General features: G+C 50.6%; 1 protein-coding gene across 2 annotated transcripts; it reads left to right on the forward strand.

Moving 5' to 3' along the window:
- Positions 1 to 27,141: 27,141 nt before the first annotated feature.
- On the forward strand, positions 27,142 to 48,869 carry MEOX1 (mesenchyme homeobox 1). 2 transcript variants are annotated; one of them, XM_030799888.1, is made up of 3 exons: positions 27,142 to 28,001; positions 45,601 to 45,773; positions 47,227 to 48,866. In XM_030799888.1, exons 1-3 carry the CDS (start codon positions 27,533 to 27,535, stop codon positions 47,347 to 47,349), a joined length of 765 nt encoding a protein of 254 aa, XP_030655748.1. In that variant the 5' UTR covers positions 27,142 to 27,532; the 3' UTR covers positions 47,350 to 48,866. The 2 variants fall into 2 exon arrangements, with proteins under 2 accessions (XP_030655748.1, XP_030655749.1); XM_030799889.1 differs by lacking the exon at positions 45,601 to 45,773 and having other exon boundaries at positions 27,510 to 28,001; positions 47,227 to 48,869.
- The last annotated feature ends 21,659 nt before the right edge of the window (positions 48,870 to 70,528 follow it).

Below are 70,528 nucleotides of genomic sequence, written 5' to 3' on the forward strand. Positions count from 1 at the left end.
GCCTTGCCCAGGGTCACCCAGATTGCTAAGGCTGACATGAGACAAGAACCCCAGGTCCGGGCTGGGTGTGGTGACACACACCTGTAATCCCAGCACTTTGGGAGGCTAAGATGGGAGGATTGCTTGAGCCCAGGAGTTTGAGTCCGGCCTGGGCAGCATTACAAGGCCTCCAAGTGTACAAAATATTAAAATAATACAAAAATCATCTGGGCATGGTGATGCGCACCTGTAGTCCCAGCTACTCAGGAAGCTGAGGTGGGAGGATCACTTGAGCCCAGGAGGTTGAGGCTGCTGCAGTGAGTCTCAATCACACCACTGTACTCCAGCCTAGGTGACAGAGACCCTGTCTCAAAAAAATTTTAAAAAGAACCCCAGCTCCTTCTTCCCACCTCAAAAGATGTCCACATCCCAATCCCCTAACTGTCCCAATGTGAACATGTTACCTTATGTGGCAAAGGGAACCTTCCAGGTGTGATTAAATTAAGGATATGAGGATGGAGGGATTTATCCTGGACTATCCAGATGGGTCCAATATAATCAAAAGCATTCTTATAAAGGACAGAGGGAGGCAGGAGAGGCAGAGGAGATGTGACGGCAGAAGCAGAGGCTAAAATGACACGGGGCCATGAGCCAAGGAGTGCGGCAGCCTCTAGAGGCTGGAAGAGGCAAAGACCAGATTCTCCCTGGAGCCTGCAGAAGCACTGCAGCCTGCAGGCACCCCGCTTTTCAAACTTCTTCCCTCTACAACTGTCATAGTCCATCTGTGTTCTCTGAAGCCACTCGGTTTATGGCAATTTGTTACAGCAGCGTTAGGAAACTCACATAGTGTTAGAAGGAGAAGCATTGTCAGGGAAACTGCACCTGGCAGTGTGGGCGTCCCTCTGTACGCAGTGCTAGGGAGGGACCCCTACCCTGAGGGTCACCCCACATCACCCCAGTCACCCGGCTCCTCCTCTCCAGAGGCCACAAGGCCACCACCCCCTGCCTGCTCTTCCCTCGTTCATGACGTTGTCACCCTCACATGCTGGGCTGCAGTGGGGTCTTCCACTGTTTTCTTAGTCCTCCAGACTCCTGCAGCTTTTCTGCAGCCTGACCCCCTTCCACATGGTTTTCCCTAGTACCTCACCTTTCCCCTCTCAAAGACACTAAGGAAAGAGTGACCTGCGCCCAGGGCTTTTTCCTGCAGCCCCTCCCTGGTTCTCAGCCACTGTCTTCAGTCACCTCTCACTGCCTCGGCAGCCTCAGAACACCGGCCTCCCCTTCCCATCTCCGCTTTGGGGGCCTGCTCCAGTCTGGTGATTCCTCTCTCCATCTCTCAGCACTTGGGGACAGTTATGTCACTCAGAGAGCTCCCAGGGAAGCACCTGAGGAACAGACCCAGATGGAGGGGACAGAAGGTGGTGGAAGCTTATGGAAAAAGGGGCAAGTAGCCAGTGGCTGTGGTGCAAATGTTCTCAAGCCTGGCCCCCGGCCTCCCTAGCCTGGCTGATGGCTTATTAAAAGTGCATATTCGGCCAGGCGCAATGGCTCATGCCTGTAATCCCAACACTTTGGGAGGCAAGGTGAGCGGATCACTTGAGGTCAGGAGTTTGTGATCAGCCTGACCAACATGGTGAAACCCCATCTCTACTAAAAATGCAAAAATTAGCCAGGTGTCGTGGCAGACACCTGTAATCCTAGCTGCTTGGGAGGCTGAGGCAGGAGAATCACTTGAACTCAGGAGGCGGAGGTTGCAGTGAGCTGAGATCACACCACTGCACTCCAGCCTGGGCAACAGAGTGAGACCCTGTCTGAAAAAAAAAATGCATATTCTGGCTGGTGACGATGGCACATACCTGTAATCCCAGCACTTTGGGAGGCTGAGGCAGGAGGATCACTTGAGCCCAGGAATTTGAGTCCGGCCTGGGCAACATGTCAAAACCCTGTCTGTACAAAAAGCACAAAAATTATCTGGATGTGGTAGCACACACCTGTGGTCCCAGCTACTCAAGAGGCTGAGGTGAGAGGATTGCTTGAGTCCAGGAGGTTGAGGCTGCAGTGAGCTGTAATCAGGCCACTGCACTCTAGCCTGGACAACCAGGCAAGATCCTATCTCAAAAAAAAAAAAAAAAAAAAAAAAAAGATCGGGCTCGGTGGCTCATGCTTGTAATCCCAGCACTTTGGGAGGCCAAAGCAGGTGGATCACCTGAGGTCAGGAGTTCGAGACCAGCCTGACCAACATGGAGAAACCCTGTCTCTACTAAAAATACAAAATTAGCCTGGCATGGTGGCGCAGGCCTGTAATCCCAGCTACTCAGGAGGCTGAGGCAGAAGAATCACTTGGACCTGGGAGGGGGAGGTTGTGGTGAGCCGAGATCGCACCATTACACTCCAGCCTGGGCAACAAGAGTGAAACTTTGTCTCAAAAAAAAGTGCGTATTCTAGTTGGGCATAGTGGCTCACGGCTGTAATCCCAAAAATTCGGGAGGCCAAGGTGGGAGGATGTCTTGAGACCTGAAGTTAAAGGTCAGCCTGGGCAACATCACAAGACCCCAACTCCAGAAAAAATTTAAAAATTAGCCAGACATGGTGGCGTGCACCTGTAGTCCCAGCTACTTTGGAGGCTGAGATAGGAGAATTGCTTGAACCCAGAAGTTTGAGACCGCAGTAAGCTATGATTGCACCACTGTACTCCAGCCTGGACAACAACGAGACCCTGTCTCTAGAAAGAAAAAAAAAAAGGCATGTATTCCTGGACACCCCTCTCACCGATAAACACGTCCTTGCCAGAGCAGAATCTCTGAGGGTGGGCCCAGGAGTCTACAGTCTACCACACTCCTGGGATGTGTCTTACACAAAAATCAGGAAGCAGGCCGAGGGCAGTGGCTCATGTTTGTAATCTTAGCACTTTGGGAGGCCAAGGCGGGCAAATCACCTGAGGTCAGAGTTCAAGACCAGCCTGGCCAACACCTGTCTCTATTAAAAACACCTGTCTCTATTAAAAACACAAAAAATTAGCCAGGCATGGTGGTGGGCGCCTGTAGTCCCAGCTACTGGAGAGACTGAGGCAGGAGAGATGCTTGAACCCAGGAGGCAGAGACTGCAGTGAGCTGGGATCGTGCCACTCTACTCCAGCCTAGACAACAGAGTGAAACTCCATCTCAAAATAAATAAATAAATAAATAAATAAATAAATAAATAAATAAATAATCAGGAAGTAGAAAGAGCATGGGCTTTGAAGTCAGGGAGCTCTGGGTCGAACTCCTAGCTTTCCCCTCCTCCTAGTTGTGGGAATGCTCTTTATCTTCTCCAAGCCTGTGTTCTCTTCCATAAAGCTGGGGGCTCTGATCTGCATGTGGCGGGAATTATGAGGATTCACATAAACAGGGAAAGCACACAGGCAGATGCTGCGGACACCCTCCCGCATCTTCCGGGGGTCCCCTCATCCCGGAGCCCAACGGACCTAACTTCTGACAGCCTGAGGGCCCCTGGGAGTGCTAAAGAATAAGTGTCCCACCCACTCCATCCAGCATCCTTAACCAAGGACAGGATGACGTAAGTACCCACTCCCTCATCCTTCCAGTGAGGTAACTCTGAGGTGTGGGTTCCACGCTGGCTCCCGAGTTTCCCAGCAAAATTAAGCTCCAGTCACCCGCCGGGGTGCCCTTCCTGACAACATGCCCCTGTAAGTTGCCTTCTTTCCCTGGGTCACCTCCCTACCCTCCTCCTGGAGCTTCCTGTGAGCATCCCTCAAACAAACAACTTGCCCTCGAGTACTTGTCTCAGGTCAGCTTCTGCAGGACCCCAGGCTAACATGAGCCTGGCAGCCTGGAAATGAGCCTTTTTTTTTTTTTTTTTTTTTTTTGAGACAGTGTCTCACTCTGTCGCCCATGCTGGAGTGTGGTGGCACAATCACAGCTCACTGTAGCCTCAGCCTCCCGAGCTCAAGCCATCTTCTCACCTCAACCTCCAGAGTAGCTGGGACTATAGGTGTGTACCACCATTCCTGGGTAATTTTTCCGTATTTTTTGTAGAGGTGGGGATTTCGCCATGTTGCCCAGGCTGGTCTCAAACTCCTGGGCTCAAGGGATCCACCCGCCTCGGCCTCTCAACGTGCTGGAATTACAGGCGGAAGCCACCATGCCTAGCCGTGAGTTCTTTTTCCTCTCCTCGTCTTTGGCTGTCAGTGTGGAGACCAGGTTGGTCCAGACCAAGCAAAGCCACCACAGGGCCTGGGTAGTGCTGTGGCTTGCAGGGGTATGTATGTAGACACTGATGTCCAGGACCCAGCAAGGACAGTGTCCCCTGACTGTAAGGACGCCATCGAAGTCACAGGAAAAGCAGCTCACCCTTCCCTTCCCCAGATCCCCGGTATCTGCTAGTCGGGGAGCAGAGCTATAGGCCCATCCGCAAGAATCCCCTAATCCCACATCCCTCAGTCTGAAATTGGCCCTAACCACAACTTTCCCTATCTTCATCTTTCTTTCCTAGTTCCTCAGACACAAAGCAAACAGCCGCTTCCCCGCTCCTCAGAGACACCTTGCCTCTAAATCTTGAAACTGCCAAGCCCCAGCTGGCTAGGCCGCTGGCCACATGAATTCTAGCCCCCAGGGGCATTGAAGTCACCTCCCAGAGAAATCCCTATGATTTCATCTTCTATTTAATCTTTATTTCTCCTCATACTTTTTAGAACTTCAAATAATTTCTCGTTTGTAGTAACTAGGAAGCCATAAATCGCCCCTTTATGTCTAAGGAAAATCAATTGTTATTTGACATTTTACCTTAATATTCCCGACTTCCTTCAACTGTAATAAAGCTTCCATCTGCCTTTTATTTTACAGGCAATTAGTAAGTCACCTTTTTAAAATTTCTCCACATTTTCTATCAAATGAATGCTAGGATTGAAAGGGGAGAGCTGTTTTATGGGATTGAACTCACTGAGTAGAAGGGATTTATCTGTAGCCTTCGAGGTACCAACACTCATTAATGGGTTTTATTGATTCGGGGGCTTTTTAACCCTTAGCAATAATACAGGTGTCACCTGCCCAAGGCAGTTGGGAGGGGGCAGGGATGCTGGGAGGGGCTGTGGGGGAGTCCACACATTTCTGAGCCCTGGGCCCAAGATAGAAAGGGAGAGAAATGAGACCTAACCCTTTGAAGTGTGATCACGCTCAGTGCAACCACACCCTCAGAGGTAAATCACAGCCCAGACACCCTCTTTTTCCTGGAGACAAAGTTGGAGGTTTTTGGATTTTTTCTTCAAATTACCCAGGGGAATGCAACGCTTTTGCACCCCCATCATGGGATCAAAAGAAAAAGGCCCATTGTTGGGGTTCAAGGCCCTAGGCTTGGTCTGACTCTTTTAGCCCTGGGGTTGTGGGCAGGCCAGGGAGGGAACCTCTGAGACTCAGTTTCCTAAGATGTGAAGAGAAGAACCTCCTCTTTGGCCACCTCGCAGGGCTGCTGGTGTTCGCCCCCAGACCACATCTGTGAGAAATGCTTAGAAGACCATGCAGGGCGTAAGAAACTACATAAGGAACCAACGAGAATCCTGGTCACAGATGGAAACCTCAGTCCACAAACTCCAGAACGAAACCTTCCTTGCTTTTCTAGAACTCATCTTATCGGTTTTGCACCCTCACTGCCTGGGCTAGTGGAACTTTGGTGCCAGTCTTTCCCTAGCAGTTTCTCCAAAACCCCCCGCAGCCTTTTCCACCATTCCCCTTCCTTGAAGGCCGCCATTTGACACTCAGAGCCCAGGAAGCCTTTCTTGGTCCAGACAGCAGGACTGGAAGCCTCAGAGCTGTTGGCAAGAGATGTGAGTCCTGTAGCTAAGGACAGTCCAGGGAGAGTATGAATAAGACGGCAAAAGTAAGTCCAGACTTTGGGTGGCAGGTAGACTTTGGGTGGCAGGTGTATGGGTGCTCACTATAAAATCCTTTCAACATTGCTATACACTTGAAATTTTTCATTAAAATGTTAGAAGGGAAAATAAAAGGCTTAGTCTGGGGCAAATCCCCCAAGGTAGGGTACTCGCCGGTGATGGGAGAAAGGAACCAGTGTAAGCAGAGGAGGAAGGCAAGAGGCTCTCTGAATCCAGACGAATTTGTCTGTGGGACCTGCTACATTATTTGTGGGCCCAGTGAAAAATGAATATTCGGGGCCCTTCCTTCATAAATTAAGAATATCAGCCAGGCACAGTGGTTCATGCCTGTAATCCCAGCACTTTGGGGGGCCGAGGTGGGTGGATCACCTGCGGTCAGGAGTTCGAGACCAGCCTGGCCAACATGGTGAAACCCCCGTCTCTACTAAAAATACAAAAATTAGCTGAGTGTGGTGGTGCATGCCTGTAATCCCAGCTACTCAAGAAGCTGAAGCAGGAGAATGGCTTGAACCCAGGAGGTGGAGGTTGCAGTGAGCCGAGATCACACCATTGCACTTTATCTTGGGTGACAAGAGTGAAACTCCATTTCCAAAACAACAACAACAACAAAAAAACAGATATCAAGATGGGGATAACAGAGCATTAAATCACGTGCCCTTCTTATCTCAGAGCCCTGGGTCCTGCACAGGTCGCCCAGCCATGAAGCCAGCCCCGCCTGCTTGGGTTGAGAGGTCTATTTTGACCAACCCCTTCTGACCCATCTCTCCGTTTCTAATCTTGCAAGAAAAATACACTGAACCTAGCATTTGATGCAAGCGAACAATAAGTGAGTAGGTTGGGACCTTTTCTTTTTTTCTTTCTTTCTTTTTTTTTTTTTTTTTTTTGAGATGGGTCTCACTCTGTTGCCCAGGCTGGAGTGCAGTGGCATGATCTCGGGTCACTGAAACCTCTGCCTCCTGGGTTCAAGCGATCCTCCTGCGTCAGCCTCCCGAGTAGCTGGGACTACAAGCACGCACCACTACGCCCGGCTAATGTTTATTGTATTTTAAGTAGAGACGGGGTTTCACCATGTTGGCCAGGCTGGTCTCTAACTCTTGACCTCGCGATCCGCCCGCCTCAGCCTTCCAAAATGCTGGGATTATAGGCGTGAGCCACCGCGCCCAGCCAACCTTTTCTAATAATAATAATATTTACTGCTTACATGGCCTTCGCCATATGCCAGGCACTGATTCAGCACCCCACGGACATTAACTCATTCAAGCCTCCCAGCAACCCTATGAGACAGGACTATTGTTACTCCCATTTCACAGATGAAAACTCAGAGGCACAGAGAAAATAGGTCACTTGCCTAAGCTCTCAGAGCTGGTAAGTAGTAGAGACGAGCTTTGCTCCCAGGTAGCTGGGCTCCAGAATCATGCTTTTAACCACTCCACTCTGCTGCCTCTCCAAAAAGATAGTCAGGACAAGCCTGACAGAGATGGCCTCTTGGATGGAATTTTTGCTAGTCCCAGGAGGGCAACCTTCTTGGCATGGCTAGCTCAGTGCTTCTCAACTACAAGATCACCACACACCATCTTGAACTGCATCACAGGTGTCATGTTACTAGTCAGAAAGAAGCAAAGTCTGTGAATAATTAAACTTTTTAAAAAATGAAAGCAGATTCAAGCAGTGTCCTCTCACATATTTGTATCTTAACTGGCTTTTCAGACTGCAGGAACAGCTAGCACCAGACATATCTCCTGCAAGGCCTCCTAGGTGGGTTCTTAGAAGAAAGGAATGCCAATGAATATCATTGCAAGGTGAGGCAGGACAGGAGACGCAAGAACTGCACCGCTAACCTTATTAATAGGGATTGAAGAGTGCTGAATTTATAAAAACAATGCTTTTGGTTTCATGGGCTCCTGCTCTCATTACAACTGCCCCAGGACACCACGGACACCTGGTGGCCACCAGTGGAATTGCAGGCTTAGTGTCCAGAAGGGTCTTTCTCCCATTTGCTAGACAGGAGAGAAGCTGCGTCCTCAACTCCAAGAATCCCATATTCCCCAATCCACATCCTTCAGTCTGAAAGTGCCCCTAACCACTACTTTCCCTACCAGGTCTCCCTTTCCGAGTTCCTCAAACGCAAACAGCCATTTCCTGCACCTGTGTGCAGTCATAGTGGTACGCAGGAGATCTAATGTGCCTGGGTGAGTCAGGAGAACCCCCTGAGAACATGGCCCTTGAGGATGAGTAGGAAATGGCCAGGGAGACAATAGGGGAAGGGCATCCTCAGAAAGAGGGGACAGATTTGGGGGCACGCCTTGTAAGAAAGAGCTCCAGGATGCACCCACAATTATTGTTTCATTTTACCCCGACAAACAACCTTGCCAGGGAGATAGTATTGCTCACGTTTTAAGGTGTAGAAGTAAAGATTCAGGAAAATGAGCTTACCTGCCCAAGTGATCTGACAGGTAAGTGGCAGGGCCGTCTTGTCTGATGTGAGTTGAGGAGGATTTGAGCTGGTAGAGTTCGGGAGTAATTCTAGATCACCTGGGGAAAACAAACATACAGGGCGGCTTTCAAGTGCTCACACTACCCTCGGCACTGAAGCCTGCCCAGTCCTTGGGGAACAGCCAGGAGGATGAGGGCCCTTCCTACCAAGGTGGCTGCCACCGACTGGCTGGGCTGCACTGCATGCAGGCCAGAGGGCCGGAAAGATGAGATTTACGATGGCCATGGCCTTCACGACTTAATGGTCAGGAGTTGAGCTATTTCATCTTATCAGACAGTTTTGCCTAGAAATAGCCACAGACCTTCATTCCAGGATGGCTTTTAGTAATGAGGGGGTGACCTGCAGGTCTCCTAAATCATGTTAATTCCCAGGGCAGCGGGCTGTGCTTTCTTTTCTCCGCAGTGTCTTTCACCATTCGCCAGCCATTTGCTTCTCTGAAGGAAAGTCTCTCAGGGGCCAGCAATGTTGAGGAATGCAGGGTGTGGGGGAGCAGAAAGGCCACTCTGGTGTGGCCTGACTTGGGACCATCTGTCCACTCAGACAGAGCTCAGCAAACGGTCAAGGAGCTGAGAATCGGCTCAGTCCCTCCCTCTCCCTCTCGCTCTCTTCTTCCCTCTATCCCCTCCCCACTCTCTCAGCCCCTCACCTAGCTAGCTGCCCCTCCCTTACCTCGCAGGACCCCCCTGGGGTGGGACTGCTTGCTGAGCAGTTCTGATGAAGGCAGGACCCTTTCCTCTCTGTGGACACTGGCCCTCCAGAGGACAAGTGTGTGAGGGGGTGTTGCCAGCCTCTGTTTCTCCTGAGCCCTCCTCCCAAGTGCAAGTGTGAGAACTCCTCTCCACACCTTCCTGTGTGTCCAGGGGCTTCCTTTAGGGCTCTAGCAGTCCCAAGACATCATGGGTAGGCAGCGGATGAAGAAAGAGCAGAATGTTCCATCCAGGCCAGGCACGGTGACTCAAGTCTGTAATCCCAGCACTTTGGGAGGCTGAGGCAATGGATCACTTGAGGCCAGACGTTGGAGACCAGCCTGACGGAGTAGAAACTCTGTCTCTACTAAAAATACAAAAATTAGCCAGGTGTGGTGGCCCACGCCTGTAATCCCAGCTAGTTGGGAGGCTGAGGCAGGAGAATTGCTTGAACCTGGGAGGTGGAGGCTGCAATGAGTTGAGATTGCGCCACTGCACTCCAGCTCTGGATGACAGAGCGAGACTCCGTCTCAAAAAAAGAACGTCCCATCATCCAATGGCAGGACCCTGGGCACATGCCATGGGACAGTTTCAGTCATAGCCACTGGCTGGGACAACTCCAGCAAACAACATCTTCACTGGTCCTTCTCATCATCCACCCACCGGCTTTTCTTGACTCATGGAGGGGCCCTGCAGACCCCTTCCCCAGATCTGATTCCTAGGTCTGGGATCCCACCAGCACCCTCGCTCACTCCTCATTCCCGCGGAGGTCCCACCCCACACCCTCTTGACTCTCCACGGAGTGAAAAGCTCCTTTCACTTTCACCTTGATATTCTGTTAAAAGCCAAATCCAAATCATTAGCAACAGAACCCAGCTGCCCTTCTCTAAAAGCCAGAGGGCCGGTCCTCAAATCCCTCCTGGGAGGTGAGATACTTTTGTATCCTACCTGGCTGGAGTCATGCCTTCCCCTCACCCTCAACCCCCGGAATAGGCAATAAATAAAATGAAAGTTTTCTAATGCAGTAAATAAAAGGAAGAAAACTGGAGCAGACCAGATCCTGTTTTATTTCCTAATAAAACAGAGGCTGCCTCCCGACAATCCCCAGAGGGCCCACCACCTGATGATGTATTAGTAACACACCAGCTGCCTTGCAACAAGCCTTGGTTATCATTTACCTTTATAAGGAGGATTCTCAGATCTCATATCACCATGTGAGTTGGGCATGATTAATAATCACTACCATTAAACATACCTACAATGTGCCGGGCGCTTTCTATATGGTATTCTATGCAATCCTTACACCGACCCTGAAGTGTAGGCGCTATTATTTCCACTTCACAGGTAGGGCTCTGAGGTTCATTAGCTTTCTCAAGGTCATGCAGCTAAAAAATGACAAAGTGAATCCAGGTGGGTCCTCACTCATGTGGGGCCCCAGGGAGCTTCCGGCTGATTTCTGGGGCGTTTGCGCGCAGTAAGACTTGGCCAGCAGAGGGCGCCAGCGCCCCGCCAAGGCCGTGGGAGACCGGCGGGAAGGCGGCTGTGAGGCCTGGGCTGGTTTCGGCTTAGAGACTGCAGCCTCTAGACTCTCAGCACGCAGAGCTCGGACCAGTGGGACCTAAGGCTTCTCTCTCGGAGACTGCCCTGGAGCCAAAGTCTGTGGGCAGAGGAGGGTCAAACACTGCCTGGGCCTTTATTTTGCATCCAGAAACAGGGTGCTCTGGATAGCGGCAGCCCCCACCTGCTGAGCGAGCTCAGGCTGGTTGTGAGGAGAGAAAAAGGAGGTGGATGTCCCTGTCCTGCGACCTGGGTTCTGGTCCCAGTGGGCCATGGGAAAGCTGAGACTTTCTCTGTGCCTCTGTTTCCCCATCTGTAAAATCGCAGGATTTGTGCGCCCCGGACTCCTGAGTTCATGGTGGGGGTCGGGGGCCTAGTCCTCTCCCATTTCAGAAAACTTATCTTAAGGGGCACATCTAGGAGGCTGCCTAGAGTGACCAAGGTACCAGGGGTGAGCACCCTGCAGACACTGGTGATCTCTGGTTGATCCAAAACTAAGAAGCCTCCCTGCGTGTCGATATGGGAAAGGGAATTGATAGGCAAATACATGCAGCTTCTTTGGTAAATAAGAATATCAAATCAGAGTCCGTGGGAGTTGGGGGCTGGGGTCAGTGGTCAGAGATGGGATCCCCAGGCCTGTAGGGCCTTTCTTCCTTTCCAGCTCTCCAAGCCCTGCCAGTCTTTCCTCCTCAACCTTCTCTCTTGTCTGAAGAGAAATTGTCATGAGCCTGCTAATCCTGAAAGGTTCTGTGCCTTCCCTGCTGCCAAACCTATCAAACCTATTTACCAGAAACGGCTTTGTTCTAAGAGGAACAAAATGAGGCTCAAGGGTGAGGGTCCACAGGTCTGGCCCCCAGATGCACCCTGGAGCAACGAGGGCCCCCAGGGCAGCAACTTGTACCAACCTTCCCTGGTGGAGGCAAGATTCACGATGCAAGCTCTTCTCCAATGCAGGGACAGATGACCAAACCTTGCAGACAGCGGTGGGAGCTGGAGGGACTTTGTTGAGGACTGGGACCCAGGTGTGGTTGCTACAATGCCCTCTGCTTTGGCAGAGAAAAGATGCAGATTCCCAGGTCACACCAAGTGACCTCTCCGGAACCTGGAACAGCCTCTGTGTGGACTGCCATGGGGTCTCCCATGAGAGCTGGAGCCACCACAGAATCTTGCTCACCCCAGGGAGGTGGCAGCAATAGGATCATCATGACTTTTCACCTTGACCTTTCACCTCAGCCTGACCCCTCCAAGGTGGGAGTGAGCGCAATGGCACAGGGGTTGGGGGTCTGTGTCCTAGTAGGAGGGGTGTTTAAACAGGGGAAGTAAGAGAGCATTGCAGAGAATGTTAACTGCCCCTCTCTTCTGTTTGCCAAGCCCATTTGGCTTCAGGCTGTCTCCAGCCTCAGGAGTCAGGAGGCTCTGAAATGTCTAAATGTCACATGGCTTGACCACAGCCAGGGAGGGGCAAAGCCAGGCATTGAGGTTTCTTTTCTGATTCCCAAGAAAGAGGGAAGGAGGGCGGGAGACAACAATTTAAAAAAAAAAAAGAGAAAGAGAGCAAGACTCGTTAGAGGCCACAAGGAGTCTCAGGCCAGAGGTGTCTCTCCCCAACCCCGGGATGGGAGGCAGCTGGGTGCCACCCTGCCCTCCTGCTCTTTCTTCTGCCCTGGGATTTGATTGCTCTGCAAGTTCAGTGAGCTGTTTACTGACAACACTGGGGGCCCTGGGCTCCTCAGACTCAGACACAGGTGTGCCCTCCCGCTGAATTTATGAGACCCCAGACCTAGGGGGCCTCAGGGCAGTAATTCAAGGCAAATCCTGGAGACCCGTTGAACCCATGGCTACTTAGCAGCAGAATTCCCTAGGAAGCATTAGAAAGCTACAGACTGCTCCAGGCTTCTGCAGGCTCAACCCTCTGCCTCCTGCTGCCTGTCCCTCCCTGCCTACAGCAGCCCCCCTCAGAGCATTTCTCTCCTCCCACCCCATCCCTAACTGCCTGTCTCCCACCACCCCCTCTAGGACCTTCCCTCCTCCAGCCCATCCTTGGAGCTGCCCAGTTCCCTATGAAACGCTCTTCCCTCACCCTGCCACCAACATCAGCCCCTCTGTTGCCCTCTGTACCCCACACCGGGGCATTCTGGCTCTCAGCCCTTCTAACATTCTCTCTCCTTGCTTTCCATCAGAACTTTCCCCTTGGGCCAAACTGCTTTGTTCCTGTTCTGCATTGCCCTGGCTTCTGGATGCCTTGTGCACCCTCTTGCTTTGTTCTTTCCCAGCCCTACACAGGCGTGCATGCACACACACACACACACACACGCACGCACACACACACACAGAGACACCCTGCCTACTGCTCACACACTTTCCTCCTCCTCTGAGTCTCCTGAGCCCTCTCCCTTTTTCAAGTCCCTGCTCCAGCTCCACCCACCCTCCCTGGGCCTGCCCAGGCCAGCCCTGTCCGGGAGACCTCTCCTCTTTGAATGGCAGTGCCTGCGTCCTCATCTGTTCCACGCCCTCCCCAAGTTCATTCTCTTCCTCCAGAGCTGGCCAGACCTCCCAAAGAGCCCTGGCAGGAGCTCCCGAGGTAAGAGTTTCTTTGATCTCCTAGGTAGCTGCTCAATGCCAGTTTGTGGATCGACATGTGATTCTTACATTTGCAACAACATCTTCTGTGAGTAGCCTGCTCCCACAGCACAAGGAAAATGAGACTGATCCTGAGAGGATTTGATTCGTGCATTCTGGAGGGACAAGCCTGCCTGGAAAAGTCTCCTGCAGGAGAGGCAGTCCAGGCTGCCCCATCCTGAGTGTGGACTCCAGCCCTGGGCTGCCAGGCGATACGTCCTCCCATGCAGCCACTATCCTCACCCAGTCTCAGCAGCGACTCAGAATCTCTGTCTGGGTCTGGTCTACCACCTTCCCCTATCTGGACTTGAACTCCTTCAGGGCTGGCAGTGACCCGTCATCCTATCATGCCCACAGTGACCTGCTGGGTACTGTGAGATGTCAGTTTGGGCCTTGCTGTATGCACCAACTTCACTGGTGATACTGTTACCATCTTAAGGGTCAGAGAGGTTTAGGAACTCACCCAGCCAGTTAAATGGCTGAGTTGGGGTTCAAACTCAAGTCTATAAGATGCCAGATGCCCTGGTCCATCCAGACACCTGACTGCATCTCGTACATTGCACACAGTAGATGTAAACAATACGAAAGTCTACGGAAGTCAGGGACTGGGCGCGGTGGTTCACACCTGGAATCCCAGCACTTCAGAGGCCAAAGTTGGTGGATCGCTTGAGCCTAGGAGTTTGAGACCAGCTGGGCAACATGGTGAGACCCCGTCTCTACGAAAAGTACAAAAATTAGCCAGGTGTGATGGTGCACACCTGTGGTCCCTGATACTGGGGAGGCTGAGGTTGGAGGATCACTTGAAGTTGAGGTCAAGGTTGCAGTGAGCCAAGATTGCATCACTGTACTCCAGCCTAACGGACAGAGCCAGACCCTGTCTCAAAAATAAATAAATAAATCTACAGAAGTGAATCTGCCTGGAAACGGAGAACCTAAAAGAATCATTAGGAGGTTTGGTTGGTGATGTAGCATTAAGGTGCCTGAGAGCCTCTTGCACACACAGGCCAAGTGGGGATCTAAGCCAAAGCACCTCCTCCATGGTTTTAGGCCTGTGCTGGTGAACAAGGCAGATGCAGCTCTGACCGCATCTGCCTTCCAGCTCTGCCACTGAACGAGACATCACAGACTTGTAGCAGGGACAGCCATCCAGCCCACTAGGTGTTCACATATCTTCCACTTTTTTTTTCTTTTTTTTGAGACGGAGTCTCGCTCTGTCGCCCAGGCTGGAGTGCAGTGGTGCGATCTCGGCTCACCGCAAGCTCTGCCTCCCGGGTTCACGCCATTCTCCTGCCTCAGCCTCCCGAGTAGCTGGGACTACAGGCGCCCGCCACCACACCCGGCTAATTTTTTGTATTTGTAGTAGAGACAGGGTTTCACCGTGTTAGCCAAGATGGTCTCGATCTCCTGACCTCGTGATCCGCCCGCCTCGGCCTCCCAAAGTGCTGGGATTACAGGCGTGAGCCACTGTGCCCGGCGATATCTTCCACTTAAAACCTAGAAATGGAAGCGCAGAGTAGACATAAGCCTGGTGCCGTTTTAAAAGGGAATGGTTTAGTAACCTGTAGGTAGCTCTCTTCCTATCCCCTGTGCCTGCATGCAGCTGTGGGACCACAGTGGCTTGACACCTCCATCAGTTCCCCCATTCTATGGTCAGAAGTGGGTCCTATCAATCAGAAGGTAGAGCTTTCTGGCCTGGGCACATTGCAGAAAGTGCTGCGGTTCTAATTCTCACCACCAGAAGGCGCTCCCAGACCCTCCGCCGGGTTCATACTACAATGTTTCCATCTAAATCCATGAATCAGTTTTTTCTTACTCCTCTGTATGTAAAAGCTACACCTAAAGTTTCTACTTAAATCCGTGAACTAGTTTCCCTTACACCTTCCTCTGTAGGCGAAAGTTCCTCCAGAGACTAGAGCAGGACTTTGAAGGCCCATGAACTGGGAAATTAACTGTTTAGGTGCCAAAAGTGGGAGTTGTGATGTGGGTTAAACTGACAGAGGAGGCGAATGCTATACATGTTTGAAAACGTAGGCCGGGCACTGTGGCTCACGCCTGTAATCCCAGCACTTCAGGAGGCCAAGGCGGGCAGATGACGATTTGAGGAGATTGAGACCATCCTGGCCAACATGGTGAAACCCTGGGTCTACTAAAAATACAAAAATTAGCTGGACATGGTGGCACATGTCTGTAATCCTAGCTACTCAGGAGGCTGAGGCAGGAGAATCACTTGGACAGGAGTCAGAGGTTGCAGTGAGCCAGGATCGCACCACTGCACTCCTGCCTGGTGACAGAGAGAGACTCCATCTCAAAAAAAAAAAAAAGAAAATGTAACCACACATTCAGCTTTCAAAATAACCGAAGGCTCGGCCCGGTGCGGTGGCTCAAGCTTGTAATACCAGCACTTTGGGAGGCCAAGGCGGGAGGATCATCTGAGGTCAGGAGTTCAAGGCCAGCCTGGCCAACATGGTGAAACCCTGTTTCCACTAAAAATACAAAAATTAGTAGGGTGTGGTTGCGGGCGCCTGTAGTCCCAACCATTTGGGAGGCTGAAGCAGGAGAATTACTTGAACCCGGGAGGTGGAGGTTGCAGTGAGCTAAGATCACGCCATTGCACTCTAGCCTGGGCAACAAGAGTGAAACTCCAGCTCAGAAGAAACCAAAAGTAACGAAAGGCTGAGGACATCAGTTCAATGTGTGTGTGTGTGTGTGTGTGTGTGTAACAAAGACCAGAGTGTGTAGACACTGGGTTTCAGAGATCACCTCTGTGTCCAGCTGTCTGCGAGTCTGGACTGATGAGACTCTACCCCACTGGTGAATGTGGACATGCATATGTGTATGGCAGCTGGAGTGGAAGCATTGTCCTGATGTGTCTCCTAGCGTGTCTAGCTGTGTATGTGTTGTTAGGAATGCTGGATGTGGATTGAGCTTTTGTGGCTGTGCTAGTGTGCGTGTGTGTGCATGTGTGCGCGCCTGCCCCTGCTTTGGCATTTCTGCCCAGATCCAGGGGCTCTGCCATATGGGTGAGCAGGTACACACATGCTTAGTAGTATCTCTAAGGGTGTCAAGGACATACGTGTGTGCTGGTGCTCTGAGCCTGCCTGTATTCAATTTTGTGTGATGTGTGGCCCACATGCACCTGCTGTATATAGGGACTCTCAGGCTCCAGGGAAGAGACATACACTGTGCATGTGTGTGTTTATGGGTGTGCACCCCTGGTGTCCTGCCTCTGCTGGGGCTCAGTCAAGGCCTTCTGCTCTCTGTTTCTGGGATGTTTTACTTCTCCATGACACAGAGCCCTTCTAGGCTGCTGCTGTCCTCTGTGAGCCTTGCACCTGCCTTTCTCCTTGGCCAAGCATGCCTTAGGGGAGATGGTTTATTTCTTCAATTAAAAGAAGAAAGACCCTGGGAGGCTGCACACTTAAAATTACCACATTTTAAAAAGCTCTGACATTCATGAAACTATAAACCTCACAGCAGTGTCTCTGCTGCCCCCGGGCTACTCCCAGTCCTGAACTAAGGGGTTCACCTCCTCCAGGACTTGGACGGCCCCTCTCCTGAGGCTGGAAGATCACATCTTTTCTTCTCTGATCAGGGAGACCCCAGTATTGTTTGCATGTGTAATCACGTGTTCATCTTTCTGTTCCTCCAGATCTTTTTCTTCCTTAGTGTTATATTCAGGAAAGAGGATAGGAAGCAGAAAACCCAGGTTCTAGCACCCTCTCCCTGGCTGGGTGACCTTGGACGAAGCCCCTAACCTCTCTGGGCCTCAGATTTTTCCATGGCAGAATGAAGCTGGTGCACATCGTGATCTAAAGTTTCTTCCTGCTCTGACACTGACATCTGAGCCCCACAAAACCTTGACAGTGAGTATAGGAGTCGGCATTATCCCCATTTTACTAAATAAACAGAAGCTCATTAAGGTTAAGTGACCTCCCCCTTCCAGGGACACTGCATTTTCCACAACAGCACCCTGAAATTGACAAAGGCGGAGAGAGCAGCAAGAAACAGACAGGCACATGCTCACACTCCCTGCGTGAAAACACCCCGACAGCCAGGAGGGGATTGATGAGAATTTGCGTCACGGCCCTACACAGTAATTATTGGTGTTCATAATGATGCCCTAAGGCATTACATTCCCCTGAAATGCCTTCAGAATCATCAAAGAAAGATTAAGCCATGCCTACTATAATTGCTCTTTGAAATACCTTCTGTTTTATTCTCCTGCTTGGAAAATTGATAACCTATGGATTTTCAATTAACTTTAAGTTACAAAGAATATTCAGTTTACCCAAGTATCTCATCCATTTATGGTTCCCTTTTAGGAGGAGTTGATTATCCATCTCAAGCTGTATTCCCGAAGGAGCCTGACGTTTTTATGAGATGACTGAGTTTGGGGGTGGAAAAACCCTTGATCTGTAATTGGAGGCCCTGGCTCCAGCCCTTTCTAGGACTGTGACTTTGGCAGGTCACCAGCCTCTCCAAACCTCAGTGTTCTCACCAGTTAAAAAAAAAATGGATTAATGCCAGTCCTGCTCCCTCAGGGTCATTGCCAGAATCAAGTAGATGATGGATGTGTTTGTAAATGTCATGTCTATGCAAATGAGAGACGCTCAGGAAGCACTTGAGAACTGCATGGTGAGACCCCATGGCGTAGCCAAGCCAGCCAAACTGCTAGACTGGGCAAAGAACCCATAACAGGCATCCTGGCCTCATGGCATTCCCAGTAACAACTGATGCAGCCACGGCTAAGTCCCTAGGCCTCTCTGGGCCTCAGCTTCCTGATCTGTAAAATGGGGAGCAGAGAGAGTTGGACAAGATCAGAGATTGCAGATTGATATTCCAAGAACCAGTCGTGCCATGTTCTGGGCTGCTTTTAATTGAATGGCAGTGTTTTGAATTCATTGTCAACATTTAAAAGTTGACAGGTTGCCTATAAAAAATCTGGAAATATGGCTTTTTTTGACAAATGGAAAGATATGGTTGGTTACACTGGGCCCATGTTCATGCAAGGGAAAATTGGCCAGTGCCAAGTAGCCGTTGGCCCCCTCTTTCTCTCATCAAAGGCACCCAGGTGTCTCCCTCCCAGCTGGCTTGGGGAACCTGTGTTTACTTGCCTGGCTCCATGGGTTCTGACCCCTAAACTGACTGATCTCTAAAGCTTTAGACCTTGGAACATCATCACACCTCCCCCAGGGATGCTGGACTTCGTCGGGAGGGGAAGGGCGAGGTGGGCAGTGATCTGGGAACTTCCCCAGGGCCACCTTCTCCACCTGGCCTGGGTTGGGGAGAGGCACATTCCTTCAGCAGCTCCCAGGCCAGTGGACAGAGGGCTCTGAAGAGACTCCCCCCACCCCAGCCCTCACAGCCAGAGCTAGTAACTCACAGCTGCGGTTACCCGCACGCTGATTTCTGTTTTAAAAAATACTGCTGGGTAAACAGCGGGGGAAACCTGAGCTGTTCCCACACCACATAAATCCCCGGTTTGCTGTCCTATCTGGTTAGCTGGTTTCCCCAAATAATGGCACTGCTGCCTCGAAAGCAAGGGGCTGGAAAAGGGAGGCCCCGAGAAGTGGGCGGCTGGGAGTCTCCCAGGCTGGCTCCAGGCCCAGGCCTGGTGGCCTCCCTCCTTCTCTCTTTCAGCACTTCCTGCCCAGGGGCACTCACCTTTGTCCTCACTCCTTCCACCTGGGCCGCCCTTCCTCCACCCCTCTGCTTTGTCTCTCTCGAAAGACCTCCACAGAAGGCTTTCCTGGGGGACCCTGGGCTCCTCCGGCAGCCAGAAAGCCCACAGCCAAAGGCAGACCTACCCCAACACCGCATTTCCCTCTGGAAGGCTCCCTTTAAAGTTTCCTTCCAGAGCCTACTGTCAAAGTGCAATGTCCTGACTCAAAAGGTAAGACCAGAGCCTTCTGCGTCCTGAAAAAGAGTTTAGCCTTGGATTACGATTGCCAGATTTAGGGGGAAAAGAAGACAGTTAAATTTGAGTTTCAGATAAACAAAAAACAAACAATTTTTTAGTCTATGTCCCAAATATTTCCTGGAACAGACTTACCTTGGCACCCTGCATTTTATCTGGCAGCCCTACCTTAGCTCTTTTCCTTGAGAACAGGTTCCGATGGGGAAGAAGAAGAAGATAAAAGAGTTATTAGGGCCACCAAGGTGCCTATAGGCTGAATCTCCCAGCCTCCCCAGCAGTTCCTCACTGCCAAGTATATAGTTGTGGGCAATTGGTCTGTAGAGTAATTGTTGAACAGGACCTTCCTTAAAACAGGGCAGGGAGGGTTGGGCACAATGGCTCATGCCTGTAATCCCAGCACTTTGGGAGGCCAAGGCGGGTGGATCATTTGAGGTCGGAGTTTGAGACCAGCCTGGCCAACATGACAAAACCCTGTCTCTACTAAAAATACAAAAATTAGCCAGGCGTGGTGACATGCACCTGTAGTTCCAGCTACTTGGGAGGCTGAGGCAGGAGAATCAATTGAACCTGGGAGGTGGAGATTGCAGTGAGCTGAGATCACGCCACTGCACTCCAGCCTGAGGGACTGAGTGAGAGTCTGTCTTAAAAAAAAAAAAAAAAAAAAAAAGTAGGGCTCTGTGTCTCACTCCTGTAAATCCCAGCACTTTGGGAAGCCAAGGTGGGAGGATGGCTCAAGGAATGAGTTTAAGACCAGCCTGGGCAACATAGCAAGACCCCATGTCTATTTTTTTTTTTTTTTTTTTGAGACAGAGTCTCGCTCTGTCACTCAGGCTGGAGTGCGGTGGCATGATCTCGGCTCACTGCAACCTCCACCTCCCCGGTTCAAGTGATTCTCCTGCCTCAGCCTCCTGAGTAGCTGGGACTACAGCTGCACGCCACCATGCCCAGCTAATTTTTATATTTTTAGTAGAAACGGGGTTTCACCATACTGACCAGGCTGGTCTTGAACCCCTGACCTCGTGATCCGCCCACCTCGGCCTCCCAAAGTGCTAGGATTACGGGCGTGAGCCACCGTGCCGGGCCCCCATGTCTTCTTTTTTTTTTTTTTTTTGAGACGGAGTCTTGCTCTGTTGCCCAGGCTGGAGTGCAGTGGTGTGATCTCGGCTCACTGCAAGCTCCGCCTCCCGGGCTCATGCCATTCTGCTGCCTCAGCCTCTGGAGTAGCTGGGACTACAGGTGCCCACCACCACGCCCAATTTTTTGTATTTTTAGTGGAGACAGGGTTTCACCGTGTTAGCCAGGATGGTCTCGATCTCCTGACCTCGTGATCCACCCGCCTCGGCCTCCCAAAGTGCTGGGATTACAGGCGTGAGCCACCGCACCTGGCCCCCCATATCTATTTTTTAAACGGGTTGTGGGGAGGGGGGCAGTGGGCAGAGAGATGGGGAGAGTCCATTTGTCCTTCCTCCTTCGTGCTATGTGGAATGCTGACATGCCAGCTGAACAAGGTGCCGCAGGGGGGCAAAGTAGAGAGACAGTGCCCAGGGGAGAGGCCATCCCAGCTTGGACTGTCACCTCCGTCCTTTTCTATGGGGGAGAATAATAAACTCTGTGTGTTTCCCCTTTTGTCATTTGTTTTCATTCTATACAGCTGACTCCAGTCCAGAACCCCTGGAAGGTGTTCATTTGCTGGGTGCTTACTGAGTGTCTGTACACTGAGCTACCACTTTACAGTTGAGGAAACTGAGTCATATGACCTCCAAGAGCCAGGTTTCTATGCAGGCCATTCTGTGTGTTACATTTTTCAGTCATCTGCCTACAATCTTGGTAGCAGACAAGTAGAGCACCAAAGGTTTAAAAATATATATATGTATATATATGTGTGTGTATATATATGTGTGTGTGTGTGTGCATACATATGTATACACACACACACACACACACACACACACAGAAAACTCATCTGCAGAACTTACCTCCTTTAGCTTAGTGTTTTCTGAGATTTAGAGAAAGACCTCGTTATTGGGCCCCTGGGGTGGAATGCAAGGACTATGTTCTGTAGTTTACTCAACTCTGAACCCTTGGATCATATTATTTGAGCATTACAAAGCCCTGTCAGGGCCAGGTGCGGTGGCTCATGCCTGTAATCCCAGCACTTTTGGAGGCTGAGGCAGGCAGATCACCTTAGGTCAGGAGTTCAAGACCAGCCTGGCCAATATGGTGAAACCTCGTCTCTATTAAAAATACAAAAAATTGGCCGGCCATGGTGGCATGTGCCTATAGTCTCAGCTACTCGGGAGGCTGAGGCAAGAGAATCACTTGAACTCGGGTGGCGGAGGTTGCAGTGAGCCAAGATTGTGCCACTGCACTCCAGCCTGGTGACAGAGCGAGACTCCGTCTCAAAAATAAATAAATAAATAAAAATAAAAAATATTAGCCGGGCATGGTGGCATGCACCTGTAATCCCAGCTACTCAGGTGGCTGAGGGAGGAGAATCGCTTGAACCCAGTAGGCGGAGGTTGCAGTGAGCCAAGATCACACCATTGCACTCCAGCCTGGGCAACAAGAGTGAGACTCATCTCAAAAAAAAAGAAAAAAACAAAAAACCCTGTCAGGCAGGCTGGCAGGCAGTAGTAACTCTGCTGCCTCAAAGTCTTCTGAGAAGCAAAGGACACGTGTACATTCCAAATAAATCCCAGGCCCAGTAGTAAACACGCTAGCCCACAGCCACGTATACTGTATCCAAAATCTGCCTGTCTTCTGTCCATCCCTTAAGGTCTTGCTAGAGACCAGGCATCTCATCTGATTCACACATTCTACTATGTAAGCGCAGGCTAATGGCTTCATCTTGTGCCCTGTTCAGTGGCATATAAATATTTCACAGGGCTCTCTGGAGTTGTCTGTAAGGCAAAAATCACAGGTATCATCATCTTCATCATCCAGATGTTCCCCTGCAGGCCAGGCTATGACAAGAGCTTTCACAGACCACCTCACTCACGTCTCTCAGCATCCTCATGCGGAAGGAAGAAGTTTATCCCCATTTTACAGATGAGGAAACTGAGGCTCAAGTGATAAGGTAAGTTACTCGAAGCCATTTAGCTTATTAATAACAGAGCTGAGGTCAGGCACAGTGACTCATGCCCGTAATCCCAGCACTTTGGGAGGCCAAGGCGGGCAGATCACCTGAGGTGGGGAGTTGGAAACCAGTCTGGCCAACATGGCAAGACTCCATCTCTACTAAAAATACAAAAATTAGCCAGGTGTGGTGCCAGACACCTGTAATCCCAGCTACTCGGGAGGCTGAGGCAGGAGAATTGCTTGAACCTGGGAGGCAGAAGTTGTGGTGAGCCGAGATCACACCACTGCACTCCAGCCTGGACAACAGAACAAGACTCCGTCTCAAAACAAAAAACTAAAAAACAGAGCTGAGATTTGAACCCACAGGCCCCCAATTCCCAAGGCCATGATTTGGACCCTTGTGTTTTGTTGCCATAGAAGGTATCTGGGGGCTGGGATGAGCCGTCTTCACCTACATTGTGGTGTGTCCTGCCCAGTGGTTCAGCATAGTTAAGGACAGAAGAAGCTATTCCCCACGTGCATCACCCTTTATAGTCAGCCAGCTCTGTTCTCAGATGCAGTTCATTTATCCTCCTAACCGCCAGGTGAGGCCGGAACTGTCAACTCCATTTTGCCAGCGAGAAAAATGAGGCTCAGAGAAGGGTGTGCTTTGCCTGAGACCACACAGCTGGTAACAGGCAAGGTCACACCTTGAACCCATGTCTTCTGCCTCCAGGTCCAGGGCCCTGCCCTGACACCCTGCCTCTCCAAGCACAAGTGGGTGGGGTGGCCACAAACAGAAGCAGCCCTGTCCCGCCAAGTACACGCCTGCCTGCCACGCACAATGGGAGACGTTCCGCAAGTTCCATGTGATGGCTCAGGTGTGGCCAGGCTGAAAGCCCTCCTGGGCCCCCCCACGCCCCTGGGGGACCTCCTCGTGACTCACACTTTTCCTCTTCCTCCCCTTATTCTCCCCCACAACAATCAGAAACCGGGGTCCCCTCCCTTCCTGAAAACAGAGCTCTCCTCACGAGGCCACAGGGCTTTTTCAACACACAGCTCCTTCCATCCGTCTCTGTCTGTGGCCCTGCGGGGCCTTGACAGGGAAATGCTGACTTTGAGGAGGTTAAAGGTGCTGGTGCCCGGCCTTCATCTAACAAATGGGTTGCCGTGAGGGGAGGAACTGTTGTTGTTTTTTCCTGGCCTCAGAAGAGGGGCCTGTCAGGAAGATGTAGGGGCCAGCAGGCCCCCGGCTGCGCCCCACAAGGTGGCTGACAGACGCCAGCAGCTGCTGGGGGCTCCGGGGTGCCAGGGGCCTGTGTTCTCAGGGCAAAGCACCCCACCGCGCCCCCTCCCCATGGCCCTCCTGACCTCCCCGCCCACCCCACCGTGACCCAGGGCCCACCCCATCCAGGGGCAAAGGGCCAGGCGCTGGGCCTCCCTGCCATGAGGTCCCTGGGCCAGATGCAGAGGCGGAGCAGGAATCCGGTTACAGCCTGCGGCTGGCCCAGGGGAAGGTTTTCCTAGGGAAGCTGACAAGCCAGATCTTCCTCCCCCTTCCACGGATTCCTTCCAGAACCCCCACAGCACAGAGTGCCCCCCTCCACACAAAGGACCTCACAAGGCTGTTTCTGTAGAATTTCCTCAGAACTCCCCATTCCCAGGTTCACCCTTTGGGATCATCGAGGTTAACCAGAAATAGATGTGCTAGGAAGGGAGCCACATTTGTCCATTACTTACTCTGCCTTTTGCATAAAGGATTTCTTTCTTTATTTCTTTTTTTTTCTTTTTTTCTTTTCTTTTTTTTTGAAACAGCGTCTCACTCTGTCGCCCAGGCTGGAGTGCAGTTGTACAATCTCGGCTTACCGCAACCTCTCTGCTTCCCAGGCTCAAGCGATTATCCTGCCCTCAGCCTCCCGAGTAGCTGGGATTACAGGCATGTGCCACCACACCCAGCTAATTTTTGTATTTCCTTCTTTTTTTTGAGACGGAGTCTCTCTCTGTCACCCAGGCTGGGGTGCAGTGACGCGATCTCGGCTCACTGCAAGCTCTGCCTCCCAGATTCACACCGTTCTCCTGCCTCGGCCTCCCGAGTAGCTGGGACTACAGGCACCCGCCACCACGCCCGGCTATTTTTTTTTTTTTTTTTTTTTGTATTTTTAGTAGAGACGGGGTTTCACTGTGTTAGCCAGGATGGTCTCGATCTCCTGACCATGTGATCTGCCCGCCTCGGCCTCCCAAAGTGCTGGGATTAAAGGTGTGAGCCACCCCGCCCGGCCTAATTTTTGTATTTCTATTAGAGACGGGGTTTTACCACGTTGGCCAGGCTGGTCTTGAACTCCTGACCTCAAATGATCTGCCTGCCTCGGCCTCCCAAAGTGCTGGGATTACAGGCGTGAGCCACCACGCCCAGCCTAATTTTTGTATTTCTATTAGAGACGGGGTTTTACCACGTTGGCCAGGCTGGTCTTGAACTCCTGACCTCAAATGATCTGCCCGTCTCGGCCTCCCAAAGTGCTGGGATTATAGGTCTGAGCCACCGCACCCGGCCTGCATAAAGGATTTCATTGAAGATTTGCAAATGTCTGTGGGCTGGGCTGCCTCGATTTGAATCCTGGGTCCTCCACTTCCCTGCTGTGTGGCCTTGTGCAGGTTACACAGTCTCTCTGTGCATCGGAGTCTTCTGCTGATAAAAAAAAAAAAGAGAGAGAAAAACGGAGCTGATGAGAATGACTGTTGCCTCAGAAGGATTTTGTGGGAATCCATGGGGGTAAAAATGTGTAAGGTGCAAAGTGCCTTACACAGATCCCACTCTGACTGTCATCTCAGATGAGGAAACAGAAGTTCAGAGAGATGGCTGGGCATGGTGGCTCACGCCTGTAATCCCAGCACTTTGGGAGACCGAGGCGGGCGGATCACGCAGTCAGGAGATTCAGACCATCCTGGCTAACATGGTGAAACCCCATCTCTACTAAAAAATACAAAAAATTAGCCAGGCGTGGTGGCGGGTGCCTGTAGTCCCAGCTACTCGGGAGACTGAGGCAAGAGAATGGCATGAGCCTGGGAGGCGGAGCTTGCAGTGAACTGAGATCACGCCACTGCACTCCAGCCTGGACGACAGAGTGAGACTCCATCTCAAAAAGAAAAAAAAAAAAAAAAGAAGTTCAGAGAGATAAGGTGACTTGTCCCAGGGTGCACAGCCAGGAAGTGGCAGACCTGGGGCTTGAACTCAGACCCGTCTAACCTCAAACCCCATGTCTCTTCCTCTGCATCTGGCCTGCTCCAAATTGAACAGCAGGACACCTGAGGCCAAGTGCTGATTCCACCATTTCTTAGCTGTGTGAGTCTGGGCAGCCCAGTCATCCATCTAAGCCTCAGTTTTGTCATCTGCAAAATGGAGACATAATTCTTACTTACCCATCCTAGGAAAGTTGTGAGGCTCAGAGAATTGTGTATGCCACAGCTAAGCCCTGGGCAAAGCAGAGAGATGAGTCTGGTTGGCAGCTATGACCCCATCCACTCTACTGGTCTACAACACTCTGACCGCTTGTTCCAGAAGAGGGCACATCTTTTCATATGTGCACCCCTCTCCATCTTTTACAGCTGTTCCTGCTCCCAGGATGTGTATCTGACTGGAGTTTCTGGATTAAAGGCCAAGTCGTGGCTTCATTCCACATCCCTGGGTGCCCTTCCGCTCTTCCTAGGAGCATCTCCTGCACCCACCCCCAAGGGCCCCACCTCCAGGCTGCAGAGCAAAGACCGAGGGGCCCCTCCTCAGGGAACCCTCACCGTCTTTGGAAGCAGCCAGCAGAGACGCTGCTGTTAAGGTCCGTGCCTGTTTCTGCCCCCATCCTGCTGCTCTGGGCCATGGCAATAACCAGTAGGGAAGGAGTTCTGGCCCCTGTGTGTTAGGAATGTCGTCCTCCAAGAAATTGCATTAACCCTCTGAGAGACCAGCAGGGCCCAGCCATGAGGAAGACTGATTGGGCATCAAGATGGCACTTGGGCTGGCTGCCCTGTGATGTGCACCAGCCCGGAGACCCACGTGCCTGCTTGCCAAAGAGACTCCTTTGGGGAATGAGGAGCCCCTGATTCCTATTTCCCTACCCCAAATTCCTCGGAAGCCTCCGCCTCTGGGGGATGAGAAAGGGAAGCAGGTGGGTGGAGGTGAAGGGGGCAGGGAGCAGGTGGGAGGAGACCCGAAGAAACTTCAAGGACCTTAATTTAAGAGCCTTGCCATTGCTGTGAAGAAAAATGACTTGAAACCTCTCTAGAGAAGAGTGTGGCTAATTGGCATGTAAGTTGGAGGTTAAAGAGCGGAAGGAAGAATCTGATTGTTTTTTTAAGTTACTGAGAAAGTGAGAATGTCACTCTGGGCAGAGAGAAATTCTTTTTTTCTAGAGTGTGCCTTTCTTTATACTAGGCCGCTGAGACTTGCTAAAAAGATTTCTTTTAATCCACCTTCCTTTTTCCCAGGCAGCAGTAGAAGGGCCTTTAAATCAAATGCAATCACCAAGCTTGTCTCTTGCTCTTATTCCTCACTTCACTCCCTGGAATTTGGAATTTGATGGATTCTGGATCTGACTTAAGGCTTTTTCTAAATCCAAGACTTGGGGAATTTTGTTAACAGTGCAATAAAAATAGCTTCATAGTGTTACAGGAGGCACATTAAAGACGGTGTGTGTGTATGTGTGTGTGTGTGTGTGCTGCTCTCTTTCCTTAGAAAAAAAATACAGACAATGTTTCTTTAAAAGTCTCCATCTGCAAATCCCATTAGATGTGCATATAAGGTTTCTGATGATTAATAGTTGCCTGCTAGGGTTTTGGTTGGAGGGGATCTTGTGTGTGTGTGTTAACCCCTCCCTCTCCTCTCTCACATTTCACTTCAGAAATTTGTCACTCTCTCCTCACCGCAGGATTTAAAAGTGTGTCCCAGCAGCCCTGGTCCAGCCCTCTGCAGGCATTTGCTGTGGGCTCCAGGACGAGCTCCTCGTCAGCTGGTGCGTCTGGGTTGGGACAGTGAAAATGTTTAGTGTCACTGGCGACAAATACACATACAGGGGATCCCAGTAGGTAGGCTGGTGCATTGGAGGGGCAGGAGCAAGCCCGACATAGGTGTGTGCACACACATAGGAGTAGCTGGCCACATGTGTGTGTAGTTTAAGGAGAGACTTTAGTTTTGGGTTTTTTTTTTTTTTTTTTTGGTGCCTGGGGTAAATTTTCTGTTGAACATTTTTCCCTCCTATTTAATTTTTTTCTCTTGCATTTTTAAAAATTTGAACATAAAAAGTATAAAGAATCAAATCTTTGAAAGGACTGAGGTGTGCAGCGGACAGCAGATGGATCCCGCGGCCAGCAGCTGCATGAGGAGCCTCCAGCCCCCAGCCCCTGTCTGGGGCTGCCTTCGAAACCCCCACTCGGAAGGCAATGGGGCCTCAGGGCTACCCCACTACCCGCCCACCCCGTTCTCCTTCCACCAGAAACCAGACTTCCCGGCGACAGCGACGGCAGCGTACCCTGACTTCTCAGCCTCCTGCCTGGCAGCCACCCCACACAGCCTGCCCCAGGAGGAGCCCATCTTCACTGAGCAGCACCCCGCTTTCCCACAGTCCCCCAACTGGCACTTCCCTGTCTCAGAGGCCCGGCGCAGGCCCAACTCAGGCCCGGCAGGGGGTTCCAAGGAAACGGGGACCAGCAGCCTGGGCCTGGTGGACACCACAGGAGGCCCAGGCGAGGACTACGGGGTGCTTGGGAGCACTGCCAATGAGACAGAGAAGAAATCATCCAGGCGGAGAAAGGAGAGTTCAGGTAGGTGGCTCAGGAGCAGCTGATCATTCCTTTACTGTGTGACCTTGGGGAAGTTACTCACCCTCTCTGTGCCTAGGTGCTCTGAGCATGAATATCTGTCTAGCCTATCCAAATGCAGGAGACTGGACCAGTTACCTTTGGGGTTTCTTCCACTGAGAGTTCTAGGATTCTTTGGTGATGGGGACCATGTCTGTGTCCCAGCACTCCTGGGCCCCAGGAAGGGTGTCCCAGCAAGAGAATGAAACAGGATCAGCCAGGATTTGGAGGACACGTGAAATGGATCCTCTGGGTGCAGACTGGCGAGGGCTGGTGAGGGGCTTTCCTGAATCAGGCTGCCATTGAGTCATGCTCCTCCCCACCATGCTTTGGCCAGCCCCAAGTGGTCCTAGAGCCACAGGGCTCGCTTACCAGGGAAGTCAGCTGAGGTTAAGGCTCTGAGAGCTAAGACTGAAGCTGGGACGCTGGGTGGCCACCCAAAGCCAAGACCCTATGTGTCCAGGAGCCTAGAGGCAGAGAAGCAGGCCTGCGGCTGGGATGGGAGAATCAAGGGGTGAGGGGGAGATGGAGGGCTGAGGTTTGGGGCAGACTGCCCACCAGGTATCACCCTGCGGAGCTGGGCCATGTCCAGGCCAAGGGGACAGACAACTCAGCATGCTGAGATCTGGCTGACCCCCTGGGAAGGCAGCCCCGCAAGGAGCTGCGAGGGATGGGCAGCCTCCGAGAGAGTCAGGGAGGCAGGCAGCCAAGGGAGTCCGTGCTGGAGTCCCAGAGGCTGGAGGATGAGGTTGGCCTATTTGTTAAGATTCCAGCTTGGCCAGGCGCCGTGGCTCACGCCTGTAATCCCAGCACTTTGGGAGGCCGAGGCGGGTGGATCACGAGGTCAGGAGATCGAGACCATCCTGGCTAACATGGTGAAACCCCGTCTCTACTAAAAAATACAAAAATTAGCCGGGCGCGGTGGCGGGCGCCTGTAGTCCCAGCTACTCGGAAGGCTGAGGCAGGAGAATGGCGTGAACCCGGGAGGCGGAGCTTGCAGTGAGCCGAGATCGCGCCACTGCACTCCAACCTGGGTGACAGAGCGAGACTCCGTCTCAAAAAAAAAAAAAAAAGATTCCAGCTAAAGCCCTTCTCTTCCCCAGGATGGGGACCTGCTGCTTCCTCACCTCCCCACCAGGCCTCCCTGGTTGCTCACTCTGCCTGTCCACCTTTTGTCTGGTTTCTTGTCCTGGCCTCGTTCAGAACAAAGCAGTGACCAAGCCTCCTGCCCGTGCTGCCCTGTTTTCCTCCTGACAGCCGCCCTCAGGGGCACACCTGTCTGTCAGAGCCTGTAGATGACCTTCCCATGGGGCTAACCGGGACAGGACAGAAAAGAAGGGCACCAACCAACAGGTGGGAATGCTTTGTACTTTGCTTTATAAGGACAACTTTCCCGAGTTTCTGCCCTTAGCCAAGCCCAGGAATGCTCTGAGATGAATAAAGGGGTCTCACCCAAAAAAGCTCAAACTGAGAGGAAGAAGAGGCCTGCAGAGGTGTGTCAGCAGTGGGATGTGCCCTGATGGGGAGGCTTAAGGTGCCATGGGATACCGACGTCAGCTCTTTTGAGTCCCAGGGGTTTGGGAGATGGGGACAGCAGATTTTATTAATACCTTGATTCTCTCCATCTGCAAAATGAAAGACTGAAAGTTGGTGAGAACACAGAAAGAATGGGGTCAAACTAGAGTGAGCAGCTTGTCTCCATTTGCCCAGGACTTTTCCAGTTTTAGCACTGAAAATCCTGTTGTGGGAAACCCCACAGTCCCAGGCAAACAAGAGAATTGGTCACCCTAGAAATGAGCTCAAATCCCAGGCTTCAGGCCCCCGGTATCACCCCCTTCAGTAGATTTCAAATGCAATCCTCATTTTGAAATGATGTTTGGTCTCTGCTTGAAGAAGCCTCTTCTTCAATGGGTGATAGGAACCCTAGCAGCCCTCACGGCTGCTAAATAGAAGGGCCCTTTAAACCACCAGCCAGTTAGATCCCCATCCCGAAAATTAACTCATCCTACCCCTGGTAGGAAATGTGCTAAGGATGAGAAGCAACTCTCAGCGACTTGGCTCTGAACCGGGTTGAAGAGCTTTCCCCTTGGTGGCGGCACCCAGCACTGTGGCTCCTTCCTCTCTGCCACTTTCCAGGGAACTGAGAGCCAAGGGCATTGGGAAGGGATAGCAAAGCCAAGAGCCTGCTGGGCTCAGGCAGAATCTTCCAGCATTCCGAGTCTCAGCAAAACCCAAATGCACCAGCTCTCTTTTTGGCGAGTGGCCGATGGCCCTGCAATGCAGAGAGAACATTCACGCTAAGCAGCTGGCCACCCAGGAGTACAGGGACACCCTCTGCTGAACGGCCTGCATGCTTCAGAGTCAGACTTTGGTGGAGGGAGGTTCCCATCCGCAGGGGCCCTGGGCTTCCCCAAGGGTCCCCTCAGGAGCACCAGCAGCAGATGAGGCAGGGCCCAGCGAGCTGTCACTCATCCCCCTGTGATTCCAGACAAACTCGCTGTTCAGCATGGAAATCTTTATTGCCCAGATGCTTGCGTCCTCCTTTGGAATTTAATTGAAGGGGAGGAAGGAGGCAAGAAAGATCAGCTTTGTAAGAGCCCAAAGAAGGGGGAAAGCGACGCAAGGCTCACGACCTACTCCAGGAATCTGGAATTCAGCTCAGAAAAGGCAAAGCCACAGAGAGCCCCGCACCCAACCCTGCCAATCCTGAGTCTGTAATTGGATCCTGTCTCTAAAATTGTGATATTTTGTTCATTATCAATTTTTTGCATTATTTTTGATTTTTACAAATATTGCCTTAAAATATTCTTTTTTTTTTTTTTTTTTTTTGAGATGGAGTCTCACTCTAATGCCCATGCTGGAGTGCAGTGGCACAGTCTCAGTTCACTGCAACCTCTGCCTCTTGGGTTCAAGCAATTCTCCTGCCTCAGCCTCCTGAGTAGCTGGGATTATAGGTGCATGTCACCTCTCCCGGCTAATTTTTGTATTTTTAGTAGAGTTGGGGTTTCACCATGTTGGTCAGGATGGTCTCAAACTCCTGACTTCGTGATCAGCCCACCTCAGCCTCCCAAAGTGCTGGCATGAGCCACCGTGCCCGGCCTGCCTTAAAATAATATTGATCTTGACTACAGAGGGGTTGGGCATGCCCTTGCATTTGGGGCTCCCCAAGTCCAGGCTGACTGGTCCCTGGAAGGTTAATCAGCATTGATCAGAAACGTGTTTTCCATAGTTCTTCCCAGCCAGCCAGACAGGCTGCAGTGTCAGCACGGCAACTTTTGGCTGCATGACTTTGGAAAAATTCTTAACTTCTTCCAGCCTTTGTTTCCCTAGCTGTAAAATGGGAATATAGCAGTAGCACCTTCCATAGAGTCTCTCTGTGAAGGTTAGATGCAGTGATCCATGAGATTAACTCTGTGCCTGGCACATAGTAAGAGTTCAATCAATAGCAGCTGTGAATGGTATTAGGCCCATATTTCCTGAACCAGCCTTCAGAATATAAGGTCTGACAAATATTTCTATATTTATGGGGATGGTGGAATTGAATATTTCAATTATGCTGTCTCAGAAATTCCTGAGTCTAGGGAACTTCTGGCAATCATTTTGGTCCAGTTGTCATCAGGAGCATGGAGCTAAGAGACCTGCTGGAGAGGTTATGGGGTGAGTTGGGCCTGGCAAATGCACCCTATATTGAGTGGCTGAGAAGCCTCCAGAAATGGAAAGTTTGTTGCAAGAGGAATGGTCTCTGCTCTCCCTTCCTCCTCTGCCATCTCCTTCAACTGCTCCTCGTTCACTCCCAGTGGAATCTGGAGCTGATCTACTCAAAGAAATGATCAAGAAAGCAAGGGTTGGCCAGGCACGGTGGCTCAGGCCTATAATCAGCACTTTGGGAGGCTGAGCCGGGTGGATCATCTGAGGCCAGGAGTTCAAGACCGGCCTGGCCAATATGGTGAAACCCCACCTCTACTAAAAAAAAAAAAAAAAAAAAAAAAAAAAAATTAGCCAGGTGTGGTGGCAGGTACCTGTAATCCCAGCTACGTGGGAGGCTGAGGCAGGAGAATAGCTTGAACGTGGGAGGTGGAGGCTGCAGTGAGCAGAGATCATGCCACTGCACTTCATTCAGCCTGGGTGACAGAGCGGGACTCCATCAAAAAAAGAGAGAAAGAGAAAGAGAAAGAAAGAAAGAAAGAGAAAGGAAGGAAGGAAGGAAAGAAAGAAAGAGGAAAGAAGGAAGGAAGAAGAAAGAGAAAGAAAGAAGGAAAGAAAGAAAAAGAAGGAAGGAAGGAAAGAGAGAGAAAGAAAGAGGAAGGAAGGAAGGAAGGAAAGGAAAGAAAGAGGAAGGAAGGAAGGAGAAAGAAAGAGAAAGAAAGAAGGAAAGAAAGAAAAGGAAGGAAGGAAAGAAAGAGAAAGAAAAGAAAGAAAGAAAAAGAAAGAGAGAGAAAGAAAGAAAAGAGAAAGAAAGAAAGAAAAGAGAAAGAAAGAAGAAAGAAAGAAAGAAAGAAAGAAAGAAAGAAAGAAAGAAAGAAAGAAAGAAAGAAAGAAAGAAAGAAAAAGAAAGAGAAAAGAAAGAAAGAAAAGGGAGGGAAAGAAAGAAAGCAGGGTTCCTGGCCTTTGGCACTTCCCCACCTTGGAGACCAGCATGGTGTTATCTTACCCAAACCACTCCCAGCCCCAAGCCAATGGGGATTAAAGACCCCTGCTGGCAGGGACAGCTGTGAGGCCACTGTTGTTTTCTCCCAAACTGTCCTTGCTACTGTGGTTGTCTTTAATTTATGGGAATGAGGGATTTTGCGGTGGTTTCCTGATGGGGTTCAAAGTAAGGTTGCGTGTGATTAGAGTGGCTACAGGTGAATCCGATCGCCCGCCTGGGAAAGCCGTGGTGCTAGAACTCAGCACTGCTCCCTCCTGCTCTCACATCCTCACTCTGCTGAGACATGCCTTTAATCAGACGTGATTTGTCTCATCCTTCTTCAGCTCCAACACGTGTGTTCCCAGAGCTGTCCTGCCCCAATTTCTCTTTGCAAGACCTGCTCTCTGCCTGCCCCCGCCCAACCACAAATTTGCCTAAGGTATAAAACTCCACAAATAGGCCTCTCTCTCCTCTTTTCCCTCCTGATGCCCCTTTACAGGCCACCTCCCACCCCAGGTCCCCTCCACTACCCCTGCCACGAAGCCACACCAGAGGACTGACCTTGCAAACACATTCTGCATTTTCTTCCCCCTCTCTGACTGTGCTCTGGTGGTTTCTCCTTGCCTAGAGCGCCCTCCCCTTCCCCAAACTTCTGCCTGTTGAAGTCCTACTTAAAAACCACCCAGCTCAAAAACAACCCCTTCCAAGAATATTTTTGTCCTTCTTTTTCAAAAATTTATAGTTACATTTGTATATAACATAGTATCAAAGAAAGCTACAGTTAAGAAATTTTGGCCGGGCGTGGTGGCTCACGCTTGTAATCCCAGCACTTTGGGAGGCCGAGGCGGGCGGATCACGAGGTCAGGAGATCGAGACCACGGTGAAACCCCGTCTCTACTAAAAATACAAAAAAAAAAAATTAGCCGGGCGTGGTGGCGGGCGCCTGTAGTCCCAGCTACTCGGAGAGGCTGAGGCAGGAGAATGGCGTGAACCTGGGAGGCGGAGCTTGCAGTGAGCCGAGATTGCGCCACTGCACTCCAACCTGGGCGACAGAGCGAGACTCCGTCTCAAAAAAAAAAAAAAAAAAGAAATTTCAAAGTCTAGTATCTGCTAGAATCTGTGTTGATTTTCTCACTTTAGCTTGCAGTTGTTTCATAGGAACTCTTCTGAGGTTTCTTACCTGGGACATCTTATATTTGAAATCTCCTTTTTTAAAAATGTGGTCAAATACACATAACATAAAAGTTACCATCTTAACAGTTTTTAAGTGATACAGTACAGTAGTTGTGCAATCGATTTCTAGAACTTTTAATCTTTTTTTTTTTTTTTTTGAGACAGAGTCTTGCTGTTGCCCAGGCTGGAGTGCAGTGGCGCGATCTTGGCTCACTGCAGGCTCCGCCCCCCGGGGTTCACGCCATTCTCCTGCCTCAGCCTCCTGAGTAGCTGGGAATACAGGCACCCACCACCACATCCGGCTAATTTTTTGTATTTTTAGTAGAGATGGGGTTTCACCGTGTTAGCCAGGATGGTCTCAATCTCCTGACCTCGCGATCCGCTGGCCTCAGCCTCCCAAAGTGTTGGGATTACAGGTGTGAGTCACTGCGCCTGGCTGGAGAGTGTATTTTCAATTCTTTTGAGTGTATACCTAGAAGGGAAATTGCTACATCATGTAGTAATTATATTTTTAATTTTTCAAAAAATTATTTCTTATTAGAATAAAAAATAGAGACAGGGGTCTTGCTATGTTGGCCAGATTGATCTTGAACTCTTGGCCTCAAACAATCCTCCTGCCTCAGCCTCCCAAAGTGCTAGGATTACAGGTGTGAACCACTACACCTGGCCATATTTTTAATTTTTCCTTTTTCTTTTTTTTTGAAATGGAGTCTTGCTGTTGCTCCAGCTAGAGCACAATGGCGTGATCACAGCTCACTGCAATCTCTGTCTCCCAGGTTCAAGCGATTCTCTTGCCTCAGCCTCCCAAGTAGCTGGGATTACAGGCGTGTGCCGCCACGCCTGGCTAATTTTGTATTTTTAGTAGAGAGGGGTTTTACCATGTTGGCCAGGCTGCTCTCGAACTCCTGACCTCAGGTGATCCACCCGCCTTGGCCTCCCAAAGTGCTGGGATTACAGGCGTGAGCCCCTAATCTCCCCTTCTTATAAACACATCAGGCAGTTTGGATTGGGACCCACCCTAACAGCCTCATTTTAACTTAATCCCCTCTTTAAAGACCCTATGTCCAAATACAGACACACTCTAAGGTACTGGGGTTAGGGCTTCAACATAGGAATTGGGGAGGGAAGCACAATTCTGCCCTTACAGGGACTGTACAGGGACAGGAACAAGGGACAAGGTTCAAGCTGTGGCACAGACCCTTCAGTTGGAAACCCCTTTAGTGAAAGCAGCACCGCAGATGTGTGACGGACCGTAGAGCTTTCCTGGCTCAGGGTCCTGTCGGCTGGTGGAGCTTTTCCACTGAGACAGGAAGTTGTTTCTAGCCACAAGCAGATCCCTGAATTCCTATCTTACACCAACAAGTACAGACATAAAAAGTGGAGGCAGTTGGCCGGGTGCGGTGGCTCACGCCTGTAATCCCAATCCCAGCACTTTGGGAGGCCGAGGTGGGCGCATCATGAGCTCCAGAGATCAAAACCATCCTGGCCAAAATGGTGAAACCCCGTTTCTACTAAAAATACAAAAATTAGCTGGGCGTGGTGGCACGTGCCTGTAGTCCCAGCTACTCAGGAGGCTGAGGCAGGAGAATCGCTTGAACCTGGGAGGTGGAGGTTGCAGTGAGCTGGGATCACACCATTGCACTCCAGCCTGGGCGACAGAGCCAGACTCTGTCTCAAAAAAAAAAAAAAAAGTGGAGGCAGTTTTAGGAGTGAATCTCTAAAGAAGGGGGCTGTTTGACAGAGGAAAGGAGAAAAGAGGCATGGGGCTGGGTGCGGTGGCTCACGCCTGTAATCCCAGCTATTTGGGAGGCTGAGGTGGGTGGATCACTTGAGGTCAGGAGTTTGAGACCAGCCTGACCAACATGATGAAACCCTGTCTCTACTAAAAATACAAAAATTAGCTGGGCATGGTGGCTCACGCCTGTAGTCCCAGCTACTCAGGAGGCTGAGGCAGGAAAATCACTTGAACCAGGGAGGTAGAGGTTGCTGTGAGCTAAGATTGTGTCACTGCACTCCAGCTGGGGAGACAGAGTGAGATTCCGTCTCAAAAAAAAAAAAAAAAAAAGGCAATGGTAGGCTGGGCACAGTGGCTCACACCTGTAATCCCAGCACTTTGGGAGGCTGAGGCTGGCGGATCACGAGGTCGGGAGATCGAGACCATCCTTGCTAACATGGTGAAACGCCGTCTCTACTAAAAATATAAAAAAATTAGGCCAGGCGCGGTGGCTCACGCTTGTAATCCCAGCACTTTGGGAGGCCGAGGCAGGCAGATCACGAGGTCAGGAGATCAAGACCACAGTGAAACCCCATCTCTACTAAAAATACAAAAAAAAATTAGCCAGGCGTGGTGGCGGGCGCCTGTAGTCCCAGCTACTCGGGAGGCTGAGGCAGGAAAATGGCGTGAACCTGGGAGGCGGAGCTTGCGGTGAGCCGAGATCACGCCACTGCACTCCAGCCTGGACGACAGAGCGAGACTCTGTCTCAAAAAAAAAAAAAAAAAAAAAGGCAATAGTAGAGATGAGAATGAAATAAATGGACAAACCCAGTAAGTGTCACCTGGGTCACCAGAGTGATGCCAAGTCCCATATAAGTGACCTCATGCCCATGCTCACCCCCTTGCTGGGCCACGGTACAGTAATAGGAGGAAGGGTGGTCAGAGACTAAGGTCAAGTGCATTAACCAGGTAGCCCTGGTTCAGGTCCCTGATCCACAACTTCCTGGCTATGTGGACGTGGGTGAGTCCTAACCCTCCCTGAGTCCCAGTCTCCTCTGAGGAATGAGGATAACAGTACCTACTTCATAAGGTGGGTGGCTGTGGGACTAAATGATATCAGAGATGCGGACTCCACAGCCAACACTTGGTAACCCCTGGGTCCAGTTTTCCCAAACCCGCATATGAGCATCCCTCTCTTTTTAAAGTCCTCCCCTGATGCTGGCTGGCTGCATCAGGTTTCCCACGTTCAAAAACAGGCCAGAGTGTCCTGAGCTCTGCTGGAGTCTTTGCCGCCTGCTGTCAACCGGGCCTGCCTGACTCTGACGATACTACTGGCCTAGGGTTGTGGCAGTGCTGGGTGGGGTGTGGTTTGAGGGGTGCACAGCTGCAGCAGCCCCTCTTGTCCCGAGTCCATGTCCAGAACCCCTAGTGAGGAAGAAGTCTTATGGTCCAGAGTGGCCAGCGTGGGAGGAGAGACAGCAACTCCACACTCAGCCAGTATCCCTCTGGGCATCCCCGGCCTCCTGATGAGAGCTCCTGACCTCCTCTTCTGACAAGCAAAGAAAGCTCAGAGCCCAAAGCAGGACTCAGGCCTTGGCCACCATCTAAACTCAGAGGCTCCAGCACAAATCCCATGCCTGGGCCTGCTCAGGCCCCTGATCAGGTACAGTCAGAAGCTCTGGAGAAAGTCCATTTCTGCTGAGGCAGCAGGATCCTGACCAACATCGAAGAGGGAAAGGTCAAATGAGCCCGTGAGCTGTAAGAAGGTCAGCCCAGGGGTCGCCTCAGCTCTGCTCTGCCACTCTCCCATGCTAGGGACTCAGGAGTCCTGCCCACTCACCTATTTCTCTGGCTTGAATAAATCGGGGCACTTGGGCCCTGGGAAGGGGGATAACTCAGAGGCAGAGAATCCTTTCTGCCTGAGAGACAGGACTTACAGCCCCTGCAGGCCTCCAGAGCTGGCCCTTTTCCCCAACTCCCTCTCTGCCCATAACTTGGGCTTCTCACCCAATTTGGCTCCTTGGCCTTTGGCCAGGACCCACCCCCATCCTTTTCTTTTTTTTTTTTTCCCCCTTGTTTTTCTTGCATGTAGAGGTAGAGGAACAGTGTGAGCAGTGGGCCTGGGTCTCAAGCCCACACTTCCTTTGGTGACAGCTGAGGGTGACATATGGAACTTATAAACATAAACAAAACCCAGAACTACCCATGCCTCTCCCCATCCCCTCTTGAAAGCTGCTGCACTTCCCCCTCACCAACCCACCCCACCTGGGACTCTCAGCAAAGACTATATAGCACCAGACTTTTTTGTTTGTTTTTTGGTTTTTGGTTTTTTTTTTTGAGACGGAGTCTCGCTCTGTCGCCCAGGCTGGAGTGCAGTGGCACGACCTGGGCTTACTGCAAGCTCGGCCTCCCAGCTTCATGCCATTCTCCTGCCTCAGCCTCCTGAGTAGCTGGGACTACAGGCACCCACCACCACACCCGGCTAATTTTTTGTATTTTTAGTGGAGATGGGGTTTCACCGTATTAGCCAGGATGGTCTCGATCTCCTGACCTCATGATCCACCCGCCTTGGCCTCCCAAAGTGCTGGGATTACAGGTTTGAGCCGCCGCGACTGGCCAGCGTTACGCATTTTCATTCCAGAAGAACCTGCCTCTCTCCCATGAAACATCCCTTGAATTCCCTGGCCCCACTGCTGGGCTCCTCAGAGAGGCTGGGAGCCCTGCCAATGTCTCTTTAGGCACCTACAGGAGAGGAAAAGGGCCTGGACACTGGGGTGGGGCAGGGCTCAGTGAGAAAGTCAGGCCAACCCCAGGAAGCCAGGGAGATCCTGGATGTGAACATCCAACCAGTCTTGGGCTGGCTCCATCCAAGTCTTGTCTATTTCGATGGGTTTTGACCCCTCCATCTGAGGTTGAAAGTAGGAGAGCTTACGAGGACATCAAAGTGTCTATGCTGTGACAGTGCAGGAAGCCACAGACACCGTTTTCAGAGGATTTGCCAAGGTTTCACCTACTGATGTAATGCTCCAAATATTCCCTTCTTTTTCCCTCTCTGGGGAGTCCCAGGGAGAGAGATCTGAACCCAGACCCAGACAATGTCCCTAAGATAGGCACAGCCTCCATACTCATCCTCCCCCGAGGGCAGTGTGACATGAGGCTATAGCCCTAGACTGGTCCCAGGGGCCTTGGGCAAGTCATTTAGTCTCTGGGTCTTAATTGCTCATATGTTCAACGGGCTAATGTGTACCTTACCTACCTAATGGAATAATTAAGAGGATACAATAGGAGACAGCCCAGTAGGGTGGAAACAGCTTCCTATCAAGAAAATCTGGGTTCTAGGCCCAGTTCTGCCCCTAACTTGCCGTGTGTCCTTATAGGAGTTCCTTACCTTCTCTAGACTCACCTATAAAATGAAAAGGTGACACTGATCATTTCTAAGTCCCTCCCACCTCTACTTTCTATAATTCTGTAGTATCTGTGAAAGCCTAAAAGAAGTTGTCTTTGGAGGAAAGAAATCCCTTGTCAACTGCACAGTGCTATTTGAATGTGAGGCATTTGGCCTCCTGTCTGATTTGGATATGAATTTATGTAAATTGGTGCCCTCGGAGTTGGACTGTAGAGTACAGAACTCCAGAAATGTTCAGACAGAAATGGGTCTGTCTGAACCTCCCCGTAGCTCTGATAAAGCTGTCTGCTCACTTTAGGAAGGCCTGCCAAATGTGGCAGCTACATATGAAATAATTTGCCCTGGATGGTATGGAAGCTCATGGTGGAACCGCAATCACACACACAGCATTTGCATTTCTCTGGGCAATTGACTGTTCCCTCACAGCCCTGCTGCAACGGAGAGTGAGGGTTATGCAGGGGCTGGGGCAGGGCAGCTCCTCCCTAACCACAGAGGCAGCCCACTGAGGGCCAGCATCCTCCCTCCGCAGTCCTGGAAGAGGCAGCTGCAGCACCCAAGAGAGAAGCAGCGCAGGAGGAGTGATGTGAATTGCCATGTGACACATCTAGTTGTTGTGCCTGGAATTGCGGAACTCTGAAGCCTGCAGCATTAGTGGCCTAGGCCGGGTGCAGTGGCTCATGCCTGTAATCTCAGCACTTTGGGAGGCCGAGGCAGGTGGATCACCTGAGGTCAGGAGTTCAAGACGAGCCTGGCCAACGTGGCGAAACCCCATCTCTACTAAAAATACAAAAATTAGCCTGGTGTGGCGGCAGGCACCCATAATCCCAGCTACTCCAGAGGCTAAGGCAGGAGAATCGCTTGAACCCAGGAGGCAGAGGTTGCGGTGAGCCGAGATCCCGCCATTGCAGTGACCAATCTCCAGCCTGGGTGACCAAAGTGAGACTCAGCCTCAAAAAAAAAAAAAGAAAGAAAGAAAGAAAAGAAAAAAAATGCTGAAAGGCCAGACATTTAAAAGATAACCCTTTCACACAGGTCTGGAGACGTGGTGCCTTAAGGAGCATAGTGCTCTAACTCTGCCCATGAGTCATCTCAGATACAATCTCCAATAGAACTCTTTCGGATGGTTCTTGTGAACAGAGCTTCAGTGACATGCCAGGCACTGTGCTAGGTGTTAACGCCCGCTATCCAGCTCCTATTACTTCTCAACCTGATAAGCACAGCGGGTGTAGCTATTCTTGCTTTGCAAATGAGGAAATTGAAGCTCCAAGAACATAAAGGACTTGCCCAAGGTCCCAAAGCTCTTCCTCAGTGCCTCACTCACCTACGAGTGCTAAGGCCCAGGTTCACCAACAGGTCCTCCCACACTTCTGTATATGTAACTTCTCTCCACACAGCTCGAGGCAGGGAGAGAGAAACCGCCCAGCAGAGCCCTGATCATTGAGCCGTGGGAAGGCTGGGGAGGACTTTGGGACAGAGCACACAGCAAGACCTCAGATCTGACTGAAGGGAGGAACTAGGAGTGAGACAAGAATACGTGAAGTTGGAAGAGCCTCAGACTTCATCAAGGCTAGGGGTTCTCAACAGAAGAGAGAGTAGGGAGTGTAGGGCATCAAGGCTTATGTGCCGGGAAGGAACTCTGTCACCAGCTCCCTGGCAGAAATAGAATGCAATCCAATCCCATACTTCTACACATGGGGAAACTGAGGCCCACAGGGGAGAGGAAGGCTCCCTAACAAAGTTGTACTATCCTGGGAACAGATCATCCTGGGAAGCATGAGTTAGTTTCTTTTTTTTCTTTTTTTCTTTTTTTTTTGAGACAGTCTTTCTCTGTTGCCCAGGCTGGAGTGCAGTGGCACGATCTTGGCTCACTGCAAGCTCCGCCTCCCAGGTTCATGCCATTCTCCTGCCTCAGCCTCCCCAGTAGCTGGGACTACAGGCACCCGCCACCACGCCCGGCTAATTTTTTGTATTTTCAGGAGAGACAGGGTTTCACCGTGTTAGCCAGGATGGTCTCGATCTCCTGACCTTGTGATTCGCCCACCTTGGCCTCCCAAAGTGCTGGGATTACAGGCGTGAACCACCGCACCCGGCCCAGCATGAGTTACTTTCATGTGGCAGGGTGCACAGGAACTGTGCCCATGAGCAGGGTGACCAAACAGCTCCCAGAAACGGCATGCAAGTGCTCATAGTGTTTCCATTTTGCTGAATATGTTGCAATTTGTAATACTGTTGCAGAACAAAGAGAGCGTAACTTCCACTTCAACTTTCATAGCTTGCTTCCCATACTTCTGGTCCCTTCATCATTTCCAACAGTGGTGAACGTTGATCCCACTCTGGGAAGTTGACAAGGGACAACCGCCCTCCCAGAGCCAATATCCATCCCACCCACCATTAGTAGGTATTGCCCCCAGGTTCACACAGGGAGTTAGCTGAGACGGTCAGTTCCCAACCCAGGCTTCTTCTTCCTGTTTCCTCTGCTGGAAATCGGCACTGGAGCCCCAAAGGCTAAATCAGGGCAATAAGAGACAGGAGAGGAGAGGTGGCCAGGGATGGGGCATAGCTTGGCTGGCAGTAGTCAGCTGCCCTATGTGCAGAACTGGGGTGGGGGAAGTTGTCTGGGGGGACACCATGGGGCACCTGTGCACACCTAAGCAGGCCTTGGAGGAGGGTAGATGTGGGTAGCAAACAGGGTGGTGACCCCAGGACCTCTGGAAGGGGTGACAAGCCCAGCTGCCATGGTCCAGCTCCAGGCCCCAACCTGGGCCAGCCAGCCAGGAGATATGGAGAGCCTTGGCTCTAATCATATGGATCTAGGTTCATATCTCGCTTCTGAAACCTAAAAGCTGCCAGACACACTGGGCAAGTTCCTGGGCCTGTCTGAGGCTGGCTCTTCTGTATAACAGGATTATTTAGCAAATACTTATCGAGTACTTTTTCCTCTTCTCTCTAGGAGAATTATGTGCAGAATTGGTTGGGGGCGGGGTAGGGGGCAGTTGTGCCAGGTACAGAAGCAACTATGGCTAGATGCTAGGGTGAGAAAAAGTGTTTCCCTGGGGAGACAGCTACTAATCAAATTATCACACAAACCCACGTTAAGAGTGCTAAAGGGGGTAAGAACAGTATCCACTCATAGGCTGCTGTGTGGTGAGGTTAAAGCCGCAGATGCCTCTGGGCACACACAGAAACCTTCAAGAAGTGCAGCTGTTTCTATCTCAGCCCTTCAATGGCATCTCGTGGAGCTGATAAATTGGAGAATATATTTGTCCAGCACTTTTAGATTTTTTTTTTTTTTTTTTTTTGAGACGGAGTTTTGCTCTTGTTGCCCAGGCTGGAGAGCAATGGTGCAATCTCGGCTCACCGCAACCTCTGCCTCCCAGGTTCAAGCGATTCTCCTGCCTCAGCCTCCCGAGTAGCTGGGATTACAGGCATGAGCCACCACGCCCAGCTAATTTTTGTTGTTGTTTGTATTTTTAGTAGAGACGGTGTTTCTCCATGTTGGTCAGGCTGGTCGCGAACTCCCGACCTCAGGTGATCTGCCCGCCTCAGCTTCCCAAAGTGCTAAGATTACAGGCGCGAGCCACCATGCCTGGCCACTTTTAGATTTTAATAGCATTTTGCACACACATATTAACTCGTTCAGTCTTTCAATAACCCTAGGAGGTAGGTGAAATTGTTTTCCTCAATTTCTTGATGAGAAGACTGACGCCCAGAGAGGCTAAGTGACTTCCTCAAATTCTCCAGCATGGAGATTCAGGATTCAAGCCTCTGCGCAAGTCCTCTGGGCTATCCACTCCCCGCAACCGTGGAAAGGAAGGGCTGGGAAACACTAAGCCTCGGGACGGGAGGAGATTGGGAAACCAGTCCCCGACCGCGCCTGTCGTCTAAGCCCGGGTTTCCTGCCTCTCTCCGGGCCCGTGGGCCGGGCTGTGCTCCGGGAAGCCAGTCACCCGCTCGTTACCGACCCTCCCCGGCCCGCTGCCAGGAGGGGGCGCGGCGCTGGCGGCGGCCAAGGCCGGAGGGCTCCTCGGGGACCCCGGCCCGGGGCTGCGCGTCCTTCCCTCCAGCCCACGCTCCCGCTTCCGGAGGGGTCTGGACCTGCCTTCTCCGGCCTGGAGCCAGAGGCCGCCGGGCAGGCAGCCCGCGCCAGGAACTCGGCCCCCTGCCCTGCTCCCCGGGCGCGCCCCGCGGGCGGCCAACCCGGATCGGACACGGACCCCCGGGCCAGGGTGCCACGACACCCCTGACCCGGGCACCGGGACTATCAGGCCCCTCCCCCGCCTTCTCGAGTTCCCGGAACGGCGGCACCCACTCCCCTTCCATCCCCCAGCGGAGGCCGCGGACGCGCAGCGCGAGGTGGGCCAGGCCAGGCGCCCAAATCACTTTACCGTGCGCCTTCTGCTCCAGAGCCGCCCAGCCCAAGGCAGTGGGGCGCGGAGGCGGAGGACGGGGAAACTGAAATACAAAGGGATTGAGTGGAAAGCAATAGAGGGAGGTGCTGGGAGGGGAACCAGCTAGGCTCAAAGCTCCAAAGCGGATCGCCGGGTTAATGTGGGTTCCTGCCTCGCCACCCACTCCCAATGCGGCTGCTTAGCCGACTGCATAGGCGGCTTCTCTGCCTTACACTAGCAGGTCTGAATTCCCCAGCCCAGTCCCCCAGGTAGCTTAGACCCAGCCTCTGAAAACAGAAGATCCCTCCTTCCAACACTCCTCGCCAGCAAGGCAGAGATGGGTCTTTCAGGGAGCAGGACGTTGGGGCACAGGTTTCGGTAAAGCACCTCACTCGGAGCCACGGTCTTCATGTCTATAAAATAAGGACAATGGGCCGGGCGCGGTGGCTCACGCCTGTAATCCCAGCACTTTGGGAGGCCAAGGCGGGCGGATCACGAGGTCAGGAGATCGAGACCATCCTGGCTAACACGGTGAAACGCCGTCTCTACCAAAAATACAAAAAAATTTGCCGGGCATGGTGGCGGGCGCCTGTAGTCCCAGCTACTTGGGAGTCGGAGGCAGGAGAATGGTGTGAACCCCGGAGGCGGAGCTTGCAGTGAGCCGAGATCGCGCCACTGCACTCCAGCCTTGGCGACAGAGCGAGACTCCGCCTCAACAACAACAACAAAAAAAGATAATCAATTAAGCAAACGACTTTTAAATGTTAGAGCCCCGGGCTCCTGCAGCCATTCCCTGGCCACGTGGCATGCATTGCGAGTTAATTGTGTAAGTGTGTGGTCTTCTTCCCACCTCTCCACCCACAACCTCCATTCATTAAAGTGAAGGTAGAGCTGCCTCCCACCCTCGTCTGCTCAAGAGATAACCATTCAGCCCCTTTTATTTATGTGTTCAGGACTTTACCGTTTGTAAGCCCTTCCTACAATTTTTTTTTTCGAGACGTAGTCTTGCTCTGTCGCCCAGGCTGGAGTGCAATGGCCTGATCTCGGCTCACTGCAGCCTCCGCCTCCTGGGTTCAAGCGATTCTCCTGCCTCAGCCTCCCAAGTAGCTGGGATTACAGGGGCGTGCCACCACGCCCAGCTAATTTTTTGTATTTTTAGTAGAGACAGGGGTTTCACCATGTTGGCCAGGCTGGTCTTGAACTCCTGACCTCGTGATCCGTCCCCCTTGGCCTCCCAAAGTGCTGGGATTACAGGCGTGAGCCACCGTGCCTGGCCGCTACATATTTTTCATTTGAACAGTATGTGTGTGTCAAATTGCCTGAATTTAATTCTTGTCTCCGACACCCCCTGGCTGAATAAACTTGGACAATTTGCTTAACTTCTCTGTGTTCGTTTTCTGGCCCATAAAGTGAGACTAATACTAGAACCACTTGGTTGGGCTATTGAGGAATAAGAGGCTAATATATGTCAGGTACAGTACCTGGCACAGAGTGTGTCTCCTGACCCTGTTGGCAGTTATGACTGAGCCCCACTGAATCTAACATGCAGCCTCCTTCAGAGGGCTCCAGATGGCTTTCCAGACTTGGCCCTCTGGGGCAGATTCTGATTCGGTAGGTAGGTCTGGGGCAGGCCTGAGATCTTTCAGGTCTGAACAGCTCCCTGGTGCTGCTGATGCTGCTGGCACCCAGGCACTCCTTTGAGTGGTGAGGTCTTAGAGCAGTGGACTTGACTGTGCACCAGACGCATCTGGAGGGTTTGTAAAAATAGATTGCTGAGCGCCATCCCCAGAGTTTCTGACTTAGTAGGTCTGGAATGAGGCTAGGATTTGCATTCCTAACAAGCTCTCAGGTAATGCTGATGCTGCTGATCTGCGGACCATAGTTTGAGGCTTTGTTTTAGAGCATCTCACCCCTCAAGCTTATGGCCACCAGTAACGTCATGCTGGGGGGTGGGCTGGGGAGTAGAGGTCATTAAACAGCCAAGAGTAGCTTCTTGTGCTTTGGGAATAAAAGAAAGTTCGGGGTGAGCAGAGGGTGGGGGTATCTGAGATTGGAAACCAAAAATAAAAAAACTTACCAGTTCTAATATGGGCAAGATACCAGAAGGAATAAAAAGGACAGTGTAGCTTTATTTCTCAGCATCCTGTAAAAATAAGGGAGACTGGGAAAGACTGCCTAGTTGCTCAAGGGCAAAAGAAAAGGGAATGGAGTCTCCTTCAGCCCATGTCTTCCTGTTTGGGGTCCTCTCTCCCCAGACAACCAGGAGAACGGAGGGAAGCCGGAGGGCAGCAGCAAAGCCCGCAAGGAGAGGACGGCCTTCACCAAGGAGCAGCTGCGAGAGCTGGAGGCAGAGTTTGCCCATCATAACTACCTGACTCGGCTCCGCAGATACGAGATCGCGGTAAACCTGGACCTCTCTGAGCGCCAGGTGCGCCCCCGGTGGCCCCTCCTCTTCTTTGCTCTCTCATCTCCCTCCCTTCCCTCCTTTCCCACCACCCCTCCCTGGACCTTCTCCTTTTTCTTCCTCCAGCCAGTCCAGCGGTTTTCAACTGTGGCCATACCTGAGAATAGCCTGGGGAGTTTTGGGTTTTTTTGTTTTTTGTTTTTTGAGACGGAGTCTTGCTCTGTCACCCAGGCTGGAGTGCAGTGGCGCAATCTTACTGTAACCTCCACCTCCCGGGTTCAAGCAATTCTCCTGCCTTAGCCTCCCGGGTAGCTGGGCTACTGGCATGTGCCACCACGCCCAGCTAATTTTTGTCTTTTTTTTAGTAGAGGCGGGGTTTCACCATGTTGGCCAGGATGGTCTCAAACTCCTGACCTCAGGTGATCTGCCCGCCTGGGCCTCCCAAAGTGCTGGGATTACAGGCGTGAGCCACCGCTCCCGGCCCCTGGGGAGATTTTAATAGTGCTGATGTCTGGGCTCCACCCCTAGGGATGATTTTAATTGGCCTGGGATGGGATACAGGCCTCAGAATTTTTCAAAGGCCCCTAGGTGATTCTCATATGCAGCTAGGTTGGGACCTACGGTCTGACTATTCCCGAACTTGAGTATATGTTGGAATCCCCCAAGGCACTTGTTCAAAATGTGGATGCCGGAGGTCTGGAGAGAGATTTTACCATAATGAGTGGCCCTGAGAATCTGGATTTCTAGTACGTTCTCCAGGTGATCTGGATATGCAGCTGGTTCCTGGGCACACTTTGAGGAAACACTTCCCTGGCCCTTTGTTTTGGACTTTACCTTTAGCCACCCCACACCCCCACACCCATGCTCTGATATGGAATAATAGTAATAATAACAGTAATATTTGATAGCAGACTTCAGTTGACAGAGCACTCTGCCAGAGGGCTGGATATTGAATCAGAAGACTTAGATTCAAATCCTGCCTCTATCACTTTTCCTAGCCCTGGGACCTCTGGGTCTCCATCTGTAAAATGGGATCATAATCCTGCAGGTAATACTCAAGCTCAGACGAGAAAATGTGCTGACCAGATCTATCTAAACCAAAAAGCGCTCTATAAATGTGCCTAAGGATAAGGCTGATGACCTGTGCCCCCAGACTGTTGGAGAATGGAGGTAGGGGGCAGGGGGACCTGGCACAGGCAGGGCAGGGCATGTGAAGGGGGTGGGGCCAATGCAGAGTGCTTTTAGAACATGTTCCCCTGTCTGGGGCTTTATCCCAAGACACAAGACAGACCTCCGGGCAGATTGGTGTGTCCTCTCTTTGGTCTTAGTTCCTGGGGCCTTTGAGGGAGTAGGGAGTGGTAAGTGATGGTTTCAAGCTGGGGTCCCCGGAGTTACACCCTGGCTAGCCTAAGCATTGACATGGGGAGGAGGTCACACCGGCCATGAAGTGACCAGGCTCCTTTGCTTCCTCCCCCAGGTCAAAGTGTGGTTCCAGAACCGAAGGATGAAGTGGAAGCGTGTGAAGGGAGGTCAGCCCGTCTCCCCCAGTGGGCAGGACCCTGAGGATGGGGACTCTGCAGCCTCTCCAAGTTCAGAGTGAGATTCTGCATGGAGGAAAAATGACTAAGGACTGAGCCCCCTACCCAACTACCCCCACCCCAACCCACCTTCACCCTCTTCCTTCCCCAGCCAGGGCAGAAAGCCACATCTTTCACTGACTCTTGGATATGAAACTGCCCAGCATTCCTGGGAGTCTTAGGGTTTTCCAGGAAGTTCTGTCCAGCCTCTTAGCAGCCTCTTCCCTAGGGCCTTTGCTCCCACACTCTCATGGAATCAGACAGAGATCCTACCGGGCCGGATGAATCTGGAAACAGCTTCAGAAGACACTGCTTCTCAGGGTCTCTTGGCTGCCACCCATGCCTCCTCCTCCTGCCATTCTCCTATGTCAGCCAGGCCTCCTCCTGGTCTGGACACCACCTGGCCTGGTGGGAGAGGAGCTTTGGAACCAGCTGGCGACTCGGAAAGTAAATGCTTCAAAAGGAAGGAAATGATGGAGACACACGCCCTTGCCCACCTTCCTCTGTGGGCTGCACATCTGAGGCTTTGGGGCCCCTTAGTTGTCCCCAAACCCCAAGAAAAATCAGAATGAGGAGAGTCAAGGACAGCAACTCAGCTGCTGCAAGCCAGAAACCCATCCCTGTCTCCAAATTTGTTGGCTAAGTGGGGACACTTCTGAGCACTGACTAGAGAAGACAGAAAAATAGCCCGATGTAGGTTTCGGTGTCCCCATATAGGCCCGTCCACACAGGCTTGACTGGGTGGACAAGAATGAACCCATGACAGCACCTGCTGCTTCAAAATCAAAATCAATTTAGAGATACAGCAGGGGCTGTTGGGCTGTGCTCCAGAGAAAAGGAGCAGCTACTCCTTTTAAATCCACGATTTCTGGATTGAAAACCTCTCCAGATGCTGAGTTGTTGGGCTGAACAACTAGGAGCTGAAAACAACGTAGAGGCTGGAAAGTGTCCCCTGCATTCTGGAGGGGAGGGGACATAATAAGGAGGGCTGCTGGGTGAGGGCCTGGAGATGTGGAACCCTGGAGTGGAAGGTTCTCCAGTTACAGTGTCCTGTGACTACAAAAGGGGACAAGAAAATCCCTCTTCCTCCATGGGATGAATTTAAGCTTTTGCTGTGTGTTCTACAAATGCTGTTATCGTGGGAGGAAATGCTAGGTTTTTGTGTGTGGACTGCCCAGACCTCAGCCAGGTCTTCTGGAGATGCCACTTGAGGACTGATGGCCAAAGAGCATGGGGTACTGAAGCCCTGGCTGCCTCAGCGCTCTGTCTCCCAACACCAGCTGGTGTTGCAGAGGGAGGTCAACGCGAGTTTGGATCTCTTGTACGCAGATGTAATCATTCACATGTAAAAATAACCCCACCTCCCCACCCCAAAAAGGGCAAGAGCTGTGGAAAATGATTGCCAAATGAGATGGCTGGTTAGAGCATGATTTTTTCTAAAGCATACTTCATATATTTTCTTAAGATTACATCAAGCTAATTGTGCAAGGTCAATTCACTTTGTAAGAAAACTCTCGGAGAAATAAAATCAATAAAAAGCAAAGTTCTCAGGCCTTTTTCTTTGCAGAGCGAACAATCACAGCTCTTGTGTGCAACCTTCTGATTCTAGACCAATGTCTAGAAGCAAGAGAAAAAGGGAAGAAATGATCTAGACCGAGCTGTCCCCCTTTAGTTTTTCAAAAGGTGGGTACAAAATATAATTGGTGCCAAAAAAAATTTTTTCTCCCATGCAAATGCATGGTCTTCAGTTCTCATTGTAAAAGTTTAGCTTTCAGTTTCCCTAAACTATGACCTATCAAATAGTCAATGTTTTGTAAACAAAAGATGAACTCTTTTGTTAATAAAGGAATCTTCACCACAAAGTAACCATCCCTAATGTTTAAATTCAAAGTTTGGAGATTTTATTTTTCAAGGTAGAAAAGTGTATATTAATAGTAGTAAAATGTGACATAAAAAAAAATTCCATATTCTTTGTCTTTTTTTTTTTTTTTTTTTTGAGACAGAGTTTCGCTCTTGTTGCCCAGGCTGGTGCGCAGTGTCACCATCTTGGCTCACTGCAACCTCCACCTCCTGGGTTCAAGTGATCCTCTGGCCTCAGCCTCCTGAGTAGCTGGGATTACAGGCATGCGCCATTATGCCCAGCTGTTTTGTATTTTTAGCAGAGACAGGGTTTCTCCATGTTGGCCAGGCTGGTCTCCAGCTCCTGACCTCAGGTGATCCACCCGCTTTGGCCTCCCAAACTGCTGAGATTACAGGCGTGAGCCACCATGCCTGGCCTCTATGTCTTTTTAACTAAAAAACAATTTGTCTCACCAAGATGTCAACAATGGACAAAACAGGACTGGCTACGGTGAGGGGAGAGAGGGAGGCAGGAGAGGAGACCTGGCCAGGATCTTAAATTGAGGCAGCCTGGGCCAGGTGAGGGCAGTGCCTGGAAGTGACATCACCAGAAGCTGGAATCAGGCAGAGCCATCAAAATGAAGGTGCCAAATGGAGGTGGGTTCAGTGGCTCAGGTTCAGGTTCACAGCCAAGTAACATGGACACGCTCAGTCACCCCCGTCCACCCTCCTGCTGGAAACTCAACTCTGTGGCTTCAGGGGACATCACCCTCTTCTGGCTTTCCTCATCTGTCCTAGATGTTCCTTCTCTGTCCCCCATGCAGGCCCCTTTCTCGATGCTTCTGCTCTCACAGCTGGTTCTCAAGGTTTTCTCTTTCTTCCACCACCTTCCCTATTTTTCAATCTCTCCCCAGATGATCCCATCCACCTACTTTTTTTGTTTGTTTGTTTGTGTTTTGAGACAGTCTCGCTCTGTCGCCCAGGCTGGAGTGCAGTGGCGCAATCTTGGCTCACCGCAAACTCTGCCTCCCGGGTTCAAGCGATTCTCCTGCCTCAGCCTCCTGAGTAGCTGGGATATGGCTAATTTTTGTATTTTTAGTAGAGATGGGGTTTCACCATGTTGGCCAGGTTGGTCTCAAACTCCTGACCTCAGGTGATCCTCCCGCCTCGGCCTCCCAAAATGCTGGGATTACAAGCATAAGCCACCGCACCCGGCCTACGTTTTTTTAAGTTGCTGTAAAATACTCTAACATAAAATAAAAGTTATCATTTTAACCATTTTGAAGTGCACAGTTCCGTGGCATTAAGCATTTTCTCATTGTTGTGCAACCATTGCCATTATCCATCTCCAGAACGTTTTCATCTTCCCAAACTGAGACCCTGTGCCTACGAAACACTAACCCCTATCCCCTCCCCTCCATTCACCTGCATTTACATAGTGTTTGCGCTGTACTGAGCACTGTTCTGCTTTACATGTACAAACTAAGTGAATTCTCTTAGCCATCCTAAGAGGTAGTACTACTGTCATTCCCATTTCACACATGAGGTAAACAAGGCGGAGAGAAGCTGAGTAAACTCCCAAGGTTTTATGGTGGTTAGTGTCTGGGGTGGATTGTATTATTGGGCCCGGTTATCTTCTTCCCTCTCCACTGGGGAACATGCCTCCCTGATCATTGCCATATGATGCACCTGCCATGGTAAGGGCACACTTCCTCACCTAATTGACATTAGCTTGTCCTTGTGGCCTGCTTTGGCCAATAGAATGTGAGCAGAAGGATATGTGCTGTATCCAAGCAGAAGTTTTACGGGTCATCACACGGCTGTGCTCCTGCTCATTTCCCTCTGTACGAGGCTGAAATGGAGGCTCCCTGGGTTCCAGAAGGAGAAAAACATGGAATTGGGTTCCAGAAGGAGAAAAACATAGAACAAAGCCAAAGCTGACCCCATAGCCTTCACAGATGTCAGTGAGGACATAAACATTGGTTGTTGCCACTGGGATTTGTGGGTCACTTGTCGCTGCCACAGGAGCTCGTGAAAACTGACCACTCCAGTGATGAAGCTGGGTTTGGAATTGAGGCATTCTGGCCCCAGGCCAACACTTCCTACACCTAATCTGGGTGCCTAAGCTTTTATATTCTGCTGCCTACTGCCCTTTGCCACCTAGGATGACTATAAGCATCTCAAACTCTGATATCGAAGGGGAAATTGCCATTCCCGCAATTGGGTGAGCACCACTGCCTACATTCTGATTCTTCTACTTTAGCTGGCAACACCACAACCTATCTGTTCATTCACACTGGAAACCTGGGGCACATCATTATACTGACCTCTGCTTTTCCAAACCAGTCCACTACCTGGTCCTGCTCATTTTACTTCCCATATAGATATTTCTCCCACCCACGGCATTGTCTTCCCACCACCACCGCCTTCCTTCTGGCCGTTGATGTCTCACTTGAATTAGAGCCTCTGAGAGCTCTCCCTCCTGATCTGAGGCTGCTCAAATCCCATCCCCTCTCAGCCTGTAGAGTGATCACACAAAAAAAATTCAACCCTGTCACCCCAACTTAAAACCTATCGGTAGCTTCCCTCACCTACAAAATAAAGAGCCTTCCCAGGTCTCCATGATCCAGCCCCTGACCACCTCCACAGCCGCAACCTCCCACCTCTGCCACAAATCCTGGGCTCTAGCAAGACCAAGCCACCTTCCATTCCACAGCCAAAGGCCATGTGACTTCTCTTCTCCATTCCTTGGCTCATTCCCTTCTGTCTGGAGTGCTCTCCCACACCCGGAGCCCCAAAGACTTACGGATTCTAGGAGCACTCTAAAGGAACACGCAGGAAGTTTTAATATAAATACGGCCCAAGTTTTTTTTTTTTTTAAGAGACTTCATTTCCCAAGCTGGAGTGCAGTGGTGTGATCATGGCTCACTGCAGCCTCAAACTCCTAGCCTCAAGCAATCCTCCCACCTCAGCCTCCTGAGTAGCTAGCTGGGACTAAAGGCGTGAACCACCATGCCCAGCTAATTTTTAAATTTGCTTTGTAGGATGGGGGTCTCACTATGTTGCCCAGGCTGGTCTTGAACTTCTGGCCTCAAGGGATCCTCCTGTCTCACCTCCCAAGGCCCTGGGGTTACAGGCATGTGTCACTGCACCCAACCCAAACTAATTTTCAATAGTAGATCAATGCCTAACGTGAGGCAGCAACATTCACCAATTTCTAAAACCATCAGAAAAAAACCTCAGTGTGAGAATTTTCCTTTCCCCAATAAACCCAGTTAATAAGCCCACTGAGGAGAGTTTGATCATGAAATTAAAAGTACATGCACACATCAATCAAGAGGTTTCTGGTTTCTTTTGAATACTCCCTGCACTCCTCTCCCTCTTCAGCATTGGTGTTTGATTGACCAGCACTGGGTGAGCAGTAGCTGGGACCAGCTGTTCTTCAAGTTGGTAAAAATCCTCCACTTTCTCCCGAGGGCAAAGCTGCATGAAGGAAGCAAGGCCACCCACTGGCAACTCCCTGATGGGAACCAGTGAGTGTGACCAGAGATGGTGGCTTGGTAGGAATCCAAACAACTGAGAATTCCCAGACACTAACTTTTCAGTAATGGTTTTCTCCATCCTCGAGAGAGCATCAGGGACGAGCGAGTGTGTGGCTGACCTGCTGAGAGAGGTGAGGAGATATGAAAAAAAGAGACAGAAGAAGCAAGCGAGTAGGGAATCCATTTCCAAAGGAAAAGGCCTGGAGGGGCTCAGGCCTTCAGAAATCTGCTCACCTGCCTGCGCCAGGTCCTGAGATGGATGCGTGCATTTCTGATAATTCTTCTATTCAAAGATGAGAATCAGTGTCAGGGAGAAATCTATCTACTCTTTTCCGTCCAGACCCCCAAAGCACCACAATTCCAGTAACTGGGCAAGCCCATGGTGGGTGGCTTTCTTTCCTTCCATTGAGTGGAAATGATTGCCCTTAAGAGCTATACATTCTCCGGCCAGAGGAGCCTGTGCCCGCTAATCCCTCACAACCACCAGTGAGGCACTGGTCAGTCACGTCATCTCTTGGCCACCGTGGTGCTGGGCTCTCACGTTCCTTCTCTCACTGGCTGCCCCTTCTCAGTCCCATTTGCTGCCAACCCTGGCTACCTGAATATTTTTGAAACACTTTGAAAAATATCTCAAATCCGGCTGGGTGCGGTGGCTCACACATGTAATTCCAGCACTTTGAAAGGCTGAGGCAGGCAGATCACCTGAGGTTGGGAGTTCGAGACCAACCTGCCCAACATGGTGAAACCCCGTCTCTACTAAAAATACAAAAATTAGCTGGGCGTGGTGGCACATATCTGTAATCCCAGCTACTTGGGAAGCTGAGGCATGAGAATCACTTGAACCCAGGAGGCAGAGGTTGCAGTGAGCTGAGATCATGACTCTGCACTCCAACCTGGGCAACAGAGCGAGACTCCGTCTTAAAAAAAAAAAATCTTAAATCCATGCCCTTCTCTAATGCTACCTGTGGCCATGACTGTTCCTTTATTCTCTATCTTCCCACCTTGTGTGTGTTCCTTTATGGCCACTACCACAATTTGTCATTCTTCTGTTTTTTTGTTTGCTTATTCATTTATGGTCTGCTTTATAGGCTGGAAGAAAGAGAAAGGATTTGTTTCTCTGACCATTTTATTCCCAGCTACCACATGACGCCTGGCACATAATAAATGCTCAATAGACAGTATTGGATGAGTGGACACATGGATGGATGGATGTATGGATGGATGGAGGAACCGTTAAACTATTGACATCACTGACATCTCGGTTCAAAACTGCCCATTGCTGGACATATGGACAGTGTAGAAGCAGCTCAGTCCAGAAGCTGGTTAGGTGGCTTGATGCAGTCAGGGCTTCAGAGACCACCAGGTCTGGTGGGCCATGCCCTTGAAGAGGGGCACTGAACAGTCACCCTGTTTCTACAGCCCTGGGGAACTCTCTGGCACCAAGGTTCTCTGCAAATCCCTCCCCCACTCTCTGAGCTCTGTCTGAAGTCTGGACAAGCCTCTCCTCTTTGACCCGTAGTTGGCAAAAAAAACAGCTTCCAGAGCCTGACCACTGACAACAGCGAGACTCAGAGGCGTGCCTGATAAGAGGTTTGTGAGCCACTCCCGCACGTCTCCGAGGGTGACGCTTAATAGCTTCAAGGTGACATCAGGGTTGGGACTAATATCCGATTGAACAGAAAGAGACATGACCTAACTCGTCTCTCGCCGTGGGCCTGGCTGCGAGAGCTTCTCTTTCTTTATTAATTTCCTAACCGGAGCTGCTGGCTCAGGACTCTAGCCTGTCCCCAGAGCTGGGGCCCACGGCTGGGCTTCAATCCAGCGTTAGTGGGAAGGGAACAGGCTCAGCCAGGGTCTGAGAACCCCCAGGATGAACATCCACTGAGTCTGTGCTCATCTTGGCAAGAGCCTCGTGGTTGGCTTTCTCCACCATCCAGCAGATTCACTCTGCTTTGAGAAAATCCAGTAGGGCAGATCCAAAGGCTCTAAAAAATTCCTCCTGGTAAAAAAAACCTTGCTGCAGCCTCCCAGAAAGCTGCAGGCTTCCCCAGTGGCTGTAAAGGATGGTTTTATTTGTGTTTTAAAAAATGATTTAAAACCAGTTTTCCAGGAACACAAATCCTGTCTAAAGCACCCGGTGCACCTGGCTAGAGAGCTGCAGGCCTGTGTCTGAGCTGGCTGACTGCCTGCTGGGACCATGCTATCTTCAGGTTATTTTCCTTTAAAATATTCTCTGCATTGGCTGGGCATGGTGGCTCATGCCTGTAATCCTAGCACTTTGGGAGGCCGAGGTGGGTGGATTGCCTGAGCTCAGGAGTTCGTGACCAGCCTGGGCAACACGGTGAAGCCCCGTCTCTACTAAAATACAAAAAGTTAGCTGGGCATGGTGATGTGTGCCTGTAGTCCCAGCTATTCGGGAGGCTGAGGCAGGAGAATTACTTGAACCCAGGAGGCGGAGGTTGCAGTGAACCAAGATAGTGCCACTGCACTCCAGCCTGGGCAACAGAGCAAGACTCCATCTCCTAAAAAAAAAAAAAAAGTCTCTACATTGCAGGAGGAGAAATCCTGTGTTTCTTATCACCTTCCCTCCCCACTGCTCTCACCCTACCCGCACGTACACACACAGACACACACACACACACACACGGCTCTCACCCTACCGCCACGTACACACACACACACACACACACACACCCCAGCTTTGGACACTGACAGATTGCAGTTCCGACACAGGCTGTGCCACAGATTCGCTGTGTGGCCTGCATGGAGTCATTCATCTTTTCTGAGCCTCAGTTTCCCCATCCAGTGGCCTGCAGAAGTAGTGGTGCTTGATAAACACTTGCTGAAAAATGCTCCTACAAAGTACAGATCATATTTTACTCAAAGGCTGATAGGAGGATTAGATTCATTCATTCACTCCACAAAAATATTACTTAAGTGCTAACTATGTGTTAAGTCCTAGGTAGGGTGAGTGGAGACGGTCAGACTGTCCCCAGGAAAATGGGGTAAGGTCTACAGAATGCCTCGCACGGTGCCTGGCTCAGAGTGGGCCCTCCAAGTGGGAGTGAGTGCCCCCTGTCAGCCTGTCTCTCTCTCTCTCTCACACACACACACACACACACAAACACACACACACAGACACACACACCCCAGATTCTAGTCAGAGTGCTCTTCCCCTTCTTCAGGGAGGCTGCAACACAGTGTCAGCACAAGCACGGAGGCCGGAGGAGGAGGCCTAGGTTTCAGTACCTGCTTTTCTACTCCTTTGCTGCGTGGCTTTTAGCAAACCACCCATCTTCTCTGGACCGATTTCCCAACTGCAAAAAACTGAGCATTCTAATACCTTGTTCTGCCTCGAGTACAAAGGTTAAACAGACACTATGGGCAAAATGTTTTCAAAGCGCCGAGCTATACCAAAAAAGAAGCGCTGCTAAGGGGCAGTAGGGGATCGTGGGGAAAGTCCAGGGCTTGGAGGATGCCAGATCCAGATTTGCTTCTGATGCATTAACCCAGAACAGAACTTTTCACACTGTGGCCACACGTGACAGCCCCTAAGCACACCTTATGATACCGATTCAGCCACTATGTCAATCCCCTCACACCCACACCCCCTCCACGGGAGGCATTGCTCAGATCTTCACCCAGGGGCAGCTGGGGAGGAGCAGCCTCTTCAGGAAGGAACCAGAAAGTGAAGGCCCAGGGCAATCCTTGACTGTGTTCTCCCAGGAAGTCCCTAGGGCGCTCAGCCCGTTGTCAAGCTTGACTGTCCACCCTCCCTTCATCCTGTCTCGCCATGGCTCTGCCCCCTAGGACCCCACTTTTCCTTCCTAGCATGACCAGCCCGTGAAAGATCTAGAGTACGGAAAAACCAGGCACAACTGTCTCTTCCCCACAGCAAGGTGCCCTGCAGGCCTGCCAAGCAGGCAAGTCCCCCTCCAGAAGCGGGTACCAAGTGCTGAAGGCTGTGTTTCTTCTAAGAGAGGGTGGGGGAGGCCTGGGCCCCTTCAAATGCCCTTTCATCCTCAGCTGCTCCCGTTCACACACCTCTTCTCTGACAGGCATGAGGAGAAGCTATTACTCGAGAGGACTGCTGGTGGGGACACTGGAGTGGCCAAGGCCCATGAGCCTGGGGGGACCCCTCAGCCAGGACCAGGCTCTTTCTACTCAAGAATCTGTGGCCCTTCTGGGGGCTGTGGCACAGGATGCGGGGTCTTCATCCCACAAATCCCCTCTGTGCATCCCCTGACGGATCTCTGTAGAGCAGATGCCAGGGGTGGGGGCAGGACACAATGCCCCTCTTTGTTGGGGGGATCCGGGCCGGCAGTCAGGAGGAAATTAGACAGCGCTCTTGACAGCAGGCTCCGTCTGGGGTGTCTGTGAAATATGGGCCAGAGGGGCTCCTTCCAGAGACCAGTTCATGGCCACCGACCACCCCCACCCCTGCTTTGGGCAGAGAGGACACTGCCTGTTTGGAGAGAAATGATATATGACACGCAGCTTCCTTCCCTCCTCTCCTGAGGGCCTTAACGCAGCTCTGAGACTCTGGGGAAGCTCACGGCTGCTCCTTGGAGGTGTGACTGTACGCACATGTGTGCACACGTGTATGTGCGTGGTGTGTACCTGTGTGTGCACACATCTATGAGCCTGTGGCGTGTGCGTTGTGTGGGTGTTTTCTGAGTTTCTGTGTGTATCTGCTCACTCCATGGCCACAGGAGAGGGCTCAAAATGCTGGCCAAACAAAATGTTGGCCAAGATGGCACCCTCTTTAGCATCCCTTCCTTTTCACAGGCCAGAATGAGGACCTTTGGGGCCTAGGGCCTAAACAAAGCTATTTAGAGAGTGGTGGTGTGAGGGGAAGGAAGGGGAGGGAGCTTACCGAGCACCCTGTCCACTGATTGCATCCTCCAACTGGCCACCTCACAAGGCAGGAACTGTTTTCAAGACCAGCACATCTCCTGCCCCACGGAGGCTCCTAATCCAGCCACAGCATAGCCTGCAGAACCTCCAATGGCCCCTGAACCATTTGTCTTCAAGAGAGGAAATGGTAGGCTATTCCCACCCACCTAACTCCTTTGTGGCCAGCTGGGTTTCCACATCTGGGCTGCAGCTGGCTGCTCTCTCCAAAGAACAAGACGACAGAGAACTGTCAGCAGAGGGCTCCGAAAAGCACCTTAACCCCTCAGCAAGCTGGAAGCCACAAAGGATCAGCCTCAGTTTCCACATCTGTAAATGAGAGCAAGGGCAAACCCTGCCTTCTGAAAGGCTGTTGGGATAATTAAAGAATATAAGGGCTGGATGCGGTGGCTCACGCCTGTAATCCAGCGCTCTGGGAGGCTGAGGCGGGTGGATTACCTGAGGTCAGGAGTTCGAGACCAGCCTGGCCAACATGGTGAAACCCCGTCTCTACTAAAAATACAAAAATTAGCTGGGCTTGGTGGCACACACCTATAATCTCAGCTACTCGGGAGGCTGAGGCAGGAGAATTGCTTGAACCCGGGAGCGGAGATTGCAGGAGCTGAGATCACGCCATTGCACTCCAGTCTGGGAGTGCAACAGAGTGAGACTCCATCTCAAAAAAAAAAAAAAGTAGAAGAAGAGAAAGAAGAAGAAGGAGAAGGAAGATCAAGAAGAAGAAGAAGAAGAGAAGAAGAAGAGGAAGAAGAAGAACATGAGGTGTGGAAACATTCAATAAGCTCTCAAGGGTGGTCCAAAGGTTAGTGGCTGGTATACATCTAATAAACATCTGCCAGATGTCTGCTACAGGTAAGACTTGGGATGGGCACTATGAGAGAATAAGAAAAAGAACTATTTTATTTTTTTGGGACAGGATCTCCCTCTGTCATCCAGGCTAGAGTGCAGTGGCACGACCACAGCTCACTGTAGCCTCAACCTCCTGGGCTCAAGCGATCCTCCCACCTCAGCCTCCCAAATAGCTGTGGCTACAGGTGCTCACTACCACACCTGGCTAATTTTTACATTTTTTGTAGAGACAAGGTCTCACTGTGTTGCCCAGGCTGGTCTCCAACTCCTGGGCTCAAGCAATCCTCCCTCATGGGCTTCCCAAAGTGCTGCAATTACAGGTGTGAGCCACTGCACCTGGCAAAATGGTATTTTTGACATCAAAGCTAGTGCAGTCTTTTCACTGTTGTTGTCCACCACAACCTGCTGAGGTGGGTAGATAATCTTATGCCCATTATGCAGATGAGGAAATCAAGGCTCTAACAGAGGTTGGTCTCAGAGCCCCCTCTTGCTCAAGATCACATACCTACTCTGTGTTGGAAATGGTGTGCCTTGTGTTGTGTCATTTGAGCTGTTGGAAGGAAGTCACCATAGAGCCCTCTCTGGCGAGCCACCCTGGTCAGCAACACCCTGACATCACTTGAGATGGGAAACGGATTAGGTGTGAAGTCACATGCAGTGGAACCCTGGGCTCAAGTTCATTATTGCCATGTCCTGACCAGTTTCTGAGCCTTGAGTACTTCCCTTTCTCTTCCCCTGTCTGCCCGAGGAGGGTTAGGTCTCTGGAGCAAGATTCCATGCTTTGCCTCTCTGCTGTTCTTCCTCCCCTGTCCTCAAGGTGCCTGGAGTCTCTTCCAGGAAGGAATCTTGCTCAGGAAGAGCCCCAATGACTAAGGGACTCAGGGAAGGTGTTATATGATATGGTGGAAAGAATCTGGCCTTTAGGCTCAAACAGATCTGCTCTGAATCCCAGCTCCTCCTTCCTAGTGTGGAAGCTTGGCCAAGCCACTGTTTCTGAGCCTCACCTTCCCCATCTGAAGTGGGACTTCATCCATGGCTCTGAGCTGTTGTGAAGTTTAAATAAGCTAACACACGTGGAAGAGCCCAGCCCCAAACCTGGAGCTCAGGTGGGCTGCCTTTCCCTTGTCTTTACTGGGAAAGAACTGATATATGAGAGATGGATTAGTGAGTCCAGGGGAGGAGGTAGGCAAGACCTCACTGGCTCTGGAAACCAAGGACCAGATAAAAGGAGTGAAGTTTCAGCTGGGCTGAGGCAGGAGAATGGCGTGAACCTGGGAGGCCGAGCATGCAGTGAGCCGAGATCACGCCACTGCACTCCAGTCTGGGTGACAGAGCAAGACTCCATCTCAAAAAAAAAGGAGTGAAGTTTCAGTGAAATGAGGCTAGAAAAGATGGCAGGGAAGACTTTCAACAAATGAACTGTGAGTCACTGGGAAAGGTAGAGAATAGGTGTTTCCCCCCACCAAAGAAATTTTTTTTTTTTTTTTTTTTTTTTTTTTTTTTTTTTTTGAGACAGAGTCTTCCTCTGTCACCCAGGCTGGAGTGCAGTGGCGCGACCTCGGCTCACGGCAAGCTCGGCCTCCCAGGTTCACGCCATTCTCCTGCCTCAGCCTTCCCAGTACAGGTGCCCGCCACCACGCCCGGCTAATTTTTTTTTTTATTTTTTAGTAGAGACAGGGTTTCACCATGTTAGCCAGGATGGTGTTGATCTCCTGACCTCGTGATCCACCCACTTCGGCCTCCCAAAGTGCTGGGATTACAGGCGTCAGCCACCGCCCCCGGCCTTTTTTTTTTTTTTTGAGACAGAGTCTCACTCTGTCACCCAGGCTGGAGTGCAGTGGCACAATCTCGGCTCACTGCAAGCTCCGCCTCCTGGGTTCAAGCAATTCTCCTTCCTCAGCCTCCAAAGTAGCTGGGATTACAGGTGCCCACCACCACACCTGGCTAATTTTTGTATTTTTAGTAGAGATGGGGTTTCACCATGTTGTCCAGGCTGGTCTCGAACTTCTGACCTCAGGCAATCTGCCTGCCTCAGCCTCCCAAAGTGCTGGGATTACAGGTGTGAGCCACTGTGCCCGGCCAAAGGAATCTTATGAACAAACACCACTACGTAGCAGAGTTGATAGGCCCTTGGACACCCTCCCGTCCAGCTCCTTGCACTCATGGGGAAACTGAGGCCCAGAGAGAAGGGACTAGTTCAGCAAGGACCCAAGCCTAGGGAGATAAGCTGTTCTTATCAGTTGGAGTTCAGAAGAGGGACAGGAGGGAGGGCTAGACCAAAGACAGCAGCCAAAGTCTGGGCTCCTGCCCTCTGTCCAGGGCTTGATGTCCTCACAACGGGTCCGACCTGCCAGCGGAAGCCAGCTGGCCAGCACTGAAGGTCCCTATCTGTCTAGACTGCTCGCTGGTCCATCCTGCCGAGAAACCCAACTCAAAGGGCGGCTGGGACAGGCGGAGTGGCCTTGGAGGTCCCCGACAGCTCCGGAAGTCTGAGCAGAGAGTCTCTGGAAGACTGAGAGGTGTTGTCTCTGCAGAAAAGCCGTTGGACATTTCTGTGTGACGGTGACACAAACCATTCCTTCCTCCATAATCACTCCTTGCTACAGTGCTGGCTCAGGGCAGACAGCCTGCCGTGCATGGACTTTATTTTCAAAACCCTCTTGCTTCTTTTTTTTTTTTTTTTTTTTTAATATCCCTGTGAATGCCTGAACTCCCAGGCAGAGGGAAGCACTCAAGCCTGTCCTTGAGTGTGCTGGTGGTGATGTGATGTCCCAGACGGGACCCTCCGAGCTCTGCGGCAGGAACAAACCCCTGCTGATGTAATTTAAAAGAATAACCTCCCAATTTTCTCATCTCCCTTTGCTGGATACACCTTATCAAATGACAGGAGAAGCCAATGTTTGGTTAAATGGTTCAGAGGTTAATACTCAACAGATGGGAGAATTTTTTCCTTTTTTTTCTCCTTTCCAGGAGATCTGGTCCACTCCTCTTGCTTACAAAAGGCTTAGGTAGTGGAGGGTAGGGGAGAGATGGGGGGAGGGGGCAGGGGGCATTCTTCCCATCGTGCCCATTTCTCTCCAGTTACCATTGTCCTCAGGGTCTCAAGCTGTGTCCTCAGCCTTCACAGGATCGTGCTAATAGGTAGGGCCAGCCAGAGCTGCTTGCATTTGGGAAGGTAGAACCTGTCCACCCTGTGAGGGTACCTAAGTACATCAGGCTGTCTGCTGGCATTGGGCAACATACAAAACGGCAGAATAAAGGGAAGGAAAACAATACAAGTGAAAATCTCAAAGTATCTCTCCATGCTTTGGGCAAATTATTGAGTCTCCTTGAAACTCAGTTTCTTTTTTTTTCTTTTTCTCCCCCCCTTTTGAGACAGGGTCTCACTCTGTCACCCATGCTGGAATGCAGTGACACGATCTCGGCTCACTGCAACCTCTGCCTCCCCGGTTCAAGTGATTCTTGTGCTTCAGCCTCTTAAGTAGCTGGGATTACAGGCGTGAGCCACCATGCCCAGCTAATTTTTGGTATTTTCAGTAGAGATGGGGCTTCACCATGTTGCCCAAGCTGATCCTGAACTCCTAGCCTCAGGTGATCCACCCGCCTCAGCCTCCCAAAGTGCTGAGATTACAGGCATGAGCCACCATGCCCAACCAGTTTCTTTATTCATAAAATGAGATATAATAATCTACATGGCAGGGGTGTTGGGGAGACTCAAGGAGGATTCTTCAGGGAAACTAGATATTCACCTATACTGCCGGTTTCACCCTAGATGGTTGGTCAGCGGCAAAAGGTAAAAAAGAACATTGCTGGCTGGGCATGGTGGCTCATGCCCTGTAATCCCAGCACTTTGGGAGGCCGAGGTGGGCGGATCATGAGGAGTTCGAGACCAGCCTGGCCAACATAATGAAACCCCGTCTCTACTAAAAATACAAAAATTAGCCAGGTGTGGTGACACGCGTCTGTAGTACCAGCTACTCGGGAGGCTGAGGCAGGAGAACTGCTTGAACCCGGGAGGCGGAGGTTGCAGTGAGCCAAGACCACACCATTGCACTCCAGCCTGGGTGACAGAGTGAGACTCCTTCTCAAAAGAAAAAAAAAAAAAGAAAAAAAAGTACATTGCCCATGGAAAAATCTGGCTTTCCCAGTCTTAATCTAGTGATCAATTTAGTATCACAAATGGTAGGGTAGCCATGTGATCTGCCTCCTTATGTACCCTACATGGCCCAGAAGTGTGCTTGACAAAAGTGGTAAGGAACCTAACTCAGGTCTTTAGCTCTAACTTCCAGTTTACAAGGGCAGAGAATGCGGGAGCGAGCTAAACAAGATGAGGAAACAATAGACAATTCCTACAGGATGACTGGCTCAGTCTCTTGAAAAAGTTAAAGTCAAGAAAATAAAAGTCTGGGCGCAGTGGCTCAAGCCTGTAATCCCAACACTCTGGGAGGCCAAGGGAGGAGGATCACTTGAGCCCAGGCATTTGAGACCAACCTAGGCAACATAGTGAGACCCCGTCTCTACAAAAAATAAAAATAAATTAGTTGATCATGGTGGCATGCACCTGTGGTCTTGGCTTCTTTGGAGGTTGAGGTGGGAGGTTCACTTGAGCCCAGGAGGTGGAGGCTGCAGTAAGCTACGATTGCGTCACTGCACTCCAGCCTGGGTGACAGAGTGAGATCCTGTCTCCACTTGAAAAAAAAAAAAAATCCCATACTATTTAAGTAATCACACCCAGTACTCCCTTCCCCCACCTTCTAGCAATCACTAATCTGTTTCTTATCTTTATAGATTTGCCTGTTCTAAATATTCATATAAAAGGAATCATAAAATGTGTGACCTTTTGTACTTGGCTTATTTCGCTTAGCATGTTTCTGAGGTTCATCCATTTGAGCATGTTCTAATACTTCATTCCATTTTGTGGCAAAATAATATTCCATTGCATTTGTATACCACAGTTTGTTTATCTGTTCATTCATTAATGAGCATTTGTTTCCACCTTTTGTCTAATATGAATAATGCTGCTATAAGCATTTGTGTACAAGTTTCTGTGTAGGCATGTTTTCATTTCTCTTGGGTATGTGCCTAGAAGAGGAATTGTTGGGTCACATGCTAAGATGGTTTTTGAGGAACCATCAAAATGTTTTCCAAAGCAGCTGCTACAGTTTTTTTGGTTTTTTTTTTTGCAGACGGAGTCTGGCTCTGTCGCCCAGGCTAGAGTGCAGTGGCGCAATCTCGGCTCACTGCAAGCTCCGCCTCCCGGGTTCACGCCATTCTCCTGCCTCAGCCTCTCCGAGTAGCTGGGACTACAGGCGCCCGCCACCACGCCCGGCTAATTTTTTGTATTTTTAGTAGAGACGGGGTTTCACCGTGGTCTCGATCTCCTGACCTCGTGATCCGCCCGCCTCGGCCTGCCAAAGTGCTGGGATTACAAGCGTGAGCCACCGCGCCCGGCCAGCAGCTGCTACATTTACATTCCTACCTGCAATGTATGAAGGTTCTTATTTCTTCCTAGCCTTGCCAACTTTTGCCACTTTCCATTGTTTTAAATTATAGCCATCCTAATGGGTGTGAAGTGGTATCTCATTGTGGGTTGTTGTCGTTGTGTTTTTTTTTTGAGACAGAATTTTGCTCTCGTTGCCCAGGCTGGCGTGCAATGGCGCAATCTCAGCTCACTGCAACCTCTGCCTCCCAAGTTCAAGCAATTCTCCTGCCTCAGCCTCCCAAGTAGCTGGGATTACAGGCATGCGCCACCACGCCCGGCTAATTTTGTATTTTTAGTAGAGATGGGGTTTCACCATGTTGGCCAGGCTTCTCTCAAACTCCTGACCTCAGGTAATCCACCTGCCTTGGCCTCCCAAAGTGCTGGGATTACAGGCGAGAGCCACCGTGCTCAGCCAAGTGTAAGTCTTTTAACTTTCTCTTTTTTAATATTGTTTTGACTATTCAGGCCCATTGCAATTCCATATGAATTTGAAAATGGAATTTTGCATTTCTACAGAAAAAACATTGGAATATTGATAGAGACTACAATGAATCTTGTATTAGTCAGGTTCTCCAGAGATAGATAATAAACAGAAGAGAGAGAGAGAGAGAGCGATATGGATGAAAGGGGATTTATTAGGAGAAGTGGCTCATATAGTTACAGAGGCTGAGAATATGCCATGTGCAAACTGCAAAACCAAGGAACTAAGTAGCATGACTCAGTCCAAGTCTGAAGGCCTCAGAACCAGGAAAGCCAAAAAGCCTAAGAATCTGGAGTTCTGATGTCCAAGGGCAGGAGAAAAAGGGTGTCTCAGCTCCAGAAGAGAGAAAGCAAATTCACCTTTCCTTTGCTTTTTTGTTCTATCTGGGTCCTGAGCCAATTGGAGCCTCACATTAGGTGAGGGCAGATGTTGCTTACTCAATCCACTTAATTCAAATGCCATTCTCTTGCAGAGACACCATCACAAACGTGCCCAGAAATAATGCTTTATCAGCTATCTGGGTGTCCTTTAATCCAGTCAAGTTGACAACTAAAAATAATCATAATGAGTTAGTAGATCATTTTGAGAAGTATTGCCATCTTAACAATATTAAGTCAATATTAAGTCTCCCAATCCATGAACATGAGATGTCTTTCCATTTAATTAGGTCTTTAATTTATTTCAGCAATGTACTACAGTTTTCAACGTACATGTTTTTCATCTCCTGGATTAAATTTATGACTATTCATTGCTGGAGTATAGAAACACAACTGACTTTTGCTGATCTTGCATCCTGAAACTTTGCTAAATTATAATTCCATTTTTTTTTTTTTTGACCGAATTTTGTTCTTGTTGCCCTGGCTGGAGTACAAAGGCACAATCTCAGCTCACTGCAACCTCTGCCTCCCAGGTTCAAGGGATTCTCCTGCCTCCTGCCTCAGCCTCCTGAGTAGTTGAGATTATAGGTGTGCGCCACCATGCCCAGCTAATTTTTGTATTTTTAGTAGAGATGGGGTTTCGCCATGTTGGCCAGGCTGGTCTCGAACTCCTGACCTCAGGTGATCCACCCACCTCGGCCTCCCAAAGTGCTGGGATTACAGGCGTGAGCCACTGCACCCAGCCAAGCCACCACACCGGGCCTTTTGTTTTTAAATAGGTTTCAGAGACCCTTGTTAGCTTATGATAATAGCATTGTGATTTGAGGAGAGAAATTCTCGTGCTTGGAAATGTATGTCCAACATTTAGGAGGGACATGTCATGGTGTCTGTCATTCTTTGAAATGGTTGAAATGATTTGGCAATTTCTTATAAAGTTAAACACGCACACACCACATGAACCAGCAATTGCATGCTTGGGTTTCTAACCTAAAGAACTGAAATCTTATGCTCACATGAAAACCTGTACACAAATGTTTATAACAACTCTATTCATAATTATCAAAAACTGGAAACAACCCAAATGTCCTTCAGGAGGTGAATGAACAAAGAAACTGTGGTACATCCATATAATGAAATACTACTTGGCAACAAAAAGGAAAAGGCTATTGATACAAACAATCACTTGGATAAAGGGCAAGGATATCATGCTGAGTAAAAGAAGCCAATGTTCAAAGTTTACCTACTGTATGGTTCCATTTATATGACACTCTCCAAAAGAGAAAACTAGCTGGGCACAGTGGCTCACGCCTGTAATCCCAGCACTGTGGGAAGCCAAGGTAGTGGATCGCTTGAGCCAAGAAGTTTGAGACCAGCCTGGGGAAAATGGTGAAACCTCATCTCTACAGAAAAATTGGTGGGGCATGGTGGTGTGCACCTGTAATCCCAGCTAATCGGGAGGCTGAGGTGAGAGGATCACCTGAGATGGGGAAGTTGAGGCTGCAGTGAGCCATGATTGTGCCACTACACTCCAGTCTGGGTGACAGAATGAGACCCTGTATCAAAAAAAGGGGTGTGAGTGGGGAACTGTAGGGATGGTGAATAGATCAGTGGCTGCCAGGAGTTACCAATGAGAGCAGGGCATGTCTATGAAGAGGTAGCACCAGGGAGTTGTTTGGGCAGCGATGGAACTGTTCTGAATCCTGACTATGGTGTGGTTCTGCAAATCAGTACATGTGCTAAAATTCATAGAACTGTATGCCAAAAGAAAAAAGAACCAACTTTAATATATTGTTTTATTTTATTTTATTTATTTATTTTTGAGGCAGAGTCTCACTCTGTCACCCAGGCTGGAGTGTAGTAGCATGATCTCAGCTCACTGCAATCTCCGCCTCCCGGGTTCAAGCAATTTTCCTGCCTCAGTCTCCCAAGTAGCCGGGCTTACAGGCGTGAGCCACCATGCCCGGCTAATTTTTGTATTTTTAGTAGGGTCAGGGTTTTGCCATGTTGGCCAGGCTGGTCTCAAACTCCTGAGCTCAAGTGATCCGTCCGCCTCAGCCTCCCAAAGTGCTGGGATTACAGGCATGAGCCACTGTGCCCAGCTTAATACATGATTTTAAAGACAGAGAGAGAGAAGTGAATGGCAAAATGTCACCTCTTGTTGGGTCTAAGTTGTGGGTATATGGCATACTCATCTTTCTGCTTTTCTGTACATTTGACATTTTTCATAATACAAAGAAGAAGGAGAATTGCCCCTGAAGGGTCAGTCTGGCTCTGCGTGGCCCTCAGAAACGCTAGCCCCTCTCCCCTGAGAGCATAGAGGAAGGCAGCCTTTCTGCCAAAGACCCAAGCAGATGCGATCTCTCACCCTCACGTCCATGGCCCACAGGACTGACAAAGTGCTTTCCAGGTCAGCGCCCAGCCAGGTTGCTAGCATCTGATCAGAATCCTTCTATCACCTTCACCTGCCTGGGTGCAGACTCACAGGAAACTCCGGGCATCTCTGGTCCTTACCTCTGACACATTCATTCTGGAAACCAGATGGGTCACTTCAGAAACCCCCACTTCCTGGTGATGCTCACACAGGACTCCTTCAGAACTATTTGGTACCCCTCCTCTGGGCTCCCACTCCACTGCACACATGTGGCCCCGTGGCATCTGTCACACCATGAGGTCACTGACTCTGGAACAGGAAGAAGATATCCTTGTCCCCATGACAGGAGCTGCAGTCTGAGCACCTTGGCAGAGGACAGTGCTTAATGTGCTCTGGGGACCCATCTAAACCAGACTCCCTGGGAATGAGGCCCAGGCACAGCATTAGAGCCAAGCTCCCTGGACTGGGTCTAAGAACCACTGGCTCACAGGTGAGAAATGCCCTACAAATGGGTCTATTAGGCTAAGACCCATTTGTCTGTCCTCCCTAACCCCACTCAGGACCTAGCCCAATCTGAGGTAAGAACACCCGAGGCCAGGAGTTCGAGACCAGCCTGGCCAACATGGCGAAACCCTGTCTCTACTAAAAATACAAAAATTACCGTGGCTCACGCCTGTAATCCCAGTACTTTGGGAGGCCAAGGCAGTAGGATCATGAAGTCAGGAGTTTAAGACCATCCTGGCTTAGTATGGTGAAACCCCGTCTCTACTAAAAATACAAAAAAAAAAAAAAAAAAAAAAAAAAAAATTAGCCAGCTATGGTGGCGCGTGCCTGTAGTCCCAGCTACTCGGGAAGCTGAGGCAGGATAATCACTTGAACCTGGGAGGCGGAGGTTGCAGTGAGCAGAGATTGCGCCACTGTACCCCAGCCTGGGCGACAGAGGGAGACTCCGTCTCAAAAAAAAAAATTAGCCAGGTGTAGTGCGGTAGGGGGTGCCTATAATCCCAACTACTTCGGAGGCTGAGGCAGGAGAATCGCTTGAACCTGGGGGGCAGAGGTTGCAGTGAGCCGAGATCACGCCACTGCAGTCCAGCCTGGGCAAAAGAGCGAAACTCCATCTCAAATAAATAAATAAAAGACCAAAAAGAAGGTCGGGTGCGGTGGCTCACGCCTGTAATCCCAGCACTTTGGGAGGCCAAGGCAGGTGGATCACCTGAGGTTGGGAGTTTGAGATCAGCCTGGCCAACATGGAGAAACCATCTCTACTAAAAATACAAAATTAGCTGGGCGTGGTAGCGCATGCCTGTAATCCCAGCTACTCGAAAGGCTGAGGCAGGAGAATCACTTGAACCCGGGAGGCAGAGATCACGCCACTGCACTCCAGCCTGGGCAACAAGAGCGAAACTCCATCTCAAAAACAAAACAAACAAAAAAAGATTCTAAGCTCACTGAATGTACACAGTTAGGAGACTAAGATTTGGCTCACAAGCTATAGCTTGCTGACTGCTGGCCTAGATGGGAAAAATTTAGCCTAACAGGATTTAAATACTCAGTACTCAAAGAACAAAACAAAACAAAACAAAACAAAAAAACAGTTCTCCTGGAGTCTGCAGGGAAGGCTGGGGGTGGAGTGAGAGGACAGGTGGACAGCAGATGAGAGGAAAGTTCTGGAGAGGCAATGAGAGAAAAGGCCAAGGCCAGCACTGGAGGGTTAGAGAGGCTGGGAATGGCTGAAGAAACTGTGAAACTCAGCAAACTATGGTTCACCAGCCAAATCCAACCCACACCCATTTCTGTAGGGTCTATGAGCTAAGAATGGTTTTTACAGATGAACATTCGCAAGCAATTTGATGAGAAGGAACACCAACTTTGAACCTCAGTTAAGCCAAATGTCATTTCCCCAAAATAACTCTTTCTATTATTATTATTGTTTTGAATTGTTAATAAAATATTTGTGAAAATGTGTTTTCTCTGTTGTTATATAAGCCTTAATTTTGCTCTTGGCCCACAAAGCCTAAAATATTTACTATTTGGTCCTTTCCAGAAAGAGTTTGTTGACTCTCGGTCTAACAATAGATGGTATTCAGGCTGGGCGTGGTGGCTCATGCCTGTAATTCCAACAGTTTGGGAGGCTGAGGCGGGTGGATCGCTTGAACTCAGGAGATCGAGACCAGCCTAGATAACATGGTGAAACCCCATCTCTACCAAAAATACAAAAAATAATTAGCTGGGTGTGGTAGCATGTGCCTGTAGTCCCAGCTACTTGGCAACTGAGGTGGGAGGATCGCTTGAGCTCAGAAGCTAGAGGCTGCAGTGAGCCAAGATTGTGCCACTGCACTCCAGCCTGAGTGACAAAGTGAGACCTTGTCTCAAAAAAAAAAAAAAAAAAAAATTTTTTTTAAATATATGATATTCAATTCTATGTGGCTCTTTCCTGGAAACTCTGTATTACCTCAAACTAGGACTGCAAGTCTGTAAAACACACAGCAGCCCTGTGTCAGCAGAGCCCAGGGTTGGCGGGCAGCGGGCTGGAGGAGACCCTAGGCAGCACGGGGCAGAAAGAGGTGGGGCAGGGGAAGGGGTAGGGTCAGGGTCATCTTTAGATGGAAGAAATGAAGGGCTCTGCAGTGGGGTCGTGCCAGGCAGCAGGATAGGCTGGGAGGTGTGGATAGGAAGCACAGGGTTAAGAGCAGAGAGCCTGCCTGCTTCCCTGAAGTGTATGGGAGCATGGGGTAAGGCTGATCGGCCAAGAGCTTTGCTAGGACCTGGGAAAGCAAAAATGTAAAAATGCAGAAACCATGTATCCCTCAAGGAGTTAAGTGGGTGAGAGACAAGAGGATGATTGGAGGAAAATGTGGTCAGTGCACACGAGAGAGAGAGAAGCACAGGGGACTCTACAGAAGCCCCAAGGAGAAGTGGTGGTCCCGCCTGTGCATACATGTGTATGTGTGTGTGTGTGCATGTGTGTATGGAGGCTTCCTGGAGGAGGGAAAGCAACCGGAGCAGCCTTGCAGAGACCAGGACAGCACCTTATGAAATCTGGAGTTACTGATCATAAAATGCCAAAAGGAAGGCCAGGCAAGGTGGCTCATGCCTGTAATTCCAGCACTTTGGGAGGCCAAGGTGGGTGGATCACTTGAGCCCAGGCGTTTGAGTCCAGCCTGGGCAATGTTGCAAAACTTCATTTCTACAAAAAATTTTAAAAATCAGCTGGGCGTGGTGGCCTGCACCTGTGATCCCAGCTATGTGGGAGGATGAGGATGGAGGATTGCTTGAACCTTCCATGTGGAGGTTGAGGCTGTAGTAAGCCATGATCGTGCCACTGCACTCCAGCCTGGGTGACAAAGTGA

This window comes from Nomascus leucogenys, chromosome 19 (genome assembly GCF_006542625.1).
Source record: "Nomascus leucogenys isolate Asia chromosome 19, Asia_NLE_v1, whole genome shotgun sequence".
In the NCBI taxonomy this organism is placed as follows: domain Eukaryota; kingdom Metazoa; phylum Chordata; class Mammalia; order Primates; family Hylobatidae; genus Nomascus; species Nomascus leucogenys.

Bases quoted from the DNA above. Each gene is read 5' to 3' on its own strand.
- MEOX1 (XM_030799888.1), top strand. From the start codon at position 27,533: ATGGATCCCGCGGCCAGCAGCTGCATGAGGAGCCTCCAGCCCCCAGCC. The intron at 28,002-45,600 runs GTAGGTGGCTCA...CTCTCTCCCCAG, and splicing joins GCGGAGAAAGGAGAGTTCAG to ACAACCAGGAGAACGGAGGG. The intron at 45,774-47,226 runs GTGCGCCCCCGG...TTCCTCCCCCAG, and splicing joins TGGACCTCTCTGAGCGCCAG to GTCAAAGTGTGGTTCCAGAA.